General features: G+C 44.6%; 1 protein-coding gene across 6 annotated transcripts; it reads left to right on the forward strand.

Moving 5' to 3' along the window:
- The first annotated feature begins 307 nt into the window (after positions 1 to 307).
- On the forward strand, positions 308 to 59680 carry KMT5B (lysine methyltransferase 5B). 6 transcript variants are annotated; one of them, XM_054439265.2, is made up of 11 exons: positions 308 to 1051; positions 24349 to 24584; positions 28588 to 28735; positions 34300 to 34368; positions 39298 to 39463; positions 40563 to 40672; positions 42761 to 42927; positions 43219 to 43238; positions 43319 to 43455; positions 47320 to 47516; positions 55384 to 59680. In XM_054439265.2, the coding sequence occupies exons 2-11, from the start codon at positions 24425 to 24427 to the stop codon at positions 56865 to 56867; spliced, it is 2658 nt and encodes an 885-aa protein (XP_054295240.1). In that variant the 5' UTR covers positions 308 to 1051; positions 24349 to 24424; the 3' UTR covers positions 56868 to 59680. The 6 variants fall into 6 exon arrangements, with proteins under 6 accessions (XP_054295240.1, XP_063526890.1, XP_054295245.1 ...); XM_063670820.1 differs by lacking the exon at positions 55384 to 59680 and adding an exon at positions 48509 to 48780; XM_054439270.2 differs by lacking the exon at positions 55384 to 59680 and adding an exon at positions 48549 to 48780.
- Positions 59681 to 71439: the final 11759 nt, after the last annotated feature.

A 71439-nucleotide genomic window follows, 5' to 3' on the forward strand; every position in this document is an offset into this window, starting at 1 on the left:
CCCAGGCAAGCTTCGCAGCTCCCCGGCTCGCAGGGGGCCCGGTCCCTCAGGATCTCCCCGCCAGCCCGGGATCCCCGAGGAGGGACCGCACGGCCAGCGCGCAGGGCACACCCGGAGTGGAGCGGAGCGCGGCGCGGGGCACATAGTGGGTGCTGGGGCCGGCGGGGGCGGCGGGGCCCGCGGGGCGCCAGGCCAAGGCGCGCCCGCTCTCGTCCTCCCTCGCATGCTCCGCGCAGGGACGCTCAGCTTGCCCACACGGTCTTAGGGTGCATCTGCCGCCAGTGACCCCCATTCCCACAACAAAGACGCTCGTCTGCCCGGGACCACCTCCCTCGGCGCAACCGGGACGCGCGGCGGGCGAGGGGGGGTCCCCTTCCCCAGGGCTGCGGCCCGAGAGGCTGGCTCCAGAGCCATCCCTGGTAGGGGCAGGTGTGCAACGACCCAGGGCCCGGGACAGCCGCCGGGGTCCCGCGCGGACCGAGACCAGAACGCGGTAGCGTAAGGGCGGCAGGGAACCCTAAGGTGGCGCCCGCGGGGCGCGGGCGACGCCGCCTCAACCGCGATTTAAAGGGCAGCGAGGGCGGAGGGATCCCAGCCGCCTACCGGCCGGCCGCAAATCCCTCCGCCACGAGGGGAGGGGAGGGGAGGCGACGGCTCGCTCTGAATCGCCCTTTGTCCCTCCGCCGTCGGGAGCGCCCGGCGCAGAACTCGCTCCCCGCGCGTGCCCGCGTCCCGCACAGAGCCCCGTAGAACCGCCGCGGCGGCTGGGCCAGGCGGGAGGCGCGCGCACACTGTGGCGGCTGCGCCGCGCGGTGTCCCTCCGCCGTCGAGGCCGCGGCCTCCTTTTCGTATCCTTCCACCGTGCCCGGGCGGGGTCCGGGCGGCTCACCGGGGGCGGCGACGCGGCGGCGGTGCGGGCGGCAGGGCTGCGGGGCGATGAGGTGAGGACGCCCGGGAACCGGAGGCGGCACCGCGCGGCGCACGGACCTGGGACGCGAAGTCCTGAAGCTGGCAGACACTTTTCATACGGGCGGCCGTGCGCGAGGCGAAGGTGAGGCCCTGGGTGGCGGGGCGCGGGGGCGGGCGCCGGCTGCGCGGCGAGCCGAGGCCGGGGGCGTGGGGGGCGCGACGGCTGCGGCGGCCGGTTGGGGGCGGGGGGCTCGGTCGCTGCGGGGACTCATTTTTCCCGTCAGCGGAGGGAGCGGGCGGTGCTGCGGCCCGCGCCGCCATCTTGGATTTTACTCTCCATTTTTCTCTGGAATTATTTTTGGTGATTAATTTTCTGGGGGGACTGGGACGCGGGGCCCGGCGGCGCGGCCCCGCATCGCAGCGGCCGGGCAGCGGGGCCTGGGACGCGCCCCGAGGAGGAGCGGGGCGGCGCGGGCGGTGAGTCGGGGGAGGGGCGGGCGCCGGCGAGGGTGTGCGGGGGGCGGCCTCGGTGACGGGGCGGGCGGGGACGTGGGGGACCGCGGGCCCGGGCCGGTCGCAGGGCCGCCGGGGCCAGGGCGGGTGGGGCCGGGGCCGGGGCCGGGCGCAAGTGGCCGGGCGCGGGGGGCGGGGCTGCGGCCGGGCCGGTGCGGGGCCGGCGCGGGGCCTGCAGTGGTGGCCGCGGCCGGAAGGGAGCGGTAGCGGCCGCCGGGCAGCGTCGGGGCCGGGCCCGCGGCCGCACGAGGGGAGCAGCCCCGCCGCTCGCGATTGGGGGACTCTGTTTTCCCTTTTCTCCAATGGGCAGCCGTGAACCGTCTCGCCCAATCTGCTCCCACTGCCGCGCTGAACTTTTTGTTTTTGTTTTGGCCCGAGCGCATTTCGGAGCTCTCCCGAGCTGGCCCTGCAGCCCACCCTCTTCCCCGACGGCGCCCCTGGCCGTGGCCCGGCGACCCCGCGGCCGCTGCCTCCCCTTTGTGCTTTATCCGCTCTCCCTTCGTCCTCTGGTGTCTGTCTGTCCTTCCACGTATCCGAGGATGATGTGCACCGTTGTCACCTCCGCCTTGGAAGGAGGAACAGGCAGGTTTTCACAATGACAACTCGATGCAACTTGCTGGATTAAGATAGAAACAAGTTGGGTGCTGACAAATTCAGTCTATTTGAGTTTATTGGACCCGGGTCTGGAGCAGTAACGATTTATTAAGTGGTGGAACTTTCGGAATACTGGGGAGGTGAACATGTGTTCTTTGAAGTTAATTTTTAAGAATTTGCCAAATGAAATTTACCTGGAGTGGGGGGAGTTTTCCTTAGAATAGAGGGCAGATGAATTAATTTGATTGATTGTGGTTCTTTGTGATGTGGACCTTTTTCGATTTAAACCAGTTTGATATAAAATGTAGTTGAGGATGGCCATATAGGTCTGAACTCTGCTGTGTAGGATCTTTAGAGGAAGCAGTTGCCAGCTGTAACTTTTTTCTTTTAGTCTTTAATATTGAGAACACGCCTATAATATTAATAATTAGTAGTAAAAATAAGTATTTTGAAAAGGGAGGAGGAAACCGTTTTTGCCTGAAATAATTACAGGTAATTTGTGCATGTTGAAATACATAAATTGCTGCTTGCTGTAGATACAGATTTATTGTGTATCTGAAGGTTTAGCAATTTGAACCAGAGGTGTGGCCATGTCCCTCTTGGAGCGCCTTATATTCCCAGTTTAGAGTCCACAAACGCTCTGATCCCGGCTTGTGTGGGAACTCCAGCCCATTTTTCACTTTGTAATCTCTAAACATTCTACATTCTGGTCCCTCTCCCAAGCTCTGGCTCCAATAGCTTTCCATACCTGGTCCCTGTCGGCCGTGCGCTGCCCGGCATTCCTGCACCCCTTTTCTCCACCCCGTACACTCCCGTCCTTCAGAAAGGCCCCGTGGGAATGTTGCCTCCTGGTGGAACCTTCACACACACAGCCGTTGGGGTGGTTTCTTGTGAGCTTTTGAGTCTCTTGTTATCTCGTCTGCCCACAGGCAGGTACAGAGTAGGTGCTTATAGACACTTAATGAATGGGTTAATTTATTAATCTCCAAGTTGTCAAGCTTAATAGTTTGTATTAGTTTTTCAAAATAAATCCACTTTAATGTTATTTACAAACATAATTATATTTTAAAAACTGAGCTGGAGAGTGAAGGGAATATGGTAGATATTTTTTCAGTAAGAGAGTAGGGTAGGGCTTGATTCTTTATCCATGATCATTAAAGTGCTCTCGCGCCTATATTTTCATCTGCCTTCCCAAACACCCTGAACTGCTCATGCGGTGAACTTTCATTCTTGCAGCAAATGCCAGGGGGCAGTACTGGGGAAGGTGGAGGTGGATGGAGGGTAGCGGACTCTGACAGGGAGAGACGCGTGTGAAGGAAGTGTCCCGGTGTCTGCGTGTCTTTCAGCAGAGAGTTTGGTGGGTGGGGGATGTTGTTGGTGATTTTTCTCTTGGGTTATTTAAAAAGGAGGTTGAATCTGATTTTCCTTTACCTGATTATCAATTTGTGGGTTTATATATAGGGCCTGGGTTCGTGGCCAGGTTGTGTGATAAAGAGATTTGTGTGTGTGGCATCTAAGCAGCTCCTTGTCCACAGGAATGCCCTTCCCATGGCTTACAGAGCAAATCCTTTCAGATAAGTCGCCGTGGTCCCGTTAGTTCGTGTTTCTGTGTACCACGTATGAGCTTTACTTTCTCTCCATTGGCAAAATCCTTCTCGGTGGTCAGGAGTTCCCCGACTATGTCAGCCCTAGAACGCTCTAATGGTTAAGAATCTTCCGCACACTTTTGACGATAGGGACCATGGGTCCTCCCTCCGCTCCATCACCCTGTTAGCTACAATACTGCACGTTAAGTAAATGCAGGGGGTGATCCATTATGTGTCTGAATGGGGTTGATTTGGGGCTAGCCGGTCTCCGAATGAGACAGACTTGAACACCAGGCCATCTTCTAGGGCTGTATGTCAAATGATGACTGCTGTATAGAAGTGTAATTTTAGGAATAGTTGAAGGACCGTGGAATAAGAATCAATACCATTCTCTGCTCTGTCACTGTTTGTATAAGTCATTGATAGGGCCTAGACTCTGTCTACAAAACGACTCTGAGGTCACTTCAAATCCAAAATTATATTAATGCTTCATCTTTTACACTTCACTGCCATCCTATTTTCTCCTAATAATTATTTTAATCATATTTTGACATCTCTCTAATTACCTTAGTTCATCTGCATGTTTCATGTAGTTTTACCTCTTTTTTTTGAAATGTCATTATGAGATAGTTAATTAGTTGGGTTTTAGAATTGAGAGACTAGGGTATCAGTACCCCCCCGAAGCTTGATTGGGGGCCTGTATGACTCCTACAATGCCAGTTGCATCTCTGTAAGCTGTCTTAGTTTGTCTGTTGTGATAGCACACTAAAGAAAATAGTACCGGCCGGGCTCGGTGGCTCACGCCTGTAATCCCAGCACTTTGGGAGGCCGAGGCGGGTGGAATCACGAGGTCAGGAGATTGAGACCATCCTGGCTAACACGGTGAAACCCCGTCTCTACTAAAAATACAAAAATTAGCCTGTAGTCCCAGCTACTCCGGAGGCTGAGGCAGGAGAATGGCGTGAACCCGGGAGGTGGAGGTTGCAGTGAGCAGAGATGGCTCCACTGCACTCCAGCCTGGGCGACAGAGTGAGACTCCATCTCTAAAAAAAAGAAAAAGAAAAGAAAACAGTACCTAGATCCAGGGATCATTTGCTGGTGATAAACCTCTAGGTGGTACACGTGGCTCAAGCACTGGAGTAAACCCCAGACTGCAGTTTAAAGATGAAGGTTTTAGACCCAGCCTTACCACTTAGTAGCACTTTGAGTTTAGGAAAGCAATTTGTTTCTGAGCTTTAGCCTCCTTGTTGTAGTGCTAATACCTGTTGCACCTGATAGGGTTGCTGAGCTAGCGAATCCCTAGTCCTACATGTTACGGGAACCAGCAGAAACCGAATGCGTGTGTTCTGACACCTGTGTTTCTACCTTGTTTCACCTTTATAGGAATGCCTGGTCAGCACATCTCTAATGGCACTCGACTTGCCTCTCAGGCCTTATGCAAAAGGCACCTTCAGTGAAGGGTCATTCTGCTTCCTAGTCTGTACTTTTCTACTCTGTTCTCAGGTAACTTTTTTTCCCCATATGCATCTGTTTGGTTTTCGTCCCTGACTCAACGACTGATTTTCCTGAAAGTAGAAGCTCTCACGCGCCCTCTAGTGTTCCCTGGACGTGACCAGTATTCCAGCACCACGAACAGTGCCTGGTAGCTCTGGGAGGTTCTTCATAAGTTTGTTAAACTGAGTGGATTCTAGGTCGGCCCGATGAATCGTTTTGCCTGTCTGATTTGTGTAACAGGGTTGAAATGTCTGATACATTTTAATGGTCTCTGAGGAGTATTTTTATTTTCGAGGAAATATTTATGTTGCATCATATGGAGAAATAGATATTTTTAGTAAGAAAACCAATCTGATTTTAGGAAGCTGGAGCTTTCCTCACTGAGAAGTAAAAGGGGGCTTGATCCTTCAGCCAGTGAGCCAGCGGCACCATAGGAAACCCCTCTTCACTTTCCCCCTTGGAAAGGAAACAAAACCAGACGTCATTCAGGGTCCTGGAGGGTTTAAAGGAAATATTTGTTTGGTGCATATAAATAAGTACCAGGAGGGCTTTTGACCCAAAAAAGGTATTTTTTGTTTGTTTGTTTGTTTTTGAGACAGGGTCTTATAGCCTCCCAGGCTGGAGAGCAGTGGCATAATCCCAGCTCACTGCAGCCTTAGTCTCCTGGGCTCAAGCAATCTTCTCGCCTTGGCCTCCCAAAGTGCTGGGATTACAGGATGAGCTGCCATGTCTGGCCTCATTTTTATATTTACAATTTTGATTTATTTTTCCCTGACCATCCCATCTCAAGTCCATTCTCACATTAGTCTCTCTCCTAACATCCTGTTTGTTTTTCTTACAGCTCGCACCAGATTGATAATCACATACTTACTTACATCTCTTCCCACAGTATGCTCTGATCTCTATGCAGTCAGGAACGATGTCTATTTTGCTCTAGAGTTTTACTCTTCAAATATGGGGCACAGTGGTTTTTTTGTTTGTTTGTTTGTTTTGAGACAGTCTCGCTCTGTTGCCCAGGCTGGAGTGCAGTGGTGCGATCTTCGCTCATTGCAACCTCCACCTCCCAAGTCCCGGTTCATGCAATTCTCCTGCCTCAGCCTCCCGAGTAGCTAGGATTACAGCCACGTGCCACCACGCCTAGCTAACTTTTGTATTTTTAGTAGAGACGGGGTTTCACCATGTTGGCCAGGCTGGTCTTGAACTCCTGACCTTGTGACCCTCCCGCTTCGGCCTCCTAAAGTGCTGGGATTACAGTTGTGAGCCACCATGCCTGGCCTGGGCAAAGTGTGTTTAAAAATTTGTTTGGGGCCAGGCGCGATGGCTAACGCCTGTAACCTCAGCACTTTGGGAGGCCGAGACGGGTCAATCACGTGGTCATGAGTTCAAGACCATCCTGGCCAACATGGTGAAACGCTGTCTCTACTGAAAATACAAAAATTAGCTGGGCGTGGTGGTGGGTACCTGTAATTCCTGCTACTCAGGAGGCTGAGACAGAGAATTCCTTGAACCCGGGAGGCGGAGATTGCAGTGAACAGAGATCGTGCCACTGCACTCCAGCCTGGGCAATAGAGCCAGACAACGTCTAAAAAAAGAAAAAATTTGTTTGGGTCATTATTGTGTGTTGCTTTTTTTTTTTTTTTTTTTTGAGACAGAGTCTCGCTCGGTTGCTCAAGCTGGAGTGCATTGGCGTGATCTTGGTTCACCACAACCTCTGCCTCCTGGGTTCAAGCAATTCTCCTGCCTCAGCCTCCCAAGTAGCTGGGACTACAGGCAGGTGCCATCATGCCTGGCTAATTTTTGTATTTTTAGTAGAAATGGGTTTTCACTATGTTCGCCAGGCTGGTCTCGAATTCTTGACCTCGTGATCCGCCCACCTTGGCCTCCCAAAGTGCTGGGATTACAGGTGAGAGCCACCATGCCCAGCCTGTGTTGCTTTTTTGTGTGATATTAACAGTACACAGTCTCTCAGCCTGGACTTGGCTTCAGTTTTTTTGTCTGATTCTCTGAGTTTTGTTCTCATTTGTAAAATGGGGATGATAGAGTATTGAGTGTGTGTTAAAGGGCTGTGATGTGTGTATCTTCTTTTATAGGGTGTGAAAATAATCTGTTTGACCAGGTACATCACAAACTAAACTGTGTTGTAAGAAAGTCTGTAGTCCAGTCTGTAGTCCCTCTGAATGTTTAGGATGGGAGATGTAGCTTGGCATGATTTTTTTTTTTTTTTGAAACGGAGTCTCGCTGTGTCGCCCAGGCTGGAGTGCAGTGGCGCGATCTCGGCTCACTGCAAGCTCCGCCTCCCGGGTTCACACCGTTCTTCTGCCTCAGCTGCCACCACGCCCGGCTAATTTTTTGTATTTTTAGTAGAGACGGGGTTTCACCGTCTTAGCCAGGATGGTCTCGATCTCCTGACCTCGTGGTCCGCCAGCGTCAGCCTCCCAAAGTGCTGGGATTACAGACGTGAGCCACCATGCCCAGCTGCTTGGCATGATTTTTAATCATGCGTGTTGTAGCCAGAAGTTACGTTCCTTCTCTTTGGGAACCGTAGGGAAAGCAGAACTGGTGCTCAGCCTTGTGTCATAATTATTCTCTTGCACATTTGTTCTTTTTTAAATGGGTGAGGTGATGAGATTTTTTTTTTTCATGTGTGAGTTATGGTGGGGAATAGAAGGGAAATTTCTACTTGATTAAAGTTTTGTGAAGAATGTTTCTGGCCTGCTTTGCTTTTGCCTTAGTTACTTGGAAGGGGAGACCTTAATTTGTTAGCAGTTTGTGCTCATTTAAAATATCTTGTGCCAAACCTAGGGAGGCCCTCTTTTCATTGTACTGATGGGGCGTCGGTGAAGTTAAATAACTCGCCTGCTCACACTGCTGGGGTAAGGATGAAGCTAGGGTGGGACAGGTGCTTTGATTGCAGAGCCACATCCTTAATCCCTGTGCGGGCTGCCTCTGCAAAGCCCACCAGCTGGCAAACTCAAAGTGGCCTCTAACGTCCAGCCCAAGAACCACCTTTTGGAAGTTTTTCCTCACACTTGTCCTTGCCCAGTAAAAATCCTTGATGTACTTGTAACTTCTGACAGAAACTGTGGGCTGTAAAGGCTGTACTTACAGTCATTTGACACTAGGTGGCATCTGTTTCCAGAAACGTGAATGGCTGTTTGCGTCCTAGAGAAAACAATAACAAAGAAAGCATCCTTGATTTTATTTCTAGGCACTGCTAGGTAAGCAGATGGATCAAATGTGGAGAGATGGGGAAGCAGGCATTTTTTGTTTTCTTCTGGAAGTTTTTTTGAGGACTTTCCCTCAACAACCCCATCACTGAAAACCTTTGTTTTAAAATAACTACTGAGATGAAGACATGAAGTCTTTCTTACATGAAATCCCTCATTGTAAATACGTATTGAATGTGATACTTAAGAATGAAGCAGTATTTTCTGTGATAAGGCAATTAGGAGTTTCTTACATGTCTGGCTGTAGATCAGTAGCCAAATAAGTAAGTCTAAGAATTGCGAATGTTTCACGCCTGTAATGTCTCACGCAGTGGCTCACGCCTGTAATCCCAGCACTTTGGGAGGCCGAGGTGGGTGGATCTCGAGGTCAGGAGATCGAGACCATCCTAGCTAACACGGTGAAACCCCGTTTGTATTAAAAATACAAAAAGTTAGCCAATCGTGGTGGCAGGTGCCTGTAGTCCCAGCTACTCAGGAGGCTGAGGCAGGAGAATGGCTTGAACCCGGGAGGCGGAGCTTGCAGTGAGCCGAGATCATGCCACTGCACTCCAACCTGGGGGACAGAGCGAAACTCCGTCTGGAAAAAAAAAAAAAAAAAGAATTGCAGATGTCTGATAAACTTGCCAGTAGTGGGTAGTTTGCTCCTTAAAATGTTTTGCTCAATGAGAAATTCTAATGGTTTCAGTTTTTATTGTAAGTTTTAATATAAATAGAAAAATGTTCAATTACAATGCTTTTCAGGAAGATCATGGTTATCTGGCCTAGCACAGTGTGTGAGTAATCAGACGTGTAATTAAGAGGCTAGCTCTATTTTTAAAATCTATATAACCCAGTAGCTGTATTTTATACCTTCAGTTGAAGGATAGTGTATGATTTAAACTTTTTATTTATTTACGTTTTTAAAGATGAGGTCTCACTCTGTCACCCAGGCTGGAATGCAGTGGCATGATCATAGCTCACTGCAGCCTCTACCTCCTGGACTCCCATGATCCTTCAGCCTCAGCCTCCTGAGTAGCAGGGACTGAGTTGCGCACCAGCACAGCTGGCTACTTTTTTTTTTTTTTTTTTGGTAGAGATGAGGGTCTCACTTTGTTGCCCAGTCTTTAAAAACTTGTTTTAAATACACTGTTTTAAAAGTTGTTTAAAATCTTTTTTCCTGTGACATGTTGGAATTTTATGTATTTTTGGAGTGTGGTAACTGTAAAGCATTTCTACTTTGGTTTAGTTTTTCATAATCTCTGTTATGTGGTCGCTGTAACAAATTCCATAAACTTAGCGGCTTAAAACAACAGAAATGGGCTGGGCACAGTGGCTCACACCTGTAATCCCAGCACTTTGGGAGGCCAAGGTGGGCGGATCACTTGAGGTCAGGAGTTCGAGACCATCCTGGCCAACATGGCGAAACCCCATCTCTACTAAAAATACAAAAATTAGCCAGGCGTGGCAGCAGGTGCCTATAATCCCAGCTACTCAGGAGGCTGAGGCAGGAGAAATTGCTGGAATCCGGGAGGTGGAGGTTACAGTGAGCTGAGATCGCACCACTGCCTCCAGCCTAGGCAACACGTGAGACTCCGTGTCAAAAAAGAAACAAAAAACCGGAAATGTATTCTCTCACAGTTCTCGAGGCCAGAAGTTCAACATCAGTTTCACTGGCCAAAGTCAAGGCGTTAGCAGGGCTGTGGAGGGAAGCTGCTCTTTGCTTCTTCCAGCCTCTGGTGGGCTGCAGCATTCCCTCACCTGTGGCCACATCACTCCAGTCTGCTTCACCTTCTGTACTTTGTGAGGTGTCAGATCTCCCTCTGCCTCTTATAAAGTGATTTAAGTGGCATTTAAGGCTTACCCAGATAATCTAGGATAATCTCTTTTATCTCAAAATTTTTTATAACATCTTCAAAGACCATTTTCCTTATAAGGTAGCATTCACAGGCTCCAGAGATTAGGAGATTAGATTTGGGGACCGTTTTCCACCATACTACAGTCTGCTTTAGAGCTGTTAGCTCAACAAGTTTAGTCTTTTTCAAAACTTAGTGATGGTGTCTGTGGCCATCGTTTTATTCTGAAAGAGCAGTGGGTGAAGCATTCTGCCTTGGTGGTAGGTAAACTGCTCAGCTTCAGGCCCCATTCCTTGGTGGCCTGAGTGAGGGCATTACCACCTGAGGGTACTTGAGAAAGCTGTTGAATTGGGTGAAGCAAAATGCATCCAAGCTTGATCTTATGAAAGCTAGAGGAGGAAAGTAGGAATGATAATATCGTGGACATTTGTAATTATTTTACGAGTAAAGAGACATATTCTTTGCTATGGAGTTGATGGTTCTAGATACCTGATTAGCATTTGAATTAGCATGACAGCTCTAGTTTTAAAGTAAAGGCTCTGCCTTAGGTAGAAGCACAATTGTGAATTCAGGGAAATGAAAACCCCAAGGCTTTTCTCTTTTCATAATACTAACACCCGTTGAACTACTCTGACAAGTCACCTAGCTTCGCAGGTGAGACAATGTTTTATAGGAGCAAGTTTTAAGGTTACAGGTATGAACGTGAATTCATGATAGTTTTCTAACAAATTAGCAACTGATAAATTGCCCTGTCAAGCAATGTTATGGTGTTATGGTGAAATATTGGTCACAAATGCTTCTGATAGCTTTGCAGGGCTTCTTTTATTGGCCTGATCGCTGGGATTGATACCATAAGATTCCGTGGAGCCTTAGTTATTGCAATATTGATTGCAGATGGCTTTGGAATAGTCATTGATAAAGACCCATTTGGAATTCTTTGATGTCAAGTCCTTTTGTGATTTCATATTTAGGAGAAAGAACTAAAAATCGATTCTGCTTATGTGTAGCAGTTGGTTTGAGAATAGAAAGGGAAGATGATATGAATGGACCTGTGTCTGGTCTTGTGCTGGATTCTAATGATATGAAGGTGTATGGGGCCGGGTGTGGTGCCTCACGCCTGTAATCCCAGCACTTTGGGAAGCCAAGGCAGGCAGATCACGAGGTCAGGAGTTCGAGACCAGCCTGACCAACATGGTGAAACCTCGTCTCTACTAAAAATACAAAAATTAGCTGGGTGTGATGGCACGCGCCTGTAATCCCAGCTACTCAGGAGGCTGAGGCAGGAGAATCCCTTGAACCCAGGAGGTGGAGGTTGCAGTGAGCTGAGATCGTGCCACTGCACTACAGCCTGGGTGACAGAGCAAGACTCCATCTAAAAAGAAAAAGTTTAGCATAGAATTACCATATGACCCGGCAGTTCTACTTCTGGGTATATCGTCAAAAGAATTAAAGCGGGTACTCAAACAGGTATTTTGTACATCCACGTTCACAGCAGGATTATTCAGCCAAAACATGGAAATAAAGCCGGGTGCAGTGGCTCACGCCTGTAATCCCAGCACTTTGGGAGGCCAAAGCGGGCAAATCACGAGGTCAGGAGTTCAAGACCAGCCCAACCAACATGGTGAAACCCCATCTCTACTAAAAATAAAAAATTAGCCGGGCATGCTGGTGCACGCCTGTAATCCCAGCTACTCAGGGAGGCTGAGGCAGGAGAATCGCTTGAACCCGAGAGGCAGGGGTTGCAGTGAGCTGAGATTGAGCCACTGCGCTCCAGCCTGGGCAACAGAGCGAGAGTTTGTCTCAAAAAAAAAAAAAAAAAAAAAAAGTGTGTCTTAGCTAGTAGGGAAGGCAGGTGTTACCAGATAATTACACAGAATAGTGAGTATGGTTATAATAAGCACCATGCTGAGAAACGTTAAGGGTTAAAATGTATAACAAGGACGTCTATGTAGCTAGAGAAGTGGGGTTGGGCAGGGGCTGAGGAGCAGTTTGGCAGCACCCCAAGTGCAAAGGCCCTGTGGTGGGAAGCTGCCAAGCTGTTTCCCTTTCCTTGGTGTAAGTATCTTTAATATTTTGTTACAAAAGTCACACGTTTATTTTGAAAAGTTGAACATGTAGCAGGTAAATATTGCTTGTGATGTCATTCTCCATTGTAATTTCAGTCACTGTTAACCAGTGATGTACTGGATTGTTTTCTTACCAAATTATAACTAAATCACTTGAAAAATGTTTTCTTTGCCTTTCTAAATAAAGATTTATGAAAGTCCTCTAACAGGCTAGAACCTGCTTTTTATTATTTCTTTGAGACAGAGTCTTGCTCTATCACCTAGGCTGGAGTGCAGTGGTGCAATCTCCTGGGCTCAAGCCATCCTCTCACCTCAGCCTCCTGAGTACCTGGGACTACAAGCACGCACCACCACACCCGACTAATTTTTTTTTTGGTAGAGACTGGGGTCTGACCATGTTGCCCAGGCTGGTCGTGAACTCCTGGGCTCAAGGAATCCACCTGCTTCGGCCTCCCTAAGTGCTGGGATTACAGGCGTGAGCCACCACACCCAGCTAGAACCTACTTTTTAAAAATGTGTATTGACTTTTCTTTTTCAACCACTTGGAGATTGTTTCCCTGCCACTGGATAATTTCTGTAAAATAAACTGTCTGCAGACAAGTTCAGCATGTCACCTGGCTAGAGGGTTCTCGGTAATGTCGCAGGAATTATGTTAAAATTATTTCTAGTCATTCAGAATCAGTGTTTTAACTTTTTTGACAGATTTTTTTTTTTTAATCTTGGTTTGTTTTTAGGATATTAAGCAAAAAATGCCTGTGTTTAAGTAAAAATGGATTGGAATCAGAGTTCTCAAATTGGACACAATTTCTCAAAAGTCACCAACAATTTATAATCTCATAAAGAGACTGGAAAGAGAAGGGCATCGACATTTGTTGAGGGTCCATCGCTGGCATAGAACAGGCATGGTTATGTGAACTTAGCCCATTTCCTGTGAATCAATGCTGCTTTCTTTTGAAACGTGTTAAAGTATTAAGGTTTTCATTTTTTTTTCTGATTATAAGTAAATAGGTTCACTGTAAACGTTTGGGGAAAAAATATTTTTAAAAGTTATCCCTCCCCCCACCAACGGTAGCACTGGTGATTTGGAATGCATTGTGGTGGTGCTGGTGGTGGTGGGTGTCGCGCTTCTCACCTTGGTGGCATTATGTTATGATTAGGAGTTTCCGCTTTAAATACAACTGGAAATCATTCTTGAAATCTTTTCCCCTTTAAATACATTTCTTATTTTAGCAGTTTTCCAGTATGTTTTATCTTGATCATAAATTGTCCCCTCACCCCCCACCTCCTTATTTATGTTTGGTACCAGAATCTGTAGTAAGTGCTTCTTTTCCCATCTGTTGATGCAGTGAAACCACATAAGGTGACTCTTCCTGTTGATTTCAGTGTTGGGTAAATCCCTTGGGGAAGTGGTGCTGCCCATCTTGAAGCAGAATCCCAATTGCATTTTCTCAGAGCCTGATTGCATCATTTCTGTGAATACTCACAAAAGTAGGAAGGCGCAGAGCCTTGCACAGCAGTCCTCAGGAATTCCACCTTGTTCTCCTACTCAGATTATCTGTATTACTCCAATCCAGAGATTTAACTAATCTATTAGTTTAAAAAATTTTTTTTAACATAGATCCTATAAGCGCTCTGAAGGCTTGCCTTCTCAAATTAACTAACCTATTCCCATCACCTCCCACTCCATAATTTTAATTTACATTTGTCTTTTCTGGCCTGTGAGTCAGTCAATCTCTCTCTCTCTCTCTCTGTCTCTGTCTCTCTCTCTCTCATTCCTTATATTGCCCTCTGCCATCTGTTTCTTAAAGCAAAGCCCCCTGTCTTCCTCACAAGTGCATGTTTCAGACATTATGTCCATTTAGAAGTTCTCTGTTGTTTGTGAGCAAGGCTCACAGATCAGCAATAGCCCATCCTTTCCATGAGTTTAGACTCATAAAATAAAAGTATTTGCTTTCTGGGCACCTTGCCTGAGTAATATGAAAACACCTATAGTCCTTGTCTGAGTTGGTAACTCCCTTCGCAGAGTGGTCCCTGTCATGCTTGGCTCTGCTTCTCACTCGCTGCTCCTTTTGTGATCCTGTGCTGCTTCTCCTCCTCTTGACCCATACATGTTAAAGTCCTTGGACTTCATTGGTCTACACTGATTCCTAGATTTCACTGATTCCAGGGCTTGAAATGCCGTTAATACTTTGACTCCAGATTTTTATCTTCAGCTTGGAGCTGGACTCCAGACCCTGGTATCCAGCTGCCGACTCCAGTTGGATCTGTAGTGGGCATCTCAAAAGTGACTAAAACCAAAAAAGACCCCCAAAAAGGAAGAAAAAAATGACTAAAACCAAATTCCCACACCGCAGTCCTTGCGAAAGCCAATCTTCCTATAGTCTTTGTCACATCCCTAAATATTAATTCCATTCTTCATTTGCAGGTATATTTGAGTCCTCTTTCTCTCACACCCACATTCAATCTGTCAGCAATTCCCAACTAGCAGCAGAACCTTCAGAAAAGATCTCGAAGCCAACCACTTCTTGCCACCTCTGCTGCTGCAGCCACTAGTTCTCCTCTGGTTTTATAGCAGTAGTCAGTCAGTAAATACACTACTACTATTAATAATGTCTCCCTGCATTCTCTTGTCCTAGAAATTATTAGTAGCTTCATTAGAACTGCTTTTTTAAAGTACCATGTAGCAAGCTGCCAGCATGGTCCTTTAAAACTGTGGGTTGGATCGTGTCACTCCTCTGCTTTTCCTCTCACTGGGAGTAAAGGCCCAAGTCTCAGCAGTGGCTTTGAAGCCCTTCTTCCCTGTGGCAGCCTCTCTGACCTCATCCTCCCACTCTTCCCCCATATTTGCCCCAGCCACACCAGCCTCTGGGCCTTGTGTTTGCCCTTCCCTTTGTCTACTGTGTGCTTCTTGCCTGATGCCTAGCTGTCCCCTCACATCCCTTGCTCTCTTAGAAAATAGCCACTATCACCCTCCTTCTCCACCTGAAACACTCCCTGCCACCATAAATGGTTTATTCCCCCCAAAAGGTGCCAACATTCATTCGTTAATTTATTATTTCCTAGTGCTTTTTTCCATTAGAATATAAGCACAGATGAGGGCAGAAGCCTTATTTTGTTCCGTGCTGTATTCTCAGTGCCTGCACTGTCTGGAATATAGTGGATGTCTAATTTTCCTGACATTTTTATATTGGGAAATAACAGGATTTGTACCTAAAAAAAAAAAAAACAAAAAACCGCAATTACTTTTGCACCAAGCTAATACACCATTTAAGAAGTGGTCAGTAATGACCGGGCGTGGTGGCTCATGCCTGTAATCCCAGCACTTTGGGAGGCCAATGCAGGCAGATCACAAGGTCAGGAGATCGAGACCAGCCTGGCTAACACAGTGAAACTCCATCTCTACTAGAAATACAAAAAATCACCCAGGCGTGATGGCGTGCATCTACAGTTCCAGCTACTCAGGAGGTTGAGGCAGGAGAATGGCTTGAACCTGGGAGGCGGAGGTTGCAGTGAGCCAAGATCGTGCCACTGCACTCCAGCCTGGGCAACAGAGCGAGACTCCATCTCAAAAAAAAAAGAAGCAGTCAGTACTTTCTTGAAATGTTTTTCCTAACAATTTGGGACAAAATTGAGGCAATTTTTACTTCTAAATGTAGTCAGTGGCTAATTAGCTCAGAGTGTGTCAGCCAAACCATGACTGTGGGGACATTTCCATGTGAGCCAGCTACGTTCCATGGGAGTCTGCACCCTTGTTTGTTTGTTGGGAGGGGGCACCTCTGTGGTAGCCATGAAGCATTTAGGCTTTGCTAGCCGCCCCGTCTTGTCTTGTCTTGTCTTTTTTCCTTTCCTTTCCTTTTGTCTTCTTTCCTCTTCTTTTCTCTTCTTTTCTTTTCACAGTCTTGCTATGTCGCCCAGGCTGGATGGAGTGCAGTGGCACAGTCTTGGCTCAATGCAACCTCTGCCTCCTGGATTCAAGCGATTCTCCTGCCTCAGCCTCCCAAGTAGCTGGGATTACAGGCACGTGACACCACGCCTGGCTAATTTTTGTATTTTTAGCAGGGATGGGGGTTTCACCTTGTTGTCCAGGCTGGTCTCGAACTCCTGACCTCAGGTGATCGCCCGCCTTGGCCTCCCAAAGTGCTGGGATGTTTTCACCCCCTATTTGTCTATACTCTACTACAGTATCAACGTGTGTTAGGTTTTTAAAATCCCATCACTACCTTTAATGTGTAAGTGTGTGGTCTTAGAGGAAAGATCATGCCAGCAAGAACAGATTCCACTCTTAGGAGGGCAGAACAAATGATGACCTGATCATTAGTAGAATATATATTCATTTTGAGCTAAAATTTTTTTTAAATAACCTCCAAATTATTGATAGCTTCATTAAAATTGTTTTTACAAATGTTTCATTTATCAGTTTAAGAAAGATCTTTTGATAACTTTTATCATATGGACATGTGGAGAATCTCTCTCTGCTAGGCTACATCCAGACATGTGCAGTGCATTCATACTAGTGAAATTTAGCCATGTTCTGTGATTGACAGAAGTACCTGTTACATTAAATTACCTTGAGTTCAAATAATATCAGTTGACCACAATATAAATGAGATCTGAGGGCACAGATTTTTTCTAGTTTGGATCATTAACCCACATTTAGTTTAAATTATGTACACATTAGAGTGGATCTCAGTCTGTGTTCCATGAATTGAACCAAAGTTTGCTATTACTAAAGTGATTTGTTGGTGAATTTTCCTAATTCTCAGAAAAATGTTTGGTTGATATTATAATTTCCTTAATTTTTTATTCCATAATTTTTCTTAAAATTTTGTATCTGTTCTTTGCCCTAACATGATGAAATGAATGAATAAGTAAATTAGAGCGATTGATCTTACACTGGAGCTTGCATCACCTGGAGGTTACAACACAGATTGCTGGGCCTCATCCCCAGATTTCCTGCTTTCTCTCAAGTAGACACCTTGGTTGGGACTTAAAGACTTTCCATGGCCGGGCATGGTGGCTCACGCCTGTAATCCAAGCACTTCGGGAGGCTGAGACAGGCAGATCATGAGGTCAGGAGGTCGAGACTGTCCTGGCCAACATGGTGAAACCCCGTGTCTACTAAAATAGCAAAAAAAAATTAGCCAGGTGTGGTGGTGCGCACCTGTAGTCCTAGCTACTCGGGAGGCTGAGGCAGGAGAATCGCTTGAACCCGGGAAGCAGAGGTTGTAGTGAGCCGAGTTCGGGCGACTGCACTCTAACTTAGGGACACTGCGAGACTCCGTCTCAAAAAAAAAAAAAAAAAAGACTCTCCATGGATAACCTTTCTATTCCATATATTTTATTTCTACTTTATATAATTATGCTTTATGTCTTATTTTTGAGGTATATTAGGACTCTTGAGAAGCCTAAAAGTACATTGTTCCATGATTATCCATAAGTTGTGTGTTAAACATAGGCATTCTACAGATGATTTCCTAAAGGACCAAAAGCACTTTTCCTGGTCCTGGTTCTTTTTCTCTGGAGGGTCAAGGACTAGGGAGTAAACCAGAAAGTATAATGGCAAGCTATAGGGAAGTAAGTGGTGGTAGCAGCTGTGATTCCTGCCTTGTTTCTGTCTGTGCAGGAGTTTCTCTCACCCCCTTTAACACCATGGACATCTTGAGAAAGGAGAGGATTTGAAGGGGTCAGGAAGTATCTTTAATTTACAGGGTTTTTTTTAATGCAGAAATATAGTTTCTATGATGCAGTTTAGAATACGACCTATTTATTTCATCAGTTGAGTGCCTCTAGGATGTACTACATGCTATACTAGATACACAAGGGCCAGAGATAAGAAAAATAGATTCTCAACCTTAGGAACTCTCAATTAAGGAAGCAGACACTTAAACAATATAGTCACATAAGGGCTTTCACTTAAGTTTTATAGCATAAATATATAACTAGATTTGGCAGTGAAGGTCAAGGAACACTTCCTAGAGGATGTGAACACTGAACTGGGACTTAAGGAATTAGGCAAAGAGATGGTGTTATAACATTCCAGGCAGACAGAGGAGAAAGGCGAGAGGCAGCCATGGTGCATTGCCCTTCCCCACACCTCCAGGAAAAAAATGCATTTTATTTTATTTTATTTTAGACAGGGTCTTGCTCTGTCACTCAGGCTGGAGTCCAGTGGTGCAATCTTGGCTCACTTCACCCTCTGTCTCCTGGACTCAAGTGATCCTCCTGCTTCAGCCTCCTGAGTAGCTGGGATTACAGGTGCATACCACCACTCCCAGCTAATTTTTGTATTTTTGGTAGAGAAGGGGTTTCACCACGTTGGCAAGGCTGGTCTCAAACTCCTGGATTCAAGTGATCTGCCCACCTGGGCCTCCCAAAGTGTTGGGATTACAGGCATGAGCCACCGCACCTGGCCAAAAATTCATTTTATTTAATGACCAAGTATACACACATTTACACATATATAACTAAAACAAAACTTACTATGTGGGATGCATTGTGAAATATTCTGCTCTGTGTTCTTTCATTTAAAAAAAAATTACTGGTCACAACGTAGTAAAAAAGTGTTGCAAACCATTACTATGTTACAACCCATAATTTCCCTAGAGCACTATCAATGCTGAGCTATAATTTTAGGGAAAGTTACAGTCTTGCTCCTTAGAATTAGCCCATGGTAGTATTCTGTGTATTCAGAGGAAAATAAAATTAGCATAATCTTGTTACCATGTATCCGCCCTGGACATGGTAGGTGCTTTCTGTGTGCTTAAATCACCTACCTTCCCAGGCCCTGGAGATAAGGGTGTGACTTGCAACTATGTAACAGGACCCTGGATCTGTGTTGTACCTTTTACAGAAACAACTTTTTTAGGTACATTATTTCATGTGATCCTCGCAACAACCCTGTGAGGTAGATGGGGAAAATATGATCAGCTTCACTTTCTGGATAATGGAAATTAAGGTTCAGAGAGATTAAGTGACTTTGTTGGTTACCAACTGCCTAGTAAGAGACAGAGGTGGGATAGGAGAGGGCTATTTTCTTTAAACCACATAGCTTCTGAGAGTATAATCTAACTTGAAATATAAAATATATTTATATACATTTACCACTTCATCATTTTCTTTTTTTTCACTCTGTCGCCCAGGCTGCAGTGTAATGGCATGGCCATGGCTCACTGCATCTGCAATTTCCTGGGCTGCAGCCATCCTCCCACTTCAGCCTCCTGAGTGTGACTGCAGGTGCATACCACCATCCTTGGCTAATTTTTTAATTTTTATTTTTAGTAGCGATGAGGTCTTGCTGTGTTGCCCAGGCTGGTCTCGAACTCCTGGCCTCAAGCAGTCCTCTTGCCTTGGTCTCCCAAAGGGCTAGGATTATAGGCGTAAGCCACCACCTGGCCCATTTGCTTGTTGTTAATGCAGCTTTTTATAGGATACAACCTAATTCTAAATTTATCATGCCAAGTTTATGCATCTGTACCAACGAAAGCTTACAGCCACAGAACATCTATTTTTCAGAAAGTGCTGTTTCTTTGGCTCTTGTCTAAAGGAACATAAGTAATATGAAAGACCCTAGGGGTCAAGGAAATTGAAGAAAACTGAGGAAGGGGTATAAAATGGAATGTAGTCACGGATTTTAGTCCCTTTAAGCTTTTGCTTTTGTGAGACGGCTCAATGATGGAGAGCTTTAATGCAGATGAACCTTGAAGCTTTTAAAGATCTAAGTCTTGATGAGGTTATTCAAACTCAAATCTTGAATGCATTATGATAGTAGGCTATAATTTTTGAACACTTGGCTGGGCACGATGGCTCATGCCTGTAATCCTAGCACTTTGGGAGGCCGAGGTGGGAGGATCGCTTGTGGCCAGGAGTTCAAGACTAGCCTGGCCAACATGGTGAAACTCTGTCTCTACTAAAAAATACAAAAATTAGGCGGGCATGGTGGTGCACACCTGTAATTCCAGCTACTTGGGAGGCTGAGGCATGACAATAGCTTGAACCTGGGAGGCGGAGGTTGCAGTGAGCCAAAATCGTGGACACTGCACTCCAGCCTGGACGACAGAGCGAGACTCTGTCTCAAAAAAAAAAAAAACAAACTTGGTACTTGATGCTCTCCCAAAGTGCTAGGATTTGAATGCCACAATTCATATTGTTTTATGTTTTTGTCAATGACTGTTCCATGGGTTTCTGTAAATGAAGTCCATTTTAGAGCCCATAGGCAAAACTGCGGGGGATCCAAGATCCAAGGCTCCCAATGGACCACCCATTGCTCTTTTTCTCAAGCTTGCTTTGTACTTTATACCTCAAAAGTACACTGCTCTTACTGAGTGTGGTGGCTCATGCTGGTAATCTTAACACTTTGGGAGGCTGAGGTGGAGGATTGCTTGAGCCTAGGACTTTGAGGCCACAGTGAGCCATGATCACACCACTGCACTCTAACCTGGGTGACAGAGCAAGACCCTGTCTCTTTAAAAAAAAAAAAAAAAAAAAGGTATACTGCTCTTGAATTCTATGCCTTTTCTCCTAAGTGTAAGATATATGATCATTAATGAGAGGTTTTAATGTTAAATTTGGTAAAATTTAATAATTGAAAAATCCTTAGCTTATAACTGATGTAGAATAGCTAGAAGACTGTTTAGTGAAACCTATAAGAAAAATCAAAAGGCACGTTAAAAGTTAAATACTATAATCGAATTTAAATAGTGAGGGAACCAGAAGAAAAAATTCATGTTAGAAAACAATTGTAAAGTTGTCTTTAGCATTGATCAGATTTTTTTTTTTGCCATTCCCCTAAGCATACTGCTCACATGCACATCTTACCCTCCAGTGAACTCACACAGATATTCCTGTAACATGAAAGAGACCTGAGATCAAGTAAAAATTCATGTTTTGTGTTTGTGTTGAGTATCATTAAAGGTATGTCCAGGCATGTATTTTTGTGAGTACTTCAAAGTAATTTATCATTTGTACTTTTCTATGTGTTTGTGGAAAGGAAATTGACCTGCGTCTGGTGTAGTTGAGAATTTGTTGGGCAGCAGTGCTGGGTTCTACTCGTGAGGCTGCTGCAGGCGGATCGTGTGGTTTTAGGCATGTGGCCTCAGTTTCATTTGCAAATTGAAGGAGTTACACTGGTGATCTTAAGGCATCTTTGGCTCTGAAGTTCTGTATTTTTGCACTTTATCGTAGGGCCTTTTTAGTTTGACTTATACTAACGCATAATTCAATAATGAGGTGGTATCATGGACATCCTTTTTCTCATTCCATTAGTAATGAGTGTGATGTATAATATCCTCATTTCCAAAGGTCATTATAAATTACAAGCATCCCCCACTATTCAGATCAATCGGTTCCCAAATTCAGATAGTAAGAGGTACATTTACATTACCAAATACAGTAGCTTCTCAGTTTTGTTGCCATTGTGAAGGAATGATAAGGTAGACATTTCCAGATGGGCACTACTTTGATATCTGAATATTGGTTTCTTAAATAACCAGAACAGTGAATTCAAACTAACAACAACAAAGAGATATGAAGTCCTTTACTTTCCTTACTCTTGTCCCTCTGCTAAATTTTGTTTGTGGTGATGAGTAGCCAGCATAACAGTTAGGAGTCTCTTACTGTGATGGACAAAGCTTAGTATAGATGCCTTTTCCTAAGCTTGCCTTGGAACAAAGAGATAAATAACTTCCTTGTAGTTTACTCACCCAGTTCAGAGCATTACCAAAACATGTAGTTTGAGCAGATAGATGATAGAGCCGTACTAGATATCAGTATAACAAGGAGCAAAGATGGTTCTTACTGTTTACTGAAAGAAATACTTGTTGAGCACCTGCTGTTTGTCAGTACTGTTCTAAACACAAGCAAGGAACAAGTCAGAATGAGTCCCTGCCTTCTGTAGTTTACATTCTGGTCAGTCTGGGGGCACTGTATTCCTGAGCAGGCATTATATGATTGGGGAGAGCCAAGATTGTCTTTAAAGAGTGGAGACATCAGTTATTAAAGTACAGTCATGCATTGCTTAATGACAGGGATACCACACATTCTGAGAAATGTGAGGTTAGGTGATTTTGTCGTCATGCAGATATCATAGAGTGCACTCATAGAGTGTGTCTCAGGGACGCATTCTAGAAATGTGAGGTTAGGTGGTTTTGTTGTCATGCAGTTGTCATAGAGTGCACTTACACAAACCTAGGTAGTCTAGCCTACTACACACCTGGGCCGTTGCTCCTAGGCTACTAACCTGTATAGCATGTTACTGTATTGACTGCTGTAGTCACTGGTAACACAATGTTATTTGTTATCTAAACATATATAAACATAAGAAAGATACAGTAAAAATACAGAATAAAAGAAAGGATTTTAAAATGGTACACCTGTAAAGGGCACTTCCCATGAATGGAACTTGCAGGGTTTGAAGTTGCTCTGGGTGAGTCAGTGAGTGAGTGGTGAGTAATTGTGTAGACCTAGTACATGTATACTACTGTAGACTTTGTGAACACCGTACACTTAGGCTACACTAAATTTATTTTGAAATGTTTCTTCAGTAATTAACCTTAGCTTGTTGTAACTGTTTTACTTTATAAAGTTTTTTTTTCTAAAATCTTTTTGACTCTTTTATGGTAACACTTGGCTTAAAATACAAGCACATATAGCTATACAAAAATATATTCTGGCCACATATAGTGGCTCACGCCTGTAATCCCAGCACTTTGGGAGGCCAAGGCAGGTGGATCACTTGAGGTTGGGAGTTCAAGACCAGCCTAGCCAACATGGTAAAACCCTGTCTCTACTAAAAATACAAAAACTAGCTGGGTGTGGTGGCGCACGCCTGTAATCCCACCTACTCAGGAGACTGAGGCAGGAGAATCGTTTGAACCTGGGAGGTGGAGGTTGCAATGAGCAGAGATGGCACCACTGCACTCTTGCCAGGGCGACAGAGCAAGGCCCTGTCTCAAATAAATGAATGTATATTCTTTCTTAGCCAGGCACAGTGGCTCATGCCTGTAATCCCAGCACTTTGGGAGGCCAAGGTGGAGGGATTGCTTGAGGCCAGGAGTTTGAGACCAGTCTGGGCAACATAGTGAGACACCGTCTCTACCAAAAAAAAAAAAAGTTTTAAAATTAACTGGATGTGGTGGCTCCTGCCTGTAGTCCCAGCTACTTGGGAGGCTGAGTGGGAGGATTCGTTGAGCCCTGGAATTTGAGGTTGCAGTGAGCCATAATCACACCACTGCACTCCAGCCTGGGCCATAAAGTGAGAGACTGTCTCAAAACACAGACAAAAAGACACAAAAATATGTTATTCTTTTCTTTTCTTTTTTGGGAGACAGGGTTGCTCTGTCACTCAGGCTGGAGTGCTGTGTTGCAATCATAGCTTCACTGCAGGCTTGACCTCCCATCTCAGCCTCTCAAGTAGCTGGAACCACAGGCTCACGCCACTATGCCTGGCTCACTTTTTTATTTTCTGTAGAGGCGGGGTCTTGCCATGTTGCCCAGGCTGGTCTCAACTTCTGGGCTCAAGCAGTGCACCTGCCATGGCCTCTGAAAGTGCTGGGATTACAGGCATGAGCCACCGTGCCCAACTATATTCTTTTTAAAATATCTTTATTCTATAACCTTTTCCTACTTTTATTTTTTTAACTTTTTTATTAAAAACTGAGACACAGGTCACACGCATTAGCTTCAGCCCACACAGGGTCAGGATTATCCATATCACTGTCTTCTCCCTCTGCATCTTGTCCCACTGGAGCGTCTTCAGGGGCAGTAACATGCATGGAGCTGTCATCTCCTGTGATAACAGTGCCTTCCTCTGGAGTATCTCTTGAATAACCTGCCTGGGGCTGTTTTATAGTTAACTTAAAAAAAAGTAGAAGGAATATACTCTAAAATAACAGTAAAAAGTATAATACAGTAAATACTAGGCAATATGAATTTTATGAAGTGTGTGTCCAGCTCTGTTATAATCTTATGGAACCACCGTTGTTTATGTGGTCTGTCATTGACCAAAACATCATTATGCTGTGAATGACTGTCCTTTTAATATTATATATCTTTCTCAAGGGTCTGTTTAGCATGATCTTTCATGTATTTACCTCCCCATTTTGTTTTGTTTTTCATATTTTGTTTCTGTTAGGAGAGAACATTGAAAGTATTCTCTAAGCTATTTGAAGAGAGTGACTAAATGCACCTGGGTCAGGCTGTCTGTGGGTATGAAGTGGTTGGGAGAATCCAAGAACATGGTGGTGAATGGCAGGAGAAATGGAGGCAAGTTGTCTAATGACCATCAGCAGAATCAATCAAAATTACAGCACACGGGGAAGGACACCCTGAAGGCTGGCAAAAATGCAGTCGAGAGGAGGTCGAACAGATGTATGTACACACTTAAACCTTCAATGTTCTGATTGTGATATGGGGTAGTAATTCTTTCCAGTTTGTAATGTGTATTCTGTTTTCTTTTGTCTTAAATAATTTTTTGCATTTTCGTAATTAACAGCATAGTCTTTTTACTCTCAAAGTTGTGTCAATTTTTATTCTCATCAAACAATATATAAAACTCAAGTTTAATGCTTCATATAATTATTTTAATCATGCTTTTCTGTTACTTTATATTTTGTAGAATTTACCTGAATGGTTGATATGTCTTATTAAATTTTTAAAATTTTAATTGAACTTCTTACAGGTTAACCTGTATTTTTTTAATAGATGTAAGTATAGGTATGTACTTCTTTGCTAATTTCCACAAATGTTTCATGGAATAATATGAATAATGACGCCAACTGTAATTTACATAAGTAGAATGGAGGATAGTTAGAACTGACTGCTTTAGGGCAGCCTCACAAATCATAGCAATTTATTCTGTTTATACAGGGGAGACAGTTGTTCATCCTGACAGTGAAACATTGCTGATAAGTTACTTTATTTCCTCTGTACCTCTTGATGGGAAAGAGGCTGCTTTTTGAGAGTTCAGGAAGTTGTAGATTTGGTGCGTATTTCATAGTTCCTCTAAAAGTAGTAAAATGACTGAGGACAAGTGTATACCTAACTAGGCAGCTATATGTCCAAATATATGTCATGTTAAAGAGGACAGCTTTTCTTCTTTTTCTAACGTGAATCTAGCCACTTTTGAATATCCTTAATTCAGATTGGCATTGGCCTGTTTCCAGGGATTTGGATTAGCCTGGGGTTTTCTGTAGTTTCAGATTGTACCAGTTCTGATTGATTTCCTTCTTACCTTTTAGGGTTTATGCGATTCATTGGGCCCAGGCTACCCTTAACCTTTCCATTTCAGATCAGGTCACTATTGCTATAGAAAACCAGACAGAATTCCTGCTTGGGACAAGAGTAGGAAGAGGCAAGACTGAATGAGTGGTCCTCTGCATGGACACCACTCACTCCTGAGGCTGCTGGCAACATGCACCCTCATCCTGCCTCACTCCTTAGCAGCTAGTGTGAACGTGAAGAATTGAGAAATATAGTGTTCACATCAGTGTGTATTCATTCTGGTTAGTAAACTAGGCATATCTTAGGCATATCTTAAGGTTTTTAGGAAATCACTGTTGGCCTCCTTTTGTGTATTATACTGCAAAACAGTTTTAATTAGTTGAATTGTTATAGATACACAAGAATTTAGAAAATGCGTCTGGGCGTGGTAGCTCACACCTGTAATCCGGCACTTTGGGAGTCCAAGGCGAATGGATCTGCTTGAGTCCAGGAGTTTGAGACCAGCCTGGGCAACATGGTGAAACCCCGTGTCTACAAAAAATACCGTGTCTACAAAAAAATTAGCCAATCGTGGTGTTGCACGCCTGTGGTTCCAACTACTTTGAGAGGCTGTGGTTGGAAAGATCACTTGAGCCCAGGAGTTAGAGGTTGCAGTGAGCCGAGATCACACCACTGCACTCCAGCATGGGCAAAAAAAATGAGACTCTTGTTTAAAGAAAAAAAAAGAATTTAGAAATGGCCACTGTGGGCCGGGCGTGGTGGCTCACGCCTGTAATCCCAGCACTTTGGGAGGCTGAGGTGGGTGGATCATGAGGTCAGGAGATCGAGACTATCCTGGCTAACACGGTCAAACCCCGCCTCTACTAAAAATACAAAAAATCAGCTGGGCGTGGTGGCGGGTGCCTGTAGTCCCAACTAACTCGTGAGGCTGAGGCAGGAGAATGGTGTGAACCCAGGAGGCAGAGCTTGCAGCGAGCGGAGATTGCGTCACTGCACTCCAGCCTGGGCGACAGAGCGAGACTCCATCTCAAAAAAAGAAAAAGAAAGAAAGAAAAAGGAAAATGGCCATTACGTTGGTTACACTTTACCAAGCATAGATAAATATAGAGGGCTAGGTTGGGAAAACCCAGTGTGTGAAGATGGCATAGCCTTACATTGAATGTTATTGGGCCAGAATGGTGCAGAAAGAGAGCCAGAGATGAGGAGAAATGGGAGAACACAGAGCAGTGCCCCATCTCAGATAAAATCAGTGACTTTCCCAGCAGCAGAGCCTTAAGATACAGGAAAGAAAAACTGACAAAATTGAAGGGAGAAAAATCGACAATTCAGCAATAATTTGGAGACTTTGATACGCCACTTTTAATAATGGATAGAACAGCTTAAGACTATAAACCAATGAGACCTAACAGATATCTATAGAACCTCATCAGAATACACATTCATCTCAAGTGCAAGTGCAGCATTCTCCAGGATAGACCATATGCTAGACCATATAACAAGCTTCCATAAACTTCAAAGGATTGAAATCATAAAAGGTATGTTCTGTGACCCCAATGGAGGAAAATTAGAAATTAACAAGGAAATTTGGGAATTTCACAAATACATAGAAATGAAACAACACACTTCTAAATAATCAGTGGGTCAAAGAAGAAATCAAAAAGGAAATCAGAAAACATTTTGAAGTGAATGAAAAGAAAGATAAAACATACTAAAACTTACAGGATGCAGCCAAAGCGGTGGTTTAGAGGGAAATTCATACTTGTAAATGCCTGTGTGAAAAAAAGAAGACTGGGCATGGTGGCTCACGCCTGTAATCCCAGCAGTTTGGGAGGCTGAGGCAGGAGGATGGCTTGAGCTCAGGAGTTCGAGACCAGCCTGGACAATATGGCGAGAACCCACTTTTACAAAAAAATAAAAAAATTAATCAGGTTTCATGATGCATGCCTGTGGTCCCAGCTACTAGGGAGGCTGAGGCAGGATGATTCCTTGAGCCCAGGAATTCGAGGTTGCAGTGAGCTGTGATCATGCCAGTGCACTCCAGGCTGGGTGGCAGAGCAAGACCCTGTCTTCAAAAAAAAAAAAAAAGTGAGTTGTATCATGTGAATTGCATTTCAATAAAGCTATTATGCTGTTACAAAAAATTTAACAACGTTGATAGCTTTTCACATACCTACATGCAACTAATTTGATTGCGAAATCATATGTCTACCCTTGGCAGGAACTTACATTTAAGTATATGTTCTGTGAAAGAGTGGATGAAAAGGTTAAACTTTACTCTGTTTCATTCTTCCCCATTTTGGTTTTGAGAGCCTGAAAGTTACATTGCTGTTGTCCTCCATAAATGATGTGCTAATTCCATGGAAGGACTGTCAGTGGCATATACATCAAACTTAATCAGCTCTGATGAAACTTCTTACAAACTTGGCCTTCATTTCCTTCTTTACATTGCTTTTCTTCCACAGTTAAACCCAGTTATTTCAGTTATATATTTCAGTCTGTATTTTTATGCATTCATTCATAATTGCTTCAAACAGAGGTCAGTAGAAATAGGTCTGTCATTCTCTCTCCACTTCTTTCCCCACTTCTACTGCCCAGCTCTGGAATCGTGGGCAAGTTTCTTTTTGTCTGGGCCTCAGTTGCCTGCAAAGTGGGGATAATAATCATTCACCTGCCCTAAAGCAGGAAGCTGAACTTCATGAGATTCCTTTTGATACTTGAGATCTGGAGTTCTGGCGCTTCTTGCAGAAACTATCTTGTGTTCCTCTTTCCTTTTCAGTCCTATCTGTAATGGCCCTGTGTATTGTCTTGTTAAAATAGTGAACATCCTCCCGTCCCCTGTTTCTCAGTGTTCCTTGGAGAGAAGGGGGTGGGGGAGAGTCAAGCATTTGAACCAAATTCTCACAACTACCCAGACCCCATTCTTGGGAACCTGCTATTACTACCTGCTAACGAAAATACTCTCAGTAATGGAGATAGTTTACTGCATTTGGTTTTCTGTCTTATGCAAAGGTTATTAAATTCTTAATTACTAAAAGTGATTGATTTTTCAGTTCTTCATTACCAGCTTGAGTGGGCAATGCCGCTAAAGATTTTAAGGCAGATTTAAGTAGTTTTCAATTTGAGTAATTTTTCTTGCTTTTGCTTTTCACAGGTAACGGTAACTCGGGATTTGAAGGACAGAGTCGCTATGTACCATCTTCTGGAATGTCCGCCAAGGAACTCTGTGAAAATGATGACCTAGCAACCAGTTTGGTTCTTGATCCCTATTTAGGTTTTCAAACACACAAAATGAATACTAGGTAATTTTCAGTCTTTATCCTGAATGGAACAGATGATTATGTTGAATTCAAGAACGTAGATGGCTAATTTTACTTTTGCTCAAAATTTAAAATGACATTAAAGGAAAGTTCTTTGCAGTGGAAGAGTTTTCTGTATGTGAGCCAAGAGAAGCAGAGAAAAGACTCCAGGAATCTTGTCAGTTCTAACTCTGTGTTCTTATTTTACCTCAGAACATTTCTATTAACATATAAAGCTGGAGGAGCATCCTCATGTTCTATTTTAAAAGTTGATGATGCCAGGCATGGTGGCTCACGCCTGTAATCCCCACACTTTGGGAGGCCAAGGTGGGTGGATCACCTGAGGTCAGGAGTTTGAGACCAGCCTGACCAACATGGTGAAACCCTGTCTCTACTAAAAGTACAAAAAAAATTAGCCAGGCATGGTGGCGCACGCCTGTAATCCCAGCTACTAGGGAGGCTGAGGCAGGAGAATCACTTGAACCCGGGAGGCGGAGGTTGCAGTGAGCTGAGATCGTGCCATTGCACTCCAGTCTGGGCAACAAGAGCGAAACTCCATCTCAAAAAAAAAAAAAGGTGATGACAGTTATTTTAGCGAAAAGAAAAATCTGACAAGCATCCTGTAAAACCTTGAAAATGTATGATTATTTCCAACTTAAAGTAGGATACATCCCTTTTTTTCATGATTTTATTATAGACTTTTCTCTTACACGTCTCTGTATAGATGGGGAATTTTGTCATCATGTTTAATCTTTGGGATTCAGCTAATCATTTAAGAGTGAATAGTTTTAAAGACATGTTTATATTCAGTATGCAGGTAAGAAAGTGGATGTGTAAGTGTTTGAGTACCAAATGCTGTATATAAAAAACATTATTACATTAATCTTGAAATCGGTCATCTTTTAACAGCCGAGGTCTCTCTCTAATTCTCTTAAATACCATTTCTCCCTCAAAAAAGACCATTAGATCATTTCACAAATGTATCTGCCACCAAACAGGTCAGAGCTTTGCAACTTTGTTTTATCTCTTAACCTCTATGGCAAAGGGTTTTTTAGTCTGGTGGGAAAGTGTAACAGCAGGGATTTAGAAGATAGAGCTAGTTCTGGCCCATCACTTTCATCTCCACCACACCTGGACTAGGGTTATATAGTTCCGATTTCAGTGGCAACCCTGGGGGAACTTGATACCCAGGTAGGTGGTCACTGATCAGTAGTTGGGAGAGGTAGGAATTGGTGAGTACAGGTAATTAGAGGAAAGTCTTTTGTCCTATTTCCCCCGTTTTAATTTTATCCCTTGCTAGAATTAAGATACTATATGCTTCACTTACCAATTATAGTCTAAGTCCAAAAGAAGTAATTCAAGTAAAAACATGCTTTTTTTTTTTTCATAAATTTTTTTTCCTTTTCTTTTTTAGATGGAGTCTTACTCTGTCGCCCAGACTGGAGTGCAGTGGCACGATCTCAGCTCACTGCAACCTCCACCTTCCGGGTTCAAGTGATTCTCCTGCCTCAGTTTCCCAAGTAGCTGGGATTACAGGTGTGCGCCACTGCACCCAGCTAATTTTTGTATTTTTAGTGTAGACGAGGTTTCACCATGTTGACCAGGCTGGTCTTGAACTCCTGACCTCAGGTGATCCACCTGCCTCAGCCTCCCAAAGTGCTGGGATTATAGGCGTGAGCCACCATGTCTAACCATAAAATTTTCTATCATATATCTTTACCTACTAAAATGAAGTGTGAAATATTGGAATGGAGTTGGGAGATTATTTAAACAGTTCCCTGCCAAATGACTGCCATTGGATGCCCTGATTGATTAAGATCCAGGCTGGGCGCGGTGGCTCATGCCTGTAATCTCAGCACTTTGGGAGACCGAGCTGGGTGCATCACCAGAGGTCAGGAGTTCGAGACCAGCCTGGCCAACATGGTGAAATCCCATCTCTACTAAAAATACAAAAATTAGCTGGGTGTGGTGGTGCACACCTGTAGTCGTGGCTACTCAGGAGGCTGAGGCAGGAGAATCACATGAACCCAGGAGACAGAGGTTGCAGTGAGCCAAGATAACATCACTGTACTCCAGCCTGGGTAACAAAGTGAGACTGCCTCAAAAAAAAAAAGATACAGGGCCAGGCATGGTGGCTCATGCCTGTAATCCCAGCACTTTGGGAGGCCGAGGTGGGTGGATCACCTGAGCTCAGGAGTTCAAGACCAGCCTGGCCAACATGCTGAAACCCCGTCTCTACTAAAAATACAAAAAATTAGCTGGGCATGGCCACATGCGCCTGTAGTCCCAGCTACTCGGAAGGCTGAGGCAGGAGAATCCCTCAAACCTGGGAGGTGGAAGTTGCAGTGAGCCGGGATCGCACCACTGCACTTCAGCCTGGGCAACAGAGCGTGACTCCGGCTTAAAAAGAAAAAAAAGAACTAATTTGCATTATTTTAAGTCCATTTTCTTTTTTTTTTTTTTTTTTTTTTTGCCCATTGAACATGAGGCCAATGCTAATTCTCCTCCTAGAAGATGCTGATAATATTTGTCACCGTGTAGCACCCCCAGTGTTTTTCTTTTTTTTTTTTTTTTTTTTTTGAGTTAAGAAATGTGAATGTGTGAATGAATCACTCTTGACACAATAGTCTAGTGGCATTCAGAATGTCACCACAAAGGCCCAGAATCTGTCGAGAAAGTTATATTGATTATGCCTTATTACCAAGGTATGGAAGCATATAAAACAGTGTTACATCAGAATTACAATGGGCCAGGTGCGGTGGCTCACGCCTGTAATCCCAGCACTTTGGGAGGCTGAGGTGGGCGGATCACCTGAGGTCGGGAGTTCAAGACCAGCCTGACCAACATGGAAAACCCCGTCTCTACTAAAAATACAAAATTAGCCAGGCGTGGTGGTGCATGCCTGTAATCCCAGCTACTCAGGAGGCTCAGGCAGGAGAATCGCTTGAACCCAGGAGGCAGAGGTTGCGGTGAGCCGAGATTGTGCCACTGCACTCCAGCCTGGGCAACAAGAGCAAAACTCAGTCGCAAAAAAAAAAAAAAAAAAAAATTACTATGAAAGTTTTAGTGGCTTATGACAGAACTTCATGTACTCTAAAATCCCCGTGCCGTATTCCAGAAGGCTGCCTGTTATTGGCATCTTCAATAGTAAATATTCCAGTTTTCTGCTGCGTGGCTCACGCCTGTAATCGCAGCACTTTGGGAGGGGAAGGTGGGAGGATCACTTGAGCCCAGGAGCTCGAGGCTGCGGTGAGCTGTATTCGTACCACTGCACTCCAGCCTGGTCCACAGAGTGAAACCCTATATCAAAAAACAAAAGGAAGCACGCCAGTTTTCTATAAAAGTCCTCCTATACCATTGCTTCTTATAATTAGTTTACATGAGAGTCACCTGGAAGTTGGTTGAAATGCAGGTTCTGATTCAGTAGCTTTGGGGTGGGGCCTGAGATTCTGCATTTCTAACAAGCTCCCAGACTACACTTGGAATAGCTAGGTCCTAAAACATTTGGCCTCTCAGTTTCACTGTGATGTGATAAGTGGATAAAAATACCTTAGTAGGAGTTTCCTAGGGCTCACATAAAACTATGTAGTCACAAATGTAAACTTCAGGATTACCACACAAATATTTTTAGAACTCAAGACATTAACTGAGGACTCCTAAGTTAAAATGCATCCAGTGCCTAAGATTTTTCCCCATAGAAATTGAAGCATCTAAAATTAAAGCTGGTTAAACTTGCAGAAGAAATCATTTTTTAAATATTTTTTAGTGCAACATTTAATTATACAGTTCCTAAAATAATCTGTGGAAGTACAGATGATTCTATTGCCCTGGTTAGAGCAGCCTGGGTTCGTAGCAATGCCAGCACTTCAGGCCGGTGTGGCAGTGCAGGGGACGGCCTGCCTACTTCCTACCAGAGTGTTCCATTTACGTGTGCTTTTACACTCTTGTGTACACTGATATTTGGGAACAGAAACTTTATTAATGACCTTTACATTAATCTTGGTGAAAGGTATATGTTTTCATTTAACCGTAGTGAATTTACTTGAAAATAAAATATCCCTTCTAGCTCTTCATCTTTTGAGCAAGAATTTACCAGAATGTGACTTTAGAAAATAAGGAAAACTGATAATGCTTAATTAGGGTAGTAAATAGCCAATAAATACTTCTTAAATTGTTAGTTTATGGACTTCTCTCTCTTTGGGGTGCAAAAGAAGTGACCAGAAGATGTACTGCTCTTGGATTTTAATTTTCTAAGCTCTCTGCCTGTTCCTTGTGTAGTGTGCTCTTTGTTCATATGTTTATGCACCTGTAATTTGTCACTTTTTAGTTTCTCTTTTTTATACTCTTTTCCCTTCTTTTTACTTCTTTCAGTCTACAAACAGGAAGAATGTTTAGAAACAGTAGATGTTTAGCCCGGGCGTGATGGCTCACGCCTGTAATTCCAGGCGGGTGGATCACGAGGTCAGGTGTTCGAGACCAGCCTAACCAACATGGTGAAACCCCGTCTCTACTAAAAATACAAAAATTAGCCGGGCGTGGTGGTGCGTGCCCGTAATCCCAGCTACTCAAGAGTTTGAGGCAGGAGAATAACTTGAACCTGGGAAGCAGAGGTTGCAGTGAGCCTAGATCACACCACTGCACTCCAGCCTGGGCAACAGAGTGAGACTCTATCTCCAAAAAAAAAAAAAAGAAAGAAAAGAAACAGTAGATGTTTAATGATTGGAGAATTTTCAAAACTGGCTATATTTTTAGTGCATAGGTTTTAATCTTAATATATCCTTACATTTACTAACAAGCAAGAGTTGTAGCATGAATACTTAGAAATAGTACGAACAAAATGCTAATTTCAATTTATTGGGAGAAATTTGAACTTAATTGACTTTCGTCAATTACGAAACCTAAAGTTTTCTTCTTAACAAGAAGAAAAGAGTTGTTGTTTATACCTCTGGTTTTTAAATGGAGTGGGAGCGGGATATTGTAAGAAAGGGATCGATGCTTTCAGTAATGCCCCCTTTTTGAGGCTGCATGACCCTGAGATGTCACAGTATCCTGAGGCACGAAGGAGACTCAGGCCAGCAGTGAGCTGAGCAGGAGACAGCATTTAAACATCAGGGGAGTCACCTCAGGGCACTGAGTTTCTCTTTTGAACTTTTCTTGGCTTTTCTCATCAGAATGTCGGCCTGTACAGTCCTTACTCATTTTTCTACTGTTATAACCATCTAATTTTTATTTCACTTATATATGTATTTGATTATTCATATCCACTATTGGATATGGATATGAATCACTTTAAATATCATTTTAAAATTAAGTGCTTGACTAGAATCCGTAAAGAATGTTTTCAAAGCTTCTAACTTCATGGTAAGGTGTGTTCTATGGGAAGCAGAGAATTTCAGCAGCATGGCTTCTATCCTGCCGCGCCCACCTGTGGCATCTTAAAGTGCTTAAGTATCACAGAGTTTTAAAGATTTTTGCAACAACGAATATTGTAAGTCTGTTTTGAAATTACAAGTACAGATTATACAAATAGCTTTTTATTTTTGTTGTTTGTTTTTGCATTTATATAGCGCCTTTCCTTCGAGGAGCTCAAGGCATTTTTCAAAATCTGACAGTTTTTCTCACAACAACCCTGTGAGGTAGGTAGTGTGTGTTAAAAACAATGAGATACTGACTAACCCATTCCAGCCTTTTAAAATGTTCTTTTATGTTAAGTAATTTGAAGTGTCAGCATAGAGTTTTAGAACATTTTACAAACCTTTTAAAGTAGTTTGATAATAGTTGTATTTTTTAAAAAACCACTTGTACTTCATAACAGGGTGATTTTAAGAGAAACAAATCATTCTTCAAAAGATCAGGAGTCACTCCATGTGATTAGCTGAGCACTGATTGCAGGACTCAGCCAGGTATGTTTTTGGTTCTCATTTATTTTCAGGTCAAGAAGGAATGAAGAGCTGCTCTGTGACTCCTCACTCAGTGTCTACAAACTGTTGATTTGCAGCTAAACTTTCTTCAGGGGGGGAAATGTGTTCACTATGTTGCCTCATGGTTTTATTTTATATCTTAAATATTTGAGCATTTTTCTCTCTTCCTCTCTCCTTCCCTGTCTCCCTTTTTTCTGTTCCCCTTCCTGTTCCCCACCCCTCCAGTCAGCTCTTGATTGTGCATGCTAATGAAGGGCACAGTAGCACAGCTAATACAGTCTACAACTTTTCTTCACTGCCACAGTGGGGAGACAGAAAAACCAAATAGCAAGAAAACCTGGGAAGTGAGTCTCTGGAAAGAGTGGGGAACAGGTGTGTGGGAGTGTGAATTCATATGTTTTTTTCCTGCCCCTTTAATAATAACCAATTGTAAATGACATTTTTATTTTTCTTATACCAGCCATTGATCAGAAGTGTAAGAAGAGAAAAAATAGATATGTTTGGTTGATTTAAAGTAGCAAATTTTCTATTAAGGGAGGGAGGACGGGGCATATTGGTTTGGAAATGCCAAATAACTGTTTTTCTTGCCTCCCTTGCCACCCACCCCCCGACCCAAATACGAAATTTTAAAGTTCACATTTGCATCCATCCCTTCCACTGTGTTGTCAGTATACAAGCTAGAGCTGTCTCTGGCTGGGCCCAGTGCTGATGCTCAACGGCAAACGCAAGTCAAATCCTCTTCTAACCGTGAAACAATGTGAGGACGGCTCTCCTGAGCCAGGTCATACAACAGGAACCAGAAAGGCCAGGGTAAATCCCAGGTCTTCCGTTCATTAGCTCTAAGTCATTGGCAATCTGCTCAGCCTTGTTGGGCCTTATTTTCCTCATTTGTGGAACAAAAGGGCTGTTCTAAATTATCTGGCCTTTAAGTGCCAGAGTAAAAGGATAGTTTTATGCAGTTTGTATGGGAGATTTAGAGTGATTATAGTTAAGGAGAGAGGGTATTTTTCTGTTCCGTAATAGGAAAAAAAAAATTCCCCTAAGGTTCTCAGTGCTTTTGCACCGGCCCTAGTAGGTGTAACAGTCTTAACTTTTATTTTCCACAGTATTTGTTACAATGGGATTTGATTTGGACTACCAGCCAGCTGACTTTTACATACTTCTGTAGGATTATTGAAAACAACTGTCTCATCTCCTGCCTGTCTGCACCCTTAACCATTTTCTTCCCCCTTTTCCTTACTGTCATTTCATGCGCATAGCAGCCAGCTGTGACAGTAAGTTTCAACAGGTTTGGGACAGCAACTTACATTTTTAGTGAAATAGAGGTTCTTGCTATTGGTAGCAAGGGATAGTTTCAGGGGTTTTATTTTATGTTTGAGGCAATAAAGTCAGGAAAGCAGAAACAGAAGTCAACACAGGGAAGGTAGGCAGAATACTAGTAAGTCAAGAGTTGACTATTTTGTGTTGGTTTTAGCTTGTAAATTGTTTGGCATTATGAATAAAAAGTAAACAAAACTAAGGGTACCTGAAGGCATTTTTAGATAGGAATGAACTTGTTTCAGAAAGCATAGAACACACATAAAACCTATTAAAAATAGCCAAGTTTCATTCCAGGTCTATAACTTATTTTTGTATAATGTTCCCATTGGTCACTTTCACATTGAGCGTGTACAGATAGCTTGGCCCTTTCTGTCGTTTGTAGCCCTGTCATTAAATGGCATGGATAATTTATTGCATTTGCTTAAAGTGAACTATTGCTTTTCTGATTGCCGCACAAAACATGGGTTATCTGTTTCCCACCATTTCATATTTCATATTACATATTGCTCGACGGGTCATGCCTTAGCTGGGAGCTGCTTTGTTGTCTTATCTGTCCTTCATGTGCAAATAACCATGTAGTGTAGGATTGCAGCAAGAATGGTTTCGATTGGATTTCTTGGAGATGGTATCTTGACACAATCAATTGTGATGGCTACAAGTAGTTGAGTATGGATATTTGGATGCTTTCCCAATTCTACAGCTCTTTATTTTCATGGTGGTTCTCTGACACCATATGTCAACAGCCTAGTAAGACGTTCTGAATTGTTTAAAGGACTTGCATTTATCTGTCTGTAAAGGCTTTGTATACCAATTGATTGAAAATGGAAAATAGGGCCCCGTTCATTTCTTCAGTATTATCTCTAGGATATATTTGAACTTTCAGATGGTTCAGCTAATAGTTGTGAGAATTCAGGATTACTGAATTTAAAAAAAAAATGACTAGAGTGTGTAGCTAGTAAGTTCCTGGTAGTATCAGTATGCATTAATACACCTGAAGTCTTCCAGTGATCCTGTCCAGTAAACAGTATTACACCTGTTCAGAACCTCATGTCTTCCCTCTTCCTGATTCTGGTACTTCACTTTATTATTGCTAACTAACTGACCCTGGTCAACTCTTTGAATCCAGCTTGATTAAGATCTTCTGCTTAGACTTCCCCTCACTCTTCCTTCCTTTTGATTCTTACCTGCCTATAATGTGCTTTTCTTAAACCTTTCCCATGTACATTTTACACCCTAGTTATAATTTCTATACTTTTAGGTGCTGTAGCAGTGCAGTTTTTAGCATATTAACATGCATTTGCATATTGATCGCTTGCTTAACTGTTTGATGCATATATATGTCTTTTAGGCCCAATTAAATTTTCCATTCAAGAACAGTGGCCTTCTCTTGTATTTTTCACCGTAGCACTTCATATGCCACTGTGTGCACACCACAGCACCTAATAATCCTTGATGAAATATTGTGGCTTGAAATCTTACTGAAATACTATGAATACATGTATGATAGCTCCTCTAGGAAAAAAAATTCTGCTGAATGCTTCCTTTGCTGGAGTTTGTGCTAAATCTTACCTCAATTTTAGCATATTCAGGTTTATGAAATGTACAATTTTAAATGTCAGAGTAAGACACATAAAGATTTTTTTCTCCTGAACCACTAATGTTTTTTCTTAATGTATGTTATTTGAATGGCAATATGTGATTCCTTTTTTCTGTTGGATGTTTTGTTTTGTTTTTTTGATACGGAGTCTCGCTCTGTCACCAGGCTGAAGTGCAGTGGTGTGATCTTGGCTCACTCCAACTTCACCTCTCAAGTTCAGGCAATTCCCCTGCCTCAGCCTCCTGAGTAGCTAGGACTACAGGCGTGTGCCACTACGTGGGCCTGGCTAATTTTTTGCATTTTAGTAGAGACGGGGTTTCACCAGGTTGGCCAGGACGGTCTCGATCTCCTGACTTCGTGATCCATCCGCCTCGACCTTCCAAAGTGCTGGGATTAGGCGAGAGCCCCCACACCTGGCCATAATCCGGCGAGAATTAGCTTTATGAAAATAAAATAAAACTTTTTTTTTTAAATGAAAACTTTATTTGGGAGAATTAGCTTTATAAAATTGACGTGAAAAGAAAATTTGAAATTAAGATGCTAGTAACTTTATAGTACACGTTTTACTGAAAACACAGCTTTAGAATGAGGGGTTCACAAATTTGTCTTGCTTGGGCCATAACTGCATCATGCGTAAATATAGACCTAATGGTATAATATTCTGAAGACATCATTATGGCTGATTCTACAATGGAAGCCTTCTCAATTCCACCCCCGCAGGCCAGGCGCAGTGGCTCACACCTGTAATCCCAGCACTTTGGGAGGCCCAGGCGGGCAGACCACTTGAGGTCAGGAGTTCAAGACCAGCCTGGCCAACGTGGTCTCTACTAAAAATATAAAAATTAGCTGGGCATGGTGGCGCACGCCTGTCATCCCAGCTACATGGGAGGCTGAGGCAAGAGAATCACTTGAACCCGGGAGGCAGAGGTTGCAGTGAGCCGAGATCACACCACTGCACTCCAGCCTGGGCCACAGAGTGAGACTCCATCTCAAAAAAAAAAAAACAACTCTACCCCATCAGTTTTCCTACATTACCAGTATAGCAGTTTCACCACTAGAGTTACACTGCTTGTACTCATTTTGTCTCTGAATGCAGTCATCAAAGATGACTTTGACATGGGTGGTTAGAACGACGAGGTGTGTTTCAAAGCCTGTTGGAATACTTAGTTTGGGGTTTCTTCTAACTGTGTACATAAAGAATGTTTTTATGTATGGCATGGTTTTGTTTACATCATCATACTTCTGAAATTCATTGCCTGGCACTCTTCCAGCTTGATTTTGCATGTTTTAAAAAGATTCTTGTCATTCTAACTCTAAATTAGGTGTGCTGTATTCTAGAGCTTTGATTTTGTGTCTCCCAAAGGTGACAACTAGTGTAAGTCTGAATCAGACAGCTTTTGTTTGAATCATCTGCTCACCTCACAGTTAATGAGATAACAGTGAAATAAAAATATTAAAATAACAGATTGAAAAAAGAGAAGTTACTGAGATAACAGTGAAATAAAAATATTAAAATAAAAGATTGAAAAAAGAGAAGTTGCGTATCCAGGTGATCAGTATTACTTGAGTAGTAGTAATCAAGACTATTGATTGTTGTTCTCTTAGATCTTTGCTCTGATAACCATGGCTGTTTTTAGGGTATTAGCTCTTTCTCAACATCTGTTAAGATGGATCAGTGGCGCAAGGATTGTGGCAGATAACCCATTCATTCTTTTGATTTCTTTCAGATTTCGGCCTATTAAAGGAAGGCAGGAAGAACTAAAGGAAGTAATTGAACGTTTTAAGAAAGATGAACACTTGGAGAAAGCCTTCAAATGTTTGACTTCAGGCGAATGGGCACGGCACTATTTTCTCAACAAGAATAAAATGCAGGAGAAATTATTCAAAGAACATGTAAGTTTATTAAGACTGATGCTGTTAACCTATTTGGATAAGAATAGTGAAGTAAATTAAAACCCTAAATGTTAGTTAATACTGAAATTTTAAATTTATTTTTCATAAAACTAATCAGTCTGAAGATCTTGTAACATACAGTCATTTGGATGACAGTCCAGAGAAAAAACTGGGCCAGGCTCAGTGGCTCATGCTTGTAATCCCAGCACTTTGAGGGGGCTAAGGCGGGAGTATTGCTTGAGGCCAGGACTTCGAGACCAGCCTAGGCAACATAGCAAGACTCCATCGCTAAAAAAATAAGAACAAAAAAATTAGCTAGGCATGGTAGTGTGTACCTTTGTAGTTTGTAGTTCCGGCTACTCAGGAAGCAGAGCCAGAAGCATTGCTTGTGCCCAAGAGTTAGAGGCTGTACTGAGCTATGATCGTGCCACTGCGCTCTAGCCCTGGGAGACAGAGCAAGACCCTGTCTCTAAAACCAAAAAAGGAGAGAAAACTTTGTCATATAGAGGTGAAATTCATTATGAGCCTTAAGGGAAACAAGCCATTAGGTACTCATACAGAGTGAGTACCCTTAACCCAAAAATTTGAAATGCTCCAAAATCTGAAACTTTCTGAACACTGACGTGACACTCAAAGGAAATGCTCATGGGAGGATTTTGAATTTTTTGGTTAGAGGTGTTCAGCTAGTTACTGTCATGCAGATATTGCAAAATGAGAAAAATTGTGACATTCAAAACTCTTGAGTAACAACAAAGTTTGTTACTTAATGATCTTTTTTTGTTTATTTTATTGTTTTTTTAGAGGCAGAATCTTGCTCTGTTACCCAGGTTGGAATGCAGTGGCCTGATTATGGCTCACTGCAGCTTCCATCTCTTGGGTTCAAGTGAGTCTTCCCTCTCAGCCTCCCACGTAGCTGGCACTAAAGGTACATGCCACCATGCTTGGCTAATGTTTTCCATAGAGACAGGGTCTCGCTATGTTGCTCAGGCTAGATCTTACATTTTTTTCATCATTGCGGGTGGTTTGCTTTTATAATTCTAAGAAAGTCTAGCAGGGTATACCGTTTAAGGTCATTATCAATTTTTTTTTCCTGTTTTAGGTATTTATTTATTTGCGAATGTTTGCAACTGACAGTGGATTTGAAATATTGCCATGTAATAGATACTCATCAGAACAAAATGGAGCCAAAATAGTTGCAACAAAAGAGTGGTAACTATTCTACTAGTATAAACCTTTAATTTAATTTAAAGTTCTCTTTTAAGTTATTATTGAAGTGCTGAGAAATTCATGGTAAGGAATGAAGCTAGAGTTTACCCTGAAGTAGCCAATGCATCGCCGTTGCCTTGGCCCATCAGCTGGAGTCAGAGTGGGGAAATCGGAAGTCTCAGTTGAACCAGATCCCATCTCTAGGCCAAATTGCTTTTCATTTTCCTTTATTGACTCTGGATGCCTGTTTAGTGATATGATTGCTGAAGGGTTGTGGACACCATTATTAGATAACCTGGCTTCCACAGTCAGTCTTCTACTGGCCTAGAAGAAAGGTTGGGGCTAAAGTCTTAATGATCCTAGTTTTATGGGTGGAAACCTCCCTAAAGCATTAGTTGCTTAAAAATACATACATACATATATATATAAATGTATATATGCCAGCTTCAATAAAAGTAGTAGAGTTGGTGGGGGGCATTGGCTCACGCCTGTAATCCCAGCACTTTGGGAGGCCGAGGCAGGCGGATCACTTGAGGTCAAGAGTTCAAGACCAGCCTGGCCAACATGGTGAAACCCCATCTCTACTAAAAATACAAAAATTAGCTGGGCGTGGTGGCGCACACCTGTAGTCCTAGCTACTTGGGTGGCTGAGGCAGGAGAATCACTTGAACCCAGGAGACAGAGGCTGTAGTGAGCTGAGATCGCGCCACTGCACTCCAGCCTGGGCAATAGAGTGAGACTCTGTCTCAAAAAAGTCAGAGTTGAGCCCAGCTAAAAGGGATAAAAGTTACAGATGAAAGAGAATATACTACTGTATCTTCTTTCCTATCATGCCTGTTCCCTGTGTTATCTCCCAGGAAAAACATGTAGCTCCTCATGTACCCACCCTCCGATATTTCTACCACAAAAATTTGGGGGGTCGGATATCTGAAAATGGATAGGTAAAAGAACCTTATTGCCAGGCCTCTGGGGTGAGTGTGTGTACATGAAATGTGCTTCATTTACCTCAGGATGTATTGAGCCTCCTAGTTGGATTATGTGGCTCCCTGTGTTGCAGATGGGTGTGTAGGTTTGAGATCTAGGGTCCTAGAGCTGTACCGTCCATTACAGTAGCCACCAGCCCTTGAGTCCTTGAAATGTAGCTAGTCTGAATTGAGAAGCGCTGTAAGTGTGCTATACATACCAGATTTCATATTAAATTTTATTCCCATTCATAGTTCTTACATTACCTACTGAAATCGTATTTTGGATATTGGGTTAAAATATATTGTTGGCCGGGCACGGTGGCTCATCTGTAATCCCAGCACTTTGGGAGGCCGAGGTGGGCGGATCATGACGTCAAGAAATCGAGACCATCCTGGCCAACACTGTGAAACCCCGTCTCTAGTAAAAATACAAAAAAAAAATTAGCTAGGTGTGGTGGCACGCACCTATAGTCCCAGCTACTTGGGAGGCTGAGGCAGGAGAATCACTTGAACCCAGGAGGCAGAGGTTGCAGTGAGCCGAGATCACGCCACTGCACTCCAGCCTGGGCAACAGAGCGAGATTCCGTCTCAAATAAAATAAAATAAATTGTTAAAGTAATTTCACCTATATTCACTTAACTTTCTCAATGTGGCTGCTAAAAAATTTAAGATTGAAAATTTGGCTTGCATTATATTCCTAGCGGATGTTGTGCTCTAAAGAGTGGCACCGTGATTCCGGATCCTCGTAACCCTTACTGCCACTGGTCCCTGCCTGCTTCATCCAGCAGTCAGAAAGTTTAATTCATTGCCACAAGTATTTGAGTACTTTCTGCTTGCAAAACACCACACCAGGGGATTCAGAAACATAGGTGGCATAGTCCCTGTCCTGATTGAGTTTCCATTCTCTCGCAGGAATAAGATAGGTACACAAGTAACCATGGCACAAGGTTGTGGAGCTCCAAGGTGGAAGAGAAGATAGCCAGGTGGGGATCCCAGTGAGCTAACTAAAGTACAGACAGCTAGGCCTTTTCAGTTTCTGATATTTATTGTCAGGATTATTTTATTAAAAGAAGCCTTACTATATTTAATTACTAGTAATTTTTAACACATCACATATTTTAAATAGGAAACGAAATGACAAAATAGAATTACTGGTGGGTTGTATTGCCGAACTTTCAGAAATTGAGGAGAACATGCTACTTAGACATGGAGAAAACGACTTCAGTGTCATGTATTCCACAAGGAAAAACTGTGCTCAACTCTGGCTGGGTCCTGCTGCGTTTATAAACCATGGTAAGCTGTATTTCCAAGGTGTTGGCGCTAGTGTTGGGCATTCCTGCTAACTGCTAGAATGGCCTTGTCAGCCTCAGTCAAATCTTTATCTTCCTTTAAAGGAGAATTTGAAATAGAAATTTTTCCACAAACTTATTAAAATAAATATATATTCCTTTAGTTGAACTTGAGACCTAAACTCCTATCAAAAGTTGTAAAGTTATATGGAAAGCTTATTTCAGATTTCTATAATTATTCATGTTTCAGATCTTATCAACAGTTAATTGACTTTATCTTTTGGACATTTTTCAGATTGCAGACCTAATTGTAAGGTAAGCATTAAAAAATTTTTCTTCAAGTATTTTGTTTTTGCTTCAGGTGTGAGTTTCTTACTGAGTTACTTTTATTTTAGTTTGTGTCAACTGGTCGAGATACAGCATGTGTGAAGGCTCTAAGAGACATTGAACCTGGAGAAGAAATTTCTTGTTATTATGGAGATGGGTTCTTTGGAGAAAATAATGAGTTCTGCGAGTGTTACACTTGCGAAAGGTAAGGTATTAAATAAAATGTTCAGCCTAAACATCTTTTGTTAACAACCTGATTATGGGGATTAAACTCACATTGTCTCTTCATTGTTTAAACGCAGAAATAGTCTTTATGTTCTTTAGCATAGCGGCCGGTGCAATGTATATGAACAAAGTCAAATGCTGCACAACTATTTAAGGACACTGGAATGTCCCTAAATACATTTAAAATTTCCCTTTAAAATCGTAATATTACCAGCTAAGAGTGGGCCAGAATACAGATGTGTTTAAGGAGAGAATGGTTAATAGCTCACACACATGCACACATGCAGTGCCAGAATGGGGTTGCCGCTACTCAAAATGTCAAGTGGAGTTCACCACTGATAGTCGTCTTGCATATTATCAAGCTGTGTCTTCTGGAATTTTGGTTTCACAGTTCTTAAGAGTTGTTCCCTGATATCAGTCATTCAATAAGGAACCTCTTCTTATGTCTCATCAAGAGTCCTGGAGTCTTTACAGAAATCCCCCAAATCTTCATTGGCAGGACCACCAGTTCATATTGCTCATTATAGTGACTTCTGTATGTGAGAGCACCATAAAGGGAGCGTCACAGGCTCAGGCAGGCAAGGGCTGCAGGAAGAGTCCCCTCAAAGGCAGTACAGACCACACAGCCACAGAGCAGGAAACCTGGAGTCCATTTTGCACATCTCGCACTGTGCCAGGCACTTTACTCACACCACCTTGTTCAGTTCTCACAGATATTCATGAGAGAGCTAGGAGGTGCCCACATTGCAAGTACCAGAACATAAGTATCAGACCCCAGTCAGCCTAACTTCAGAGTCCTCATTCTTTCCACTTCATATTGCTTTTGTGGAGTTACGATCAAAGTTATTAGTGTCACTTCTCCCACTTTAAAACACCTACAAATAGTCAGCCTAGAGGTTGCAGTGGGCAGATACCCCAGTCGCCATTTCACTCCTTTCTGGATAGCCAGGGATTTCCAACTGTGTGGTGAGAGAGGACGGAGTCATAAAGTCACAATGCTACCGTAGCCATCTCTCTCCCAGCATTGAGTGGGCTCCTTGCCATAAAGATGTGGCAGAAAACCAGTTCCTAGTGCTGCTGAATTTTTACCAGAGGGACATAAAATTTATCTTTTTCTACGTAAAAATTATTCACATGTTGGTTAGATCTTCGACCAGTCCACAGAATACCCTTTAATCTATAGTTTAATTATAGTTCAATAATTCTTCAAAATCATTTTGTAGAGGAAACAGTATAACAGTTAAGTGCCTGTCATCTGAAATCAGATTGCCTGGGTTGGAATCCTGCAACTCTGCATTTCATTAGCTATGTGATGTGTAGGGCAAGTCACTTAGCTGCTTTGTGCCTTAATTTCCCCATCTGTAAAATGGGGATAACATCAGAACCTATTTTGTAGGGTTGATGTGAAGATTAAATTTGTTATTTCCTGTAAAGCATGTAGAATAGCACACAGTTAATACACAAATATTAACTACAATAATTGGTTTCTGGTTATTTTCTCATTAGAATGTAAGCTCCATGAAGGCAGGGGCTTTTATCTGTTTCATTTTCTGCTATATCCCCAGAATACAGAACAGTACCCTGGTGCATAGTAAGTCCTTGATAAATATTTGGTAAATGAATGAATAGAGTAAATATATATAATGAAGTTTTTGGAGGTGGTCCTGAAAACACCTAACCACATACTCAGGATGCCAAACCAACACCGAAACAGCTCTTTCCCTGGTTTAGAACTGCAGGTATAGTCATTTTCCTTGAGCAGATTAGTTCTCTTTCATGAGCCGCTGTTTTCTCACTGGTGAAAATGAGGATAATCCCACCTACTCCACAGGGTTAGTGTGAGAAGTAGATAGAAACGTGTGTTAAGTCCTTTTTAAATGGAACAGCATGATGGAGAATAGTGGCCATGGCTATTGTCAGACTGTTTGAGCAGTTTGATTTCAAGATTGGCTGCATATATTCTTGAAGTTCTCATAAACACCAAATTGTTTCTGCCTTTACAGAAATTAGCTGGAAAGATGCATCTAGGAGCTCATTCCGTTATTCATTACATATTAACTGAACAGTTACTTAGTGTTAGGCCAAGTGCATGCAAGATAAACAAGACCAGCACAGTGCCAGCTGTCAGGGCAGTTCAGTGAAGGGGACACACACACTGTGCTGAGAGCCAGAGGGTAAAAGGAAGAGGCTCCGTGAAGAAGTGAGAATGGACAGAATCACGTGTGCAGAGACACTGAGTCGTGCTAGACACTCCAGGATACATTTGAAGCATGTTTCTCTGCTACACTGTACTGACAATAGTAATTGTAATATGTTCACTGACAATAGTAATTGTAATATGTTCATAAGTGCTGCACATTTTACTCTAGAAAATTTAAAGCAGAGGCCACGCACGTGTGACTCACGCCTATAATTCCAGCACTTTGGGAGGCCTAGGCAGGTGGATCACCTGAGGTCAGGAATTCGAGACCAGCCTGGCCAACATGGCAAAACCCCATCTGTACTAAAAATACAAAAATTAGCCAGGTGTGGTGGTGCGCGCCTGTAATTCCAGCTACTCAGGAGGCTGAGGCAGGAGAATCGCTTGCACCCAGGAGGCAGGGGTTGCAGTGAGCCAAGATCGCACCACTGCACTCCAGCCTGGTCGACACAGCAAGACTGTGTCTCAAAAAAAAAAAAAATTCTAATAACAATAAGCTCCTGTAAGCTTGTAAGGAAAAGACATAGTCAAATAGGAAAAAAAGGTAAAGGAAAAAGAGATGCAGAGATGCTTCACAGGAGAAAAATGGCCATAAACAAGATTAAAACAAGATTAGGTATTCATTTTCACTCATCACTTTGGCAAAAAAGAATTTTTTTTTTTTTTTTTTTTTTTTTAGACAGAGTCTTGCTCTGTCTAAGTTTCGATCTCGACTCGCTGCAACCTTAACCTTCCAGGTTCACGCAATTCTTCTGCCTCAGCCTGCTGAGTAGCTGGAACTACAGGCGCCCGCCATCATGACGGGCTAACTTTTTTTTGTATTTTTAGTAGAGACAGGGTTTCACCATGTTCACCAGGATGGTCTCTTTATCTCTTGACCTCGTGATCCACCCGCCTCAGCCTCCCAAAGTGCTGGGATTACAGGTGTGAGCCACCATGCCTGGCCGACTTTGGCAAAATTTAAGGAGTACAATGTACCATTGATGAGGATGTGGAGAAGCAGGAACTCACACCATGCTAGTAGGACCATGATTTGCTCTATCCCTTTGGCAAAGTAATCTGGCAATGTTTATTAAAGGACTGGGCGTGGTGGCTCACGCCTGTAAATCCAACACTTTGGGAGACCCAGCTGGGAAGATCCCTTGAGCCCAGCAGTTGGAGACCAGCCTGGGCAACATAGTGAGACCCCATCTCTACAAAAAAAATTTAAAAATTAGCTGGTGGTGGTGGTACACGCTTATGGTCCCAGATACTCAGGATGCTGAGGTGGCACGACTTGAGCCTGAGAGGTTGAGGCTGCAGTGAGCCATGATCGTGCCACTGCATTCCAGCCTGGGCGGTAGGTGAGACCCTGTCTCAAAAAAAAAAAAAAATTTTACAAGGTCCAGTAGTTTCTCATAGGCAGTTAATGATTGATAATAGTCATAACAAGTTGTTTTATTATTTTAAGTATAGATTTAAAGTTAATTTTATAATATAGATACTTAATTTCCTTTGTGAGTTCTAGTCTTGGGTTTCCAGTGGTGATTAAGGCCTCAGCAGCTCATCACATCTGTTAACCTGTAGCCAAGTACCCTCAGCAGTTTAAGCTTATTATAAGAAAGTGTGTTCTGTTTGTTTAACCTGTGCTATTTTCTCTTTCAGACGGGGAACTGGTGCTTTTAAATCCAGAGTGGGACTGCCTGCGCCTGCTCCTGTTATCAATAGCAAATATGGACTCAGAGAAACAGATAAACGTTTAAATAGGCTTAAAAAGTTAGGTGACAGCAGCAAAAATTCAGACAGTCAATCTGTCAGCTCTAACACTGATGCAGATACCACTCAGGAAAAAAACAATGCAAGTAAGTAAGGGAGATTTGATAAACATATCTTTTAAAAGTATTTTCACACAATTTGCTTTATAAAGTGTGCTTCAGTAGTTTTAAACTTTTAAATACTCAGAGAGACTGGGACTTGTGAGCTTTGGCAGCACTTCAAGGCTCTAGACATGATTTGAGTAGAGGCGCACAGTCTGTATCCCACCTCTAACTTTAGTACCGTCCTCTAGACTATTTTTCTTGAATACCTTGGTAACTGGATATGAGTTCTTCATCGTATGTTCCAAGGTCATCATATGTTTTAAACATTTTCAAGGTGTTAGAGACTGTGATGATGTCACTAGGTCCTGCAAGAAGACAAAAGGACTGAGTAGAATTATTAGACTCTATACATTCCAGTGCCTAGCCAGTTTGTTAGAAAAGATGATGGACTTGGGGAATTCATAGCTTCTGGCCTCAAGGCTTCCACCTTTTCATTGCTTGCTGACCTTTTTCAAAACGAACTGACTCAGTTCAGCAGACCACCAGTACCAGACTCAGAATTGTGATAGAGGAGCATTTTGAACAGTGCCATATTGTGACATGCTGTATTGGCTACTCCAGAAAGTAGGAGTAAAGATGGAAAGGAGAAAGAAGCAACCTCTGAGATTCCAGTGGTGTGTGGGGGCAAGATCTGATGGAAACTGAAAAAGAGAACGAAGACTAAACAAAGAGAAAGGAAAGAGAAGAAACCCTAAATGGGCAAAGGAAAGCACATCCTGTTTGTGGAGCTTTGAAATATTGGAACCATTTCTAATTGCTCCTGTTTTTCTGGGTAACACCAGTTTTCTGTAGTTGCCACTAAAGCAGTAGACTCTTAGTCTCACTTGTCTCTGAGAGAGACAGAAGTTAGAAAGTTTTGACTTGGCGATTCTGAAAGTATGCCTTTGTTGGCACTTAAATGTCCAGTGAGACTTCTTGGCACCTTAGAGCCCTCTGAGATACTGATTATTTTAGGTTCTTCTCCCTACTTTCAGATGTTTTCAGCCCAACACTGGGTGCTCTCTTCCACTACAGAGAATCCTGAAGAAAAGGGAAAGTGTTTCCCATGATGGTGAATGTCACTGCCATGAATTCCTGAATCTACCTGCTGCTGGGAGTCAGAGTCCAAGCATAACCCGTGTAGCGTAAAAGCAGTGCTGTAGCCCTATTCCAGTCTTTTTTGTTAATGTCCAGAGTGAACAACAAGAGTTAGTCAATCATTAACTGTTGACTGTTGATTCTCATAATAAATGCAGCATAACGACCATTTGTTTTCTGAGTCTGGTTCCTTGGTGAAACTGGAGACTTGTGAAGCCCATTTTATAAATGCAGACATAAAAACACTTAAAAGCCAGGCATGGTGGCACGCCTGTAGCCCCAGCTACATGGGAGGCTGAGGTGGGAGGGTCACTTGAGCCCAGGAGTTTGAGACCAGCCTGGGCAACATAGTAAGACCTGTGTCTTTTTTTTTTTTTCTTTTGAGACGGAGTCTCGCTCTGTCCCCAGGCTGGAGTGCAGTGGCGCACTCTCAGCTCACTGCAGCCTCTGCCTCCCAGGTTCAAGCGATTCTCCTGCCTCAGCCTCCCAAGTAGCTGGGATTACAGGCACGTGCCACCACATCCAGCTAATTTTTGTATTTTTAGTAGAGACGGGGTTTCATCATGTTGTCCAGGGTGGTCTCAATCTCCTGACCTCAGGTGATCCGCCTTGCCTTGGCCTCCCAAAGTGCTGGGATTATAGGCGTGAGCCACTGCACCTGGCCAGAGACCTGTGATTTTTAAACAAAAACACTTAGGTTTGTGCTGCCATCTGTATATGGAGACAGCCACAAAATTGCCCATGTTGAATGGCTATGTGACGTAGGTGTTTTATGCTTAAGTAGTAACTTTATTACTAGTGTATAGCTAGTGAACTCAATATACTACTTAGTTTAAAAGATAAGAATACAAATAATTTTTGGAAGATGTTGGGTATACTAATATTTAACTTAATATTTATTAAACCAAATATTTGGGAATATATATTAATAAACTAAATACTTACTGAAATCCTGCTAGTTCTTGAAGACATACAAAGATGTTTGAGACTTGGGCCCTTTCCTCAGGGAGCTTATGCCTTAGCTCCAGGATAAGACAGGTGCACAAGTAAGCAGAACAAACTGGAGGCACAGGCTTTCAAGTTCAGAGGGACTGAATAATCGCTTTGAGCTGGAGTCTCAGCATTACAGAAGAGAGGTGCACATTTTGCAGTGACTGCTGATATTGGGGTGCTTGGCTTATTCAAATTCCCTTTCTGCAGCATGATTGGAGCAATCCAGGGGTCAGTATGACTAACTCTGAGGTCATGGGCAGAGTGGATAGGCATGGCTCAGTGCTCTCTCTGAAGGAGCTCAAGGCTTTAGTTGTCTCTGAGACCATTGTATGTTAAGTCATGTTCACGTAAGGATTTCTTGAGTTCTTACATGCGTTCTCTTAGGCTGTATTTCTTTTGGTGTTTGTCTCAGCCATCCCCTCCACCTGTCTGAAAGAAAGGCTCTGGAAGCCACAGCCTGCAGGAAAGCCAGCACTGCCAGGCCCTCCTCCCAGGGTGGTGGGTGCACATGCTGTGTGTGTGTTTGCGGAGTGCTTTTTCTGTGTGGCTGCTCATCTTTATCCTGTGGTTCGTTTAGAATTTAGCAGCTGATAGAGGAACTGCTTTCTTTGAACACATGTATAAAGAAATATTCTGAGTAGTTGGAAGAAAAATTTTCTTCCATACAGGTGCTTTTTTGGAAAGTACCTTGAGAGCTACAGTGTGACTTTGCTTTAGCATCCAGAAGTAGAGACAACAAGGAATCCGTTTTCACAAATCCAGTCCACAGGTCTGAATTAGAATGCCAGGACTGGAGGATTCTGGTTTTTCAGGCCTCTTATGCCTCGCTGACTGGGCTGCCCCCTCTGAAGTTAGTGCTGTGATAGGGAAGGTGAGACCAGAGAGAGGCTCGCGAGCAGTCTGTGAAGATGCGGACACGGGTCTCTGCAGATGCTACAAGTCAGGACAAGCCCCAGAAGAATCGGCCAGAGGGAGAAGTTGATCTTAACTATAGAGCACCTGTCCGAGATGCAGAGGCTGGGGCAGAGGGAGAAGTTGATCTTAACTATGGAGGACCTGTCTTAGATGCAGAGGCTGGGGCGCTCCTCCTCACTCCTGCCCTGTCACTCATGTCAAGAGTTGATCTGAACAGTTTTCTGCTGAGCCTTCAGGCTGCTTCCGAGTTCTAACACCCCATTCCAGGTAGCCATTGGCAGTCTGTGCTAGTCACATCAGATGAAAGCTGCTTGTGCCAAGTAAACTCCTTGAGACCGAGGTCTTTAAAGTCCTGTCAGAGGCCTTCTGGATCCTCCAGCTCCAGAGATGCTCAGCTCTGGCCCTTGTATTATCTTAGTTCACGCTGATTCTGCATTTCCAGTGCAGCCTGAGTGCTCAGGAAGGCTTTGGTATCGGTCACAGCTGTTTTATCTGACTGGAAGTCTTGTGCCACACTGCCTTATGATTTTGAGTACACCCTGAAATGACCATAATAGCCATGCAGTGGGGCCTTTACCCGTAAGTTGAGGCCAACAGCATAGTTCTTCTGTGTATGCCTTATAGGCAGCATAAGAGTGATTTTAATGCTCAGGAAGGCCTAACAAGTCGCATCTCTGCCATTCACCAGATAGATGACCTTACGCACGCTAGTCCATGTAAGCTTGGTTTTCACATAGCTTTAATCGCATTCCCTTCCAACGGCGTTCATTAGGATGAATGTGGCCATTTTGCACAGCACCTAGCATGTAGTAATTGCTGAGAAGAATGTGTACCCCCACCTAAAATTACTGTCCAGGTCCATGCATTTGAGATTCGTCCCAGCCACTAGGGGAAGAGTCATACGAGGCATATAAGTGCCACAGCAAGCTCAAACACAGGCGCATCTGACCCCATTTAGGTCATAGTCCTTGGTTTCTTGATGGACTTTTTAAAATCATTGACTTTTAATTTGTCATCGTGGCCACTGACTTCCTCCTTTAGCCTTCACTGTCTGAAATTCTCAACCCCTGCCAGGACAGTGCAGCTTCTTTGGACAGTGAAGGACTCTTGTCACTCTCCTGGACCCTCATCTTTGTCACATTTCTCAAATTCTTTGCCTTTTTTTTTTCCTTTGATTTGATGAGCATACCTTTTGACAGGGCTTTTGATGAGATAATGCTTTTCAAACAAAATTAGAATACATTGGTAACATGTAAGTGAAATCTGTGTGTTGATGTAATACATAGCATCAAATACACACCCATTTTGTGCTCAAAAATGGAGCATTTGTGTTAGTTTAGACACAAACACATAAAAGTGCTTTGGTTTTCTGTTGTCAACAGTGAATGTTTTGGAAGGAGGGATGGGATGGGGAGAGCCGAGCCCAGAATCACCACAAAATGGGAATCATCCAACGGGTAAAAATAGGAAGTACCAAGGAAGGAGCTTCTTGGGTGCTGTGAGAAGACATAGGAAAGGCATTGCAGAGAAAGTCCCGAGAGGCTCCCTCAGAGAGGTGTTTCCTAAGCTGAGTCTTACAGGGGGATGGGAAGTTGGCCAAGTAAAGCCTATTCAAAGCAGAGGGCCTTTCAGACAGCTCTGTAGACAGAGGAGAGTTTGAGTCAAAGCTTTTCTTCATGGCGAGTACAGGCTAAGAAGAAGAGATGTGAGCACAGGTTAAAATTCTAGACTTCATTCTTAGGGCATTAGATTGCTGAAAGGTTTAAAGCCCAGAAGCTGCATGATACACTAGGAAAGTCATCCTGGCTATGTGGTGGTAAACGAATTGTTGGGAAAACAGGAGGAAAAACAAAACTGCCATAGTTCGTGCAGGAGGCTGTGGCATTTGAGACAGGGAAGAGTAGACAGATTGCAGTGACATTGCAGGGGTGGACTCCACAGCACATGGTGATTGGCTTGGTGAGGCAGTTCAGGAGAGCAGGAGTCAAGGAGGACCTCCAGCTTTCTGCTTCGGCAGCTGGGCATGTGGTGGTGATATTGACCAAGATGGAGACCTCAAAAGGGGACATCGTCAGGAGACTTGATGGTGAGTTCCATTTAGGGGCTTAGAGACAGTCGGTATTTGGTGACCTGGTTCTGTAATTTAGGAGCAAGTCTGTCCAGAGTTCGGGAACTGTCAGCCTGTAAGTAGTAATAGCCGTGCGAGAATGGGTGCTTGTCACCTGGGGCCTAGGACTACACAGACCTGAAGAAGAATAGTCTAAGGGTCCGATGAAGGAGGGTGCCAGGGATGGAGAAGGGAACCAGGAGAGTGCGCTGTCTTTGACAGCCAAGAGAAGAAAGGTTTTCTCAAGAAAAAGTGGTTATCAGTGTCACATTCAGAGAAATGAAGAAAGGGAAGGGCTGAAGAGCGTGTGCTGGGTTTGACGACAAGAAGTTATCAGATCACCAAAGGCTGTCTCATTGGAGGAGCAGGCTGGATCCAGATGGCGGGAATTGCTGTTGAGAATATGACATAGATGTGAGTGTTTTGTAAGGGTGCTTGCAGGTACGTCATGAGAGTGGAATGGAAAGAGGAGAAATCAAAGGTTGGAAACCACTAAGTTTGGTCATAAATTAGTCCTTGAGGAGGCATAGAATGAGCAAAGGATCATTGTAGCCACATCTGAGAGAGCCAAGCAAAGGGAAGCCAAGCAGTGCAGTCCTTTCTTCACTAGTGTCTTTATATTGGCAGCACGTCCACTCAGTCCACCTTGTAGGCAAGCATAAGGAAACTCTTTAGCCGAAGAGTTCCCTATTTTTTCTTATTTTGTAAATTTCTTATTTAAAAAAAATTTGCCGTCACATAGTTCTGTATAGTTCCAGTGGATAATAAATCACTCGTTCTCAAATTGAATCACATTCAAAGTTCACCACTCCTACTATTCTAAAAAGAGGCGCCACCTTGGTAGCAGCCCACATGTATAAGTATGTTCTTGGTTCAAACTGTGAATCCCTTTGCTGTGAATTCTGCTGGTTTATGTACCCTGAAGCCATTTATGAGCCAGTCTGTGCGTGCAGGACCTTCTTTGTTTTTGTTTTTGTTTTTCTGAGAGGAAGTTTCACTCTTGTCACCCAGGCTGGAGTACAATCGTGCGATTTTGGCTCACTGCAACCTCTGCCTCCCAGGTTCAAGTGATTCTCCTGCCTCAGCCTCCCCAGTAGCTGGGATTACAGGCACGTACCACCGTGCCCGACTAATTTTTGTATTTTTAGTAGAGACAGGGTTTCACCATATTGGCCAGGTTGGTCTCGAACTCCTGACCTCAGGTGCAGAGCCTTCTATTCTTGGTGGTTTGATATTTTTGGAATGCTTGTGATGCATTCTTGCTCCTCTCTCAATAAAAACTGAACTTATGGTAACTTACTTGCTTAGCTGGGCGGAAGGAATGGCAGTTGCCGTGGCAACCTGAGGCATGTAGAAAGCGACAGAGATTTCTCTGCAGGAACCTGGTCCTCACTTGGGTGGGCAGTGTGCCGAGCCTACCCATGTTTTATTGTTTTTATTCTCCCTGTTCTGGTGAGAGGTGGTGATGATTCGTTTTGTTATCCTGGCTTCTCTAGTGAATCTGTAAATGGAGTGTTTTGATTAGGAAGAAGTTTTTCAACTGGACATGCAAGAACTAAGTAATTGAGAAACTGACTTGGTAAACTTCTATAATTAATAGTCCAGAATGCCAATACAGAGGAAAAATTAACATAGCAGAAAGTCAGTGGCAAGGTCAGAGACACTACAGGAGCAGCTTAAGCTTGAGTCACAAATGAAGCCTTTTGAGAAGCCATTCAACTTTATTCTTTACATTGACGGCACGTCTACTCAATCCACCTTGTAGGCAAGCCTCGTAAGCATAAAGAAATTCTGTAGCAAAAGAATTATCTAAATATCCTTATATTTAAAAAAATATTTTCTACCTAGTAGTTCTGTATAATTCCAGTGGATAAGAATACACTCATTCTCAAATTGAATCATATTCATCACTACTCAGGTTGTCATTACCATTAGGGTCATTGTAACCCTTTTCTATCCTGGCCTTGGAGGAAAGAAGTTGGATCTCCCTTTGTCCTGAGAGTGTGCAATTCTAGCAGCATGCATCTTCCTTCACTGTGATTGTTGGCATCGGGCCGTCACTGAAGGGACGGGGCTGAGTAAGCTTTGCAGCTCTTCTAAGTTGACAGCGCACTGGTTGCCTCTTCTGGTCCTCACGGAGTTGAAGGGGACAACTTAGAATAGTGCAGTTCTTTTTTGGTAGTGACTACTTTTCAGAGTGATAATATATGGTTCTTAGCATCTGTTTTTCTTGTTTGAAACCATTACGATAGAGTTTGTTCCTTAGAGCCCATGAGTATTCTATTTCTATTCTATGTTAATGGCCAAGTGCTGTACTTCCTTTGGGTTAATGAGTAATGGATTTTAGAAACATTTTAAATGACTAAGGAGAATCTGTGAAAGGAAAAAACCATGTTAACTTTCTTTGAAATCTTTTATGTGGGAAACTACTAAATCAGGAGAAGAAAGCATTCGTTTGGGCCAGTGTCATGACAGATTAAGAAGCTTAGAGTGGAATCTAGGTCCCTGCTGTGAAAAGCTCCTTAACCATACAACTACTTACCTCGAAAATGAATAGATGCCCCATAAATTAGAAAAGAACTTCAAAGAGAAGCAGTGTAGGGAATGCAGGTGCGCTGGCAGAATCTGCAGCAGGAGCCGTGTTGTTGGCGTTTGTGTAATCTAAACGTGCTGTAGCTAATAGCCTGGGTTCGGGCATTCTTTTCTTGAACTCTGCTGTTACCAAGGCTTTTCACCTTTTTCTCTTTAACCTTACAGCTTCTAACCGAAAATCTTCAGTTGGCGTAAAAAAGAATAGCAAGAGCAGAACGTTAACGAGGCAATCTATGTCAAGAATTCCAGCTTCTTCCAACTCTACCTCATCTAAGCTAACTCATATAAATAATTCCAGGGTACCAAAGAAACTGAAGAAGCCTGCAAAGCCTTTACTTTCAAAGATAAAATTGAGAAATCATTGCAAGCGGCTGGAGCAAAAGAATGCTTCAAGAAAACTCGAAATGGGAAACTTAGTACTGAAAGAGCCTAAAGTAGTTCTATATAAAAATTTGCCCATTAAAAAAGATAAGGAGCCAGAGGGACCAGCCCAAGCCGCAGTTGCCAGCGGGTGCTTGACTAGACACGCGGCGAGAGAACACAGACAGAATCCTGTGAGAGGTGCTCATTCGCAGGGGGAGAGCTCGCCCTGCACCTACATAACTCGGCGGTCAGTGAGGACAAGAACAAATCTGAAGGAGGCCTCTGACATCAAGCTTGAACCAAATACGTTGGATGGCTATAAAAGCAGTATGACGGAACCTTGCCCCGACAGTGGTGAACAGCCGCAGCCAGCTCCCGTGGTGCAGGAGGAAGAACTGGCTCATGAGACTGCACAAAAGGGGGAGGCAAAGTGTCATAAGAGTGACACAGGCATGTCCAAAAAGAAGTCACGACAAGGAAAACTTGTGAAACAGTTTGCGAAAATAGAGGAATCTACTCCAGTGCACGATTCTCCTGGAAAAGACGACGCGGTACCAGATTTGATGGGGCCCCATTCTGACCAGGGTGAGCACAGTGGCACTGTGGGCGTGCCTGTGAGCTACACAGACTGTGCTCCTTCACCCGTTGGTTGTTCAGTTGTGACATCAGATAGCTTCAAAACAAAAGACAGCTTTAGAACTGCAAAAAGTAAAAAGAAGAGGCGAATCACAAGGTATGACGCACAGTTAATCCTAGAAAATAACTCTGGGATTCCCAAATTGACTCTTCGTAGGCGTCATGATAGCAGCAGCAAGACAAATGACCAAGAGAATGATGGAATGAACTCTTCAAAAATAAGCATCAAGTTAAGCAAAGACCATGACAACGATAACAATCTCTATGTAGCAAAGCTTAATAATGGATTTAACTCAGGATCAGGCAGTAGTTCTACAAAATTAAAAATCCAGCTAAAACGAGATGAGGAAAATAGGGGGTCTTATACAGAGGGGCTTCATGAAAATGGGGTGTGCTGCAGTGATCCTCTTTCTCTCTTGGAGTCTCGAATGGAGGTGGATGACTATAGTCAGTATGAGGAAGAAAGTACAGATGATTCCTCCTCTTCTGAGGGCGATGAAGAGGAGGATGACTATGATGATGACTTTGAAGACGATTTTATTCCTCTTCCTCCAGCTAAGCGCTTGAGGTTAATAGTTGGAAAAGACTCTATAGATATTGACATTTCTTCAAGGAGAAGAGAAGATCAGTCTTTAAGGCTTAATGCCTAAGCTCTTGGTCTTAACTTGACCTGGGATAACTACTTTAAAGAAATAAAAAATTCCAGTCAATTATTCCTCAACTGAAAGTTTAGTGGCAGCACTTCTTGTCCCTTCACTTATCAGCATACTATTGTAGAAAGTGTACAGCATACTGACTCAATTCTTAAGTCTGATTTGTGCAAATTTTTATCGTACTTTTTAAATAGCCTTCTTACGTGCAATTCTGAGTTAGAGGTAAAGCCCTGTTGTACAATAAAGGCTCAAGCAAAATTGTACAGCGACAGCAACTTTCCACACAGGACGTTGAAAACAGTAATGTGGCTACACAGTTTTTTTTTAACTGTAAGAGCATCAGCTGGCTCTTTAATATATGACTAAACAATAATTTAAAACAAATCATAGTAGCAGCATATTAAGGGTTTCTAGTATGCTAATATCACCAGCAATGATCTTTGGCTTTTTGATTTATTTGCTAGATGTTTCCCCCTTGGAGTTTTGTCAGTTTCACACTGTTTGCTGGCCCAGGTGTACTGTTTGTGGCCTTTGTTAATATCGCAAACCATTGGTTGGAAGTCAGATTGGTTTCTTAAAAAAAAAAAAAAAATACAATGACATACGTGACAGCTCACTTTTCAGTTCATTATATGTACGAGGGTAGCAGTGTGTGGGATGAGGTTCGATACAGCGTATTTATTGCTTGTCATGTAAATTAAAAACCTTGTATTTAACTCTTTTCAATCCTTTTAGATAAAATTGTTCTTTGCAAGAATGATTGGTGCTTATTTTTTCAAAAATTTGCTGTGAACAACGTGATGACAACAAGCAACATTTATCTAATGAACTACAGCTATCTTAATTTGGTTCTTCAAGTTTTCTGTTGCACTTGTAAAATGCTACAAGGAATATTAAAAAAAAATCTATTCACTTTAACTTATAATAGTTTATGAAATAAAAACATGAGTCACAGCTTTTGTTCTGTGGTAACCTATAAAAAAAGTTTGTCTTTGAGATTCAATGTAAAGAACTGAAAACAATGTATATGTTGTAAATATTTGTGTGTTGTGAGAAATTTTTGTCATAAGAAATTAAAAGAACTTACCAGGAAGGTTTTTAAGTTTAGAAATATTCATGCCAATAAAATAGGAAATTATAAATATATAGTTTTAAGCACTGCATCAGTGGGAGTTCTTGGCTTATGTTAGTTTATTATGAAAATATCAAAATTTTTTTGACTATATTATCAGTTAAAAAGTCAGATTTGTTTTTTGAAGCACTTTGAGAAATTAATTTTAATTAACTTAATGAGCAAATTTTTATTACTACTTTACGTTCAATACCAGGTTCTTTTCATTTCTCTGGATTATTTTGCAAATCATTGGACAGAGAATTTGGGAATATAAATCTGTAACAGGTGTTTGACACCAGTAGGTCTCTTTATTTCTGGGAAATGTGTGCATGTGCTTTCTGATACACAGTGTTCCTAAGTCAACATCAATTTAGGGGGTTTGTATAGTGTCTATAGGAAAGTAGCCCATGTCTTGAAATATGGAAAGGAATCTGAAGGTCATGAAAAGTCCAGTGGAGAAAATCTCAATACTTACTGTTACTACTAGTTGATTCCTACTAGTTTCCAGGTTTGGGGGGATATTGTTTAAATGACGCTCCTTAAGACTGTTGATTGCCCATAGGTTCCAATAGAAATTAAGACTCATGAACATTTTTAGAAAGTAGATTGTTTTCTCCTGGTTCTCTAAGGAACTACTTCTGCAGTCTTACATAGTCTCATCCTTGTTTGTTGTGGTGCAGTGGAACTCCTCAGGCATTTGGAAAGCATGTGGTAGACCTCCTTCCACACCCACCCACGCCCCACTTCGCTGCGTCTGGAGGTCTTCACCAATGAAGTAGGGCAGCCCACACAGCCTCTCAGGAGCACCTGTCCAAGGCACCCGGAGCACTTTGCAGAGCACATCCAGCCCTCATGGGGTCCCCGCATAGAAATGTGAACCCCTGCCACTGAGGAAGATGAAGGTAGACCCTGTGTCTGGAGGTGCTGGAGGGCAGTGGGTCATCTCTTGTATTCCCACCTTAGTTCGGGGGGTTTTGAAGAGGTTCAGAGACTAAATCTTAAACCTTATTTGAATACCAACAATAGCTGTTTTGGGAATTTCGATCTTAAAAAGTGACAAAACACATTTCCCATTTTTCTTCATTTTTCAGCTGAATTTTAGTAACTTATTTATGATGTTTTAATTTTATCATGGCCTCCTCTTTGGAGGCTGACCTTCCCATGGGTCTCAAAAGCAGTGACATTTGGTAGTAAATCACTGCCTCTCAGGAGTCGGTATGCACAAGCACTCAGCAGCCACTGTTGATGCCTTCTAGGGAAACCTAATTTCCGTTGGTAAAGGTAGGGGCCTCGGAACTCTTCTGGATCTGCTGTAGAACTTCACCGTGTGGAATGGTGACATCCACACACCGTTGACCAGTTTGGAAGAGGTTGCATTCAATAAAACTCTTAGCTTGAGCTTATGCAATGATTGGTTAAGATTTTGGCATTGTAAGAATTAGGAGATGATCATAGAAATATATGTAAAGTATTCAATTTTCAATCATTTTCAAATTACTGTTATAAATTGTTTTTGCTGAGTTGTAATACTTTTGAGATACAATGTATTCCTTGTACTGAAAGAATGAAAAAGGACTTTTTCAGCATTTGAGGTAAGTTCTTTAACGTTTCATTAAAAACATTTTTTACAAATATTTTGTACATGCACTTGCAGTATTGAGGTTAATCATTTTAATAAATTCGGAAATTAAAACAATTTGGCCGGTGTTCACTGTATCTGAAAAAAAAAAAAAAAAAAGATCAAAGTGGTGACTTTCTCCACAAAATTTTCATGTGAAACAATTTGTAAAATCAGTTTCTAAAGCTTTTCAATACCTGTGAGTGTTGAGTTCTCTGGGCCCTGGTCTCTTGTGTCTGGTGCCACTCACTTTTAAGAGAAGAGAGGGTAAACATTCATTCTTCTTTTAGTAGGGAGACTAAACTATAAACTACGTACCTTCCTAGTCCTTGAACCCAAGAAATGTTTGCCCTCAATATGGAGCACAATGACACTGAAGGCTTTTGCAACCCAAATGCATTAATAGTTCCTGATTACTTGGAGTTGTTTTTTTCCCCCCTCACCGTATTGGTCAAAGTTAGCATACTCATGACTGGCCTGGGTCCTTTTTTGTCCCATTTACTGTAGAAATATGACTGTACAGGAGGGAGAAAACCTGAATTTGCCCAGCTCTGCAACATCTGAGTATCCCTGAGCAAGCTGCTTAATCTCCACATCTCTTTCCTAGCACCTAGCACCATTCTCTGTCGGAGGTCAGTGTGGATGCCTGGTCCCGCCGTCAGTTAAGTTTCTGGTTGAGCTGCATTCACTCCTGAGGATAGTCTGGGTGAGTGCTGCACACACTGGACTAGTCAAGTATTGATTATTGATTTTTCCTAATTGATTGAAGTATCCACCCAAACTTGGGTTCCCAGTATAGAAAAAGGCTAAGCATGGCATGTCCGTTAAGTACTTAGGAGTCTTATTCAGCATCTCAGGTTTTCTCTCTACTCTTCCAATAGCCAATGGCAGCTAACTTCCTGGGAGCCCTTGTGTGACTCGTTTCTCAAATGTCAACTTTCTGTCACTGACCTGCTGCACCGTCGCGTACTCTGCTGCAGAACCCGGTCACACCCAGAGCAGAGTACAAGCAAGTTGCCAGCTCCAGGGCACTCCTGTGACTATGGCACGTGTGACCCTCGCGTGCAAGGGAAGGTGAGGTCTCCAGCCTCCTACTCCCTCCCTGATGTCCTAGAGGACATGGGCATTACTTGTGTTTGCTAATGATAGAGCCCAGGGGAAAAGGGAATTTATTGATTTAGAGACGGAGTCTCACTCTGTTGCCAGGCTGGAGTGCAGTGGCACAATCTTGACTCTCTGCAACCTCCACCTCCCAGGTTCAAGCGGTTCTCCTGCCTCAGCCTCCCAAGTAGCTGGGACTACAGGCGCCCGCCACCATGCTGGGTTAATGTTTGTATTTTTGGTAGAGATGGAGTTTAACCATGTTGGCCAGGCTGGTCTCGAACTGCTGACCTCAAGTGATCTGCCCGTCTCAGCCTCCCAAAGTGCTGGGATTACAGGCGTGAGCCACCATGCCTGGCTGAAAAGTAAATTTGGATTCTTCAGAAAGGGTACCAGGATTGCCAGGGGCAGTGTGTGTGAATGGCCAAGACTGGGAAAGGGGGTTGCTCACTAACACTGCCTCCACCATCTGCCACTCATTTTCTCCCAGGCCCTTAAGCTTAACACATATTCATGGAAACTGTTGTAAAGCTGCTAATCTGGAGGACAGAAGACAGACGCAGGCCCGTAGAGATTGCTTTGGTAATGTTCTGAAAAAGCCAGATCTGTTGCCAGATCCCGCATCCTCCTTGCCAGGTTTGTGGGGTTTTCAGCTGACTCGCAGTCAACAGTGACTTAGGTCTTTTTGGGGCAGCCCACCTTGTTGAGTCTGCTCTGGCTGAAAGGAGGCAGAGCGCTGCTGGGCCTGCTCAGGCACACCAGACTGCTGGAACCAGTGTGAGGCCCTGAGCAGCTGGGGCCCAGTGTGGCAGGAGTGAAGGTGGACTTCAGTGTTGTTTGAGCACCTAGTACGTTCTTGGGGTTTGGGGCAGGGAACAAGATTTGAGTCTTCAATGTGGGGTAAAATCAAAGCCATGGGAGTGGGGGTCTTGGTCTCTTTGTGCTGCGATCACAATATCACAGACTGGGCAATTTAGAACCAATACACGTTTATTTGGTTCATGGTTCTGGAGGCTGGGAAGTTCAAGATGGAGGGGCCAATTCTGGCGAGGAAGACCTTTCTGCTGCATCATCCCATGCTACAGAGAGGGGAAGGGGCTTGACTTCTTTTATAGGGAGCCCACTCCCATGATGACGGCATTAATCCATTCATTCACGAGGCAGGGCCTTCGTGACTGAATTGCCTCTTAGACCCCACTTCTCAACACACTGTTGCACTGGGGGCCGAGTTTCCAGCATGAACCTGGGGCCATGCTCAGACCACAGCAGTGAGCTAGCCTAGGGAGCTGGCTGAGGGCAGCCCGTGCACCCACCCTCACTGAGGCATGGGGGCGGCAGGAAAGGCTGCTCCCCCGCCATTGGTCCTCGACTTCGGAGAGCTGAGCTTAGGCCAGTGCTTCAAGGAAGAGCCAGATGGATTGAGAGGGTGGAGGCAAAGTTTGTCTGTGAAGGAGGAACGAGGGAGGATGACCACTGGGAAGGGAGGAGGTTTATTTCATTAATAGGAGATGCAAGTTTAATCTTGGAGGCGGGGAGCTTGCATAGGGGTACGTGTGTTCTGAGAAAGAAAGTGAAGGAGTTACTCGGAGTAGCGCCTCGGGGGGGTCTTCAGAGAGTAGATCCGTCTTCCTTCCAGGAGGAAAAGAGGATTTGGGATGTGGTGAGGGAGCCGGTCCAGAGTGAGGCTTTCTCTCTTGTCTGGAAAGTAGGAAGCACCTGAGACTGAAGACAGGAGGGCCAGGAGGTTTGAGGAGTAAGAAGGAGGTTTGAAATTGAGAATGGGAAAGCATGCTGACTGTAGAAACCTAGTTATTCATTGGAGAAATATCTACTCATCACTTTCAAGGTACCAGTCAGTGTCCTGAGCCCAGGCTGGTGGCCAGCACTTCCCTGCACAGGTGTGAGCCTTTCAGGCCTTTACCCAGGTGGACACCACAGAAGACAGCAGGGCTGGGGGCCCTAGGGTTCAGGTTGGCGGGAGAAGGGGTGCATGAGAAGCCGCGCACGCCTGCAGATCAGGGAAGAAAAGGCAAGTCTGTCACTAGACAGGTGAAGGTGGAGGTGTTTGAGTCCTGGAGGCTCCCTGTGGGCAGAGGACTGCCAAGCATTGGAGCAGTAAGCAAGTGTGAAGGGCAGGCGGAGGACGGGCGCTCAGAGCTCTGGAGGGGCCACGCTTTCCTGTGAGAACAAGGTCCTAGACGGGGCCCTGGTAGTGGAGTGGCCACAGTTGTGAGAAAACACGGCATGGGTCACCCAAGATGATGGCAGACAACCTTCATGGTGGGCCTCCAGTGCACTTCCAGTGAGTGCAGGCTTCTGGGGCTCAGAGCCCTGGGAACAAAGCAACACGCCCCAGCGGGCTACCACACTGCATACAGGCAGCCAGACAGAAACTGGGCCTGTGGGGAAACGAACGGGGAATACCCCACTCAGGGTGGTGGTGCTCTGGGGCAAATATGTTCTTAAACAAGGAAATCGGCCTGCCTGAGATCGTGCAGCTGGTGACAAGTGACAGAGCCAGACATTAACCCCAGGCTCCAAGGCGCCAGCTTGTTTTTTGTTTTTGTTTTTTTGAGACAGAGTTTCACTCTGTCACCCGGGCTGGAGTACAGTGGTATGACCATGACTCACTGTAGCCTTGACCTCCCAGACCCGAGCAATCCTCCTGCCTCGGCCTCCCGCTGAGTAGCTGGAACAACAGGTGTGCACCACCACGCCCCACTAATTTTTTACTTTTGTAGAGACGGGCATCTCCCTATATTGCCCAGGCTCGTCTCAAACATCTAGAGAGCACAGGTAAGGACCACAGAGCTGCCAGTGCTCCAGAGACCCCCCAGCCCCAGCTGTGCAGCCCCACCTTTGCCAGGGTGATTCTGGAAGTGTCTGTCTCCTTGGCATTCCTGTGGGTCTACTTGGGAGGCTGAGGCTGGAGGATCGCTTGAGCCCAGGAATCCAACCTGGGCAACAGAACAAGACCGATCCATCTCTTTAAAAGAAAAAAAAGGCCAGGCACGGTGGCTCACGCCTGTAATCCCAACACTTTGGGAGGCTGAGGCAGGCCGATCACCTGAGGTCAGGAGTTCAAAACCAGCCTGGCCAATGTGTTGAAATACAAAAAATACAAAATAATTAGCTGGGCATGGTGGCAGGCACCTGTAATCCCAGCTACCCAGGAGGCTCAGGCAGGAGAATAGCTTGAACTCAGGAGGTGGAGGTTGCAGTGAGCTGAGATCACACCACTGCACTCCAGCCTGAGTGACAGAGCAAGACTCTGTCTCAAAAATAAAAAGAAAAGAAAAGGCCAGGAGCAGTGGCTGATGCCTGTAATCTCAGCACTTTAGGAGGCCAAGGTGGATGGATCACTTGAGGTCAGGAGTTCGAGACCAGCCTGGCCAACATGGTGAAACCCTGTCTCTACTAAAAATACAAAAATTAGCCAGGTGTGGTGGCACATGCCTGAAATCCCAGCTACTCGGGAGGCTGAGGCAAGAGAATCGCTTGAACCCAGGAGGCAGAAGCTGCAGTGAGCCGAGATCATGCCTTTGCACTCCAGCTTGGGCAACAAAACGAGACTGTCCAAAAAAAAAAAAAAAAAAAAAAAAAAAATGGCTGGCGCAGTGGCTCACGCCTGTAATCCCAGCACTTTGGGAGGCCGAGGCAGGCAGATCACGAGGTCAGGAGATCAAGACCAAACTGGCTAACACGGTGAAACCCCGTCTCTACTAAAAATACAAAAAATTAGCCGGGTATGGTGGCACACGCCTGCAGTCCCAGTTACTTGGGAGGCTGAGGCAGGAGAATCGCTTGAACCTGGGAGGCGGAGGTTCCGGTGAGCTGAGATCACGCCACTGCACTCCAGCCTGGTGACAGAGCGAGACTCTGTCTCAAAAAAAAAAAAAAAAAAAAAAAACCCTGTGGGCGAAAAACAGGAATCATTGCTTTCTACCCACTTTCCATGCAGTTATGTGGGGCCAGGAGAAGTCTGTCTAAAGATTATGACCCAGATAAGTGGGGTGATCCACGCCCATTGTCAAATATGCTTAGGGAGCTTGAAAAGTGGGAGACGTGCCACTGCCCAAAGCCCGGGCTCCTAGGAAGCCACAGGTGTTTGCTGGCCCTCAGGCGCTCCATGGGGGCAGGCCTCTTGTTATCTGAAAGGGTGAGTCAAACAGGAGCAGAGCAGAGCAGAGCGTGCCTAGAGACAGCGAAGGAAGTCCAAGGTTTCCTCCAGCCAGGCAGGCTGCTGGACTTGACGATTAGTGTTTTTTCGTTTTGTTTTGTTTTTCTTTTTTTCTTTTTCTTTTTCTTTTTTTTTTTTTTTTTTTTGAGACAAGGTCTCACTTTGTTGCCCAAGATTGGAGTGCAGTGGTGAAATCTTGGCTCACTGCAGCCTCGACCTCCTGGGTTCAGGCGATCCTCCCACCTCAGTCTCCCAAGTAGCTGGGACCACAGGCACAGACCACCACACCCAGCTAATTTTCTGTATTTTTAGTAGAGATGGGGGGTGTGGGTCTCACCATGTTCCCCAGGCTGGTCTTGAACTCGTGACCTCAAGTGATCCACCCACCTCGGCCTCTCAAACTTCTGGGATTACAGGTGTGAGCCAGCATGCCCAGCCTGGACTTGGTGATTTTAATAGTGACTTGACAGAAATGTCATCCAGGGGCAAAAGAACAACTGCATTTGATGAGGAGAAGGTTTCTTATGTTATTCTCTAAATTATTACTGTGATTCCCCTCAGGACAAGTGTTTTCTTTCATGGGGCAGATGCTGGAAGCTATAATTACACGAATGGGAAGCAGGGTTCTATTTACAGAAAGGCAATTTACATCTCACAAGCACGTCTGCAAAGCACGTTACGCTTTTGCCACTCTTCATGTGTGTGGTTACTCCCTGAGCAGCAGGCTGGGGTCGGGTAATTTTGATTTCATCACAGCAGCCTCAGTGGGGATGGCAAGTTGGGCACTGATTGAAAGTGACTAGGAGCTACAGGCCAGGAGTCTTGGACTTAGCTGTTCTCCATAGTGACTCTTCTTTTTCCTTTTTTTTTTTTTTTTTTGAGACAGAGTCTCACTCTGTCGCCCAGGCTGGAGTGCAGTGGCACGATCTTGGCTCATTGCAACCTCCACCTCCTGGGTTCAAGCGATTCTCATGCCTCAGCCTCCCGAGTAGCTGGAATTACAGGCGTCTGCTACTACACCTGGCTAATTTTTGTGTTTTTAGTAGAGAAAGGGTTTCACCATGTTGGCCAGGCTGGTCTCAAACTCCTGACCTCAAGTGATCCACCCACCTTGGCCTCTCAAAGTGCTGGGATTACAGGTGTGAGCCACTGCGCCCAGCCCAGAGGGACTCTTCTATACACAAAACTCTAATTTCCTCTTGCTAGTCAAACCACGTTTTTCTTCTGTGGTAAGCGGCAAGCTGGAGAGGCTGAGCTAGGTGTGGTGGCACGTGACTGTCATCCAAGTGGACCAGAGCTGACTCAGGCACCTGCTTGGCCTGGGGCAAGGCTGGGAGGCACCTGCCCTGCCTCACTTGTTCCCAAACCTCAGATTTGTAACTTGTAAAGCAGAGGGAGTGAAAGCGCTCTAGGTTTGTTGAGGATTCAGCAGGAGAGTGCCCATCGTGCCCTTCACATGGGTCTGGCACCCGAGTCAGTTGGTACCCGTGTCCTGCCTCAACAGTCTGTGGGTGCACCCCAGACACCTCATGGGCCCTGCTCTGCCTCTAACCTCTGCCCTCCTCAGCTGACACCTGCTCAAACTGCCTTGATCACAACCTTCTCCAGCCCAGCTTCAGTACTCAGACGATCCTGGATCCTGGTTCTGTTTTCCCCTGGCTGATGTCCCTCTGTCAGTCACGCCGCCTCTGTTTACCCGAAACCTCCGCTCCACCCCCGGGCCTCTCCTCCTTCCAAGGCAGTCTCTCTGGAGTCATCTGCTCCCTTGACAGCCTTCCCTATTTGAGTGCTGAATAAGGGCTGGTCACTCAAAAGGCACAGGGGATATGGGGGTGATTGAAACCCACTCCTTTCCCTCCAAGGAAACACACACGAACATCAGTAAAATGTGGTAATTGCCAGGATGCATGTGTGGAAGAAGCGTGGCAGGAGGACCAAGGAGAGTGCGAAACAGGCTTCATGGAGGAGGTAAAATTAAGAAGGGTCCTGAGAGATGAATAGGACTTCATAAGCCCAAAGGGCAGAGGTGGTGGACATCTGCAAAGTCCTGGACACGTGGAAGGACAGGGTGTCTTAAGGAAAGGAGGGTGAGAAGTTCAGCATGGCCAATCCAGAAAGTTTAAAAGGGTATGATACCTGGCCGGACATGGTGGCTCACGCCTATAATCCCAGCACTTTGGGAGGTTGAGGCGGGCAGGAGATCGAGACCACCCTGGCTAACATGGTGAAACCCTGTCTCTACTAAAAATACAAAAAATCATCCAGGCGTGGTGGCAGCCGCCTGTAGTCCCAGCTACTCGGGAGGCTGAGGCAAGAGAATGGTGTGAACCTGGGAGGCGGAGCTTACAGTGAGCCCAGATCGTGCCACTGCACTCCAGCCTGGGCGACAGAGCGAGACTCCACTTCAAAAACAAAAAACAAAACAAAACAAAAAACAAAAAGGGATGATAGCTGAGGACCATTGACCTTAGGAGTGGGGGCATCTGCCTCTAGGTGAGGGCCCTGATCGGGCACCCTAGGGGCAGATTCTGTCTTCACCACCTCCTGATTTTGCAGCTTTTCCTATCTGAGCCTTAGTTTCTGCTCTGTAAAATGGAGATGATAATAGTACCCAGCTCACTGAGGATGAAATAAAACAGCAAAAGATACGCGAGCACCACGTCGGGTGCGTGGTAAGCATTCGGTAACTGTTAGCAGCTTTTGTTATTTCCTGGAATCTAATAGCAAAGCCTGTACTTTTCTACTGGCTTCAACTAATCAGCCCCAGCCCCAGCCCAGCCCTCCAACTTCCTCCTGGCCCCCAGCCCCAAGTGTGGCCCAACCATTCCAGTTCTGGGTGTCTTCCCAGAGCAGAGAGATCCAGGCCTCCCACTGTACAGAGAGGCAGGGACAGTGACTTGCCTGGGGGCACACAGTGAGTAGGAGCAGGGGTAGCCAGGGCTTGAACCCAGGGCAGTAGCTGCCCTTCCCTGACCGTTGGCTGTGGCAGGCAGTGCCCCGGAAGGGCTGCTCTGGGCTCTGAGCCAGCAGCAGCCCAGCCAGCAAGGAGGTGGCCGCTGTCGACACATGATAACACATGTTTGTTTAGCTAGAGCTACTCACCAAAGGGGCGTTCAACTCCCTGCAGCAGGGAGCTGAGCTTGAGGCCAGAGTCTTTCTGTCCTTCCTCACTGACACCCACAAGGGCTGCTCTGGCCTTAGAGATCGCCTGGCTGGAAACTCACAACTGTGTGTCTCCTGGGTGTTTGGGAACAGGAAAATCCAACAAGGTTCCACATCGCTGCTCCTGGGCGGAGTAGCCCGAGGCTCCACGTAGGACAGCAGTCCCCAGTGTCCCCCAGCCTACCAGCTCTATCACATGGGGTGCTCCAGGCTGGGGACCCCTGGGAGGCCCTGAGGAGTGGTGGCTTGAAGAAGTGGGGGCACTGCTGGTCGGTGGTCTCAGCGCTCCCCTGGGTCATGAAGGTCTTTGCACTTGCTTCTCCCTCTGCCTGGGACCCCCTCTTTGCCCCACCCGCTCAGGTCTCTTTGTAGATGTCACCTCCCAAATCTTCCCTCACCCCTCACTGCCATCCCGGGGCTTCCCTCCCCTTAGCCCTGAGCCCTCCAGCCACATGGAGTCCTTGGGGCCAATGTCAGGCTGATGGGGAAGGAGCTTCTTCTCTGGGAAAGCAGCCCCCAGAGACTCCAGCCTCCATAATGCGGCAGGATTCAGGTCACCCTGAAGTCAAAACCTCAGGCTGCCAGCCGCTGTCAGAGCCCCTGGGCCAGCCCAGACCCCTCCCACCCGCAGATGCATGGAGCCTAGGGGGCCATGTTGGGCAAACAGGCTGTGCCTAGACAGTGCCCCAAGACCAACTCATCACACCCAGTGAGTCCTGGCAGAGAAGGAGCCAGAAGCCGGGGGCAGAGCTTTCTCTGGGTTGGGCAAACGACGTGGCGTGAGGTCTGAGCAGCCTCTGGCTTCACCCTGCTGCTGCCACAGCCTGTGTGCCAGGAGAGCTCAGGGGACTGGCAAGAAACGAACTGTCCTTGGGCTGGCCCTCTGCCTACTTCCTGGTATAGAATCCCCCCACCTCGGGGGTTCCCACGCAGCCCTGAGGGCTGGGCCCCAACAGCACAAAGCTCAAAAACCCAGCCACCCAAGGCAGGCGGATCACCTGAGGTCAGGAGTTCAAGACCAGCCTGCCCAACATGGCAAAACCCCGTCTCTACTAAAAATACAAAAAATTTGCTGAGTGTGGTGGTGGGCGCCTGTAATCCCAGCTACTCGGGAGGCTGAGGCAGGAGAATCGCTTGAACCCGGGAGGCGGAGGTTGCAGTGAGCCAAGATCACACCATTGCACTCCAGCCTGGGCGACAGAGCGAGACTTCGTCTCAAAAAAAAAAACAAAAAAAAAACACCAGCCTCATCCAGCTTCAAGGGGCCAGCCTACCCCAACTGCCTTTGCACAGCCAAGAAATACAGAGAGGGAAACTGAGGCCCAGTGACGGGCCAAGCGTGTGTGTTAGGCAGGGGCAGAGCTGGCATGAGGCCCCATCTCTCCTCCAGACGAGAAGGGAAAGTGTGCTCTGGTCGGGGAGTAGCGCTGCAGGCTCAAAAGAAGGAATGTGGCCGGGCGCGGTGGCTCACGCCTGTAATCCCCGCACTTTGGGAGGCCGAGGAGGGCGGATCACGAGGTCAGGAGATCGAGACCATCCTGGCTAACATGGTGAAACCCCGTCTCTACTAAAAATACAAAAAAATTAGCTGGGCGTAGTGGCGGGCGCCAGGCTGAGGCAGGAGAATGGCGTGAACCCGGGAGGCAGAGCTTGCAGTGAGCCGAGATCGCGCCACTGCACTCCAGCCTGGGCGACAGAGCGAGACTCTGTCTCAAAAAAAAAAAAAAAGGAATGCGAGAGAGAGGTGCAGGGTGCCCAGTGACGGGCCCAGTAGGGAGATGGGGCCTGATGTGGCCCCATCCTGAAGCTGCCCCTCTCACCCCCAGTGGCGCAGCCAGGTTAGCATGTGACCCCTTGGCTGGCAGACACGCAGAACAGGGCTGTCCTGGAGATGAGCCAGGTGTGACCCATACCCCCATACCAGGCAGCATTCTGGGCACTGAGTCACAGACCTGAGGTTCCCAGCCATTAGGTTAGGTAAACAGACTGCAGTAAGGGTGACAGCGTGTTACTGACCACGTGGCTTCCAAAGGCCGTGGTGTCAGCCGGGTTCAGAGGGGTCCTGTTGAGAGAGGCTGACCTTGGACTCTGGCCTCCAGAAGCTGTAAAGGACTGGCCTCTTTCCCTCCTCCAGTTTCAGCCACCCCCAGACCAAGGCACTAGACGGTCCAGCTCCTACAGCCACAGCACCCTGGGGCTGTCTGCCGGGAAACTCACCCCAAGATTCCATGCATTCATTCACTCACTCATTCATTCATTTATGCTCTGTTGCTAAGCCTCCACTCTGTACCGTGATCTGCACGGGGCACACCTTGGGCATCAGGGAATTCCCTCTCCTTGCCCTCAGGTTGTCCCAGTGTGACTGGGGAGACAGACACACACACACACACACACACACCATACACACCACACACACTATGGTTGGGGCTTTGAAGAGTACAACGTAGGGGATGGAGTACACAGAGAAGTGTGTGTGTGTGTGTGTGTGTGTGTGTGTGTGTGTGTGTGTGTGTGTGTCTTCCTGGGGGAGGGGGAGGGTTATAGGCACAGCAGAGAAGACTTCTCGGAGGAAGTATCCTTTGAGCTGGGTTTTGAGGGAGAAAGAAGAGTTGGACCACAGTGGTGAGGAAGGGTCCTGTGGCCTTCAGCACTGCCTCAGCAGCTGCAGCTCAGCAACAGTAGAGCCCCCCTCCCACATCCTTCACCCCCACCTTACTCACTCACAACAGCCTTATTTCCTGGGCTGAGAGCTGAGGCCTCAGACATGGCCCACAACCTCACACTAACTCGTTTACAACTAGAACAGCACTACTTTAACAAGACACTGATGATGTTTTATGTGTTTTTATTTTATTTTATTTTATTTTTTTTTTTTTTGAGGCAGAGTCTTGCTCTGTCGCCCAGGCTGGAGTGCAGTGGTAAAATCTCGGCTCACTGCAAGCTCCGCCGCCTCCCGGGTTCACGCCATTCTCCTGCCTCAGCCTCCCGAGTAGCTGGGACTACAGGCGCCCGTCACCATGCCTGGCTAATTTTTTTGTATTTTTAGTAGAGACGGGGTTTCACTGTGTTAGCCAGGGTGGTCTCGATCTCCTAACCTTGTGATCTGCCTGCCTTGGCCTCCCAAAGTGCTGGGATTACAGGCATGAGCCACCGCGCCCAGCCCGCCGGCTATTTTTAGTTATTTATGTATCTTGAGTCAGGGTCTCATTCTGTTGCCTAGGCTGGGGTGCAGTGGCATGATCACGGCTCACTGGAGCCTCAACCTCCAGGGCTCAGGTGATCGTCCCACCTCAGCCTCCCAAGAAGCTGGGACCACAGGCATGTGCCACCATGCCTGGGTAATTTTTGTATTTTCTGTAGAGACGGGATTTTGCCATATTACCCAGGGTGGACT

The sequence above is a fragment of the Pongo pygmaeus genome, chromosome 9, assembly GCF_028885625.2.
Source record: "Pongo pygmaeus isolate AG05252 chromosome 9, NHGRI_mPonPyg2-v2.0_pri, whole genome shotgun sequence".
In the NCBI taxonomy this organism is placed as follows: domain Eukaryota; kingdom Metazoa; phylum Chordata; class Mammalia; order Primates; family Hominidae; genus Pongo; species Pongo pygmaeus.

Coding starts and splice junctions, on each gene's coding strand:
- KMT5B (XM_054439265.2), top strand. CDS start 24,425: ATGAAGTGGTTGGGAGAATCCAAGAACATGGTGGTGAATGGCAGGAGA. Junction 39,464..40,562: donor AGAAATTATTCAAAGAACAT/GTAAGTTTATTA, acceptor TTCCTGTTTTAG/GTATTTATTTATTTGCGAAT. Junction 42,928..43,218: donor TGCTGCGTTTATAAACCATG/GTAAGCTGTATT, acceptor GACATTTTTCAG/ATTGCAGACCTAATTGTAAG.